The sequence below is a fragment of the Suncus etruscus genome, chromosome 15 (assembly GCF_024139225.1).
Source record: "Suncus etruscus isolate mSunEtr1 chromosome 15, mSunEtr1.pri.cur, whole genome shotgun sequence".
NCBI classification, from domain to species: Eukaryota; Metazoa; Chordata; class Mammalia; order Eulipotyphla; family Soricidae; genus Suncus; species Suncus etruscus.
In genome coordinates, this window is record NC_064862.1 from 79,467,664 (window position 1) to 79,537,883 (window position 70,220).

Genomic DNA, 70,220 nt, shown 5'->3' on the forward strand with positions numbered 1-70,220 from the left:
CACCCGGCGGTGCTCAGGGGTTACTCCTGGCTGTCTGCTCAGAAATAGCTCCTGGCAGGCACGGGGGACCATATGGGACACCGGGATTCGAACCAACCACCTTAGGTCCTGGATCGGGATTCGAACCAACCACCTTAGGTCCTGGATCGGCTGCTTGCAAGGCAAACGCCGCTGCGCTATCTCTCCGGCCCCGGAGCCTCTATTTGAGAAGCACTGGGTTAGCCTAAAGGCAGGTGCAGCCTCTCCATGTGGCCTCAGGGCAGGGCAGTTGGTCTACATAGACAGGTTGTTAAGGACAGGGTGGTAAGGAGGGTCAGGGCCTGAGACAGTGGCTCAAAGGTGAGGAAGCCAGGAGGTGTGAGACTGAATCCTCTTGAGGGGCTATGTGGCTGTGGGCTGCCTTGGAGCTGCCTTGTTAGTGCCCTGGGCCCAGGTGTCAGGCCTCCCCTGCAGGTGTGATGGGCGCAGGTCCAGTTGTGTGCCACACTGCATTATCTCATTTGTCCCAGACCCACCCTCCTTGGCTCCTTATCTCCCCTACTTGGCACAGTCCCCAGGCACTCAGCAGACACGGGCTGGGTCCCTGCACCCTTGGTCTCTGACTGCTGTGTGGTTGTAGGTGGGGACAGATCATTGCTGGATCTGGTGCTCTGGGGTAGATTGTGTTCTGGGCTTCATGTGTCTCCTGTGCTGGTTCTAGAGACCCTCCTCCACCTCCTCCTCCTTTTTCCTATGGCAGTGTCCCACATGAACTAGACACTAACTTGCCCAGGAGCCATCGGGCCGTTGACTGGCCCAAGTGCTGACCCCAGGCACCTCTCTTTGCAATCACAGTGGGGGTGCCTTCAGCTCCCATTTCATCAGGGCTGTAGCAGGGTGGGGGGTTGAGAGCCTGAGCTCTGAGTGAGTTGCCCCGAGAGCATTCTGGGGACACATATGCAGTGTTTGGGACCCAGGCTCTTCTCAGAGACTCTCATGCCAGATTGATCTCGTGCCAGCCCTGCTGCTCACTGAAGAGCAACACCCTCACCTCCATGTGGCCACCGGAGTTGGGCACACATGATCATCTCTCCTGGGGCCCCATTCTGTGAGTTCTGTCCTGCAGCAGAAACCAAGCAACACTGTGATCATAGATAGCTGCACCTAGGTCAAGGTAGCTTGTCTGATGAGGGGTCCCTGAACTCAATGCCACCCTCCTGCCAGAGCCCAGCTCCTTATTGCAAGAGCAGAATTACCCCGTTACCTTAGGCTGGTGAGGCTCACTGAGTACAGTGAGTGAGAATCCACGTCAACACCCTGCTGAGACCCCTCCTGAGGCTTCTGGGGGGAAACTGAGGCACAGACTCCCTTGAGCTCCTGAAGGATCTGGATCTGAGACCTTCCTGCAAGACCAGTCCAGTCCCCAGTCTGGGTCCTCTCTGCCCCCTGCTGCACCAACTGTTCCCAGCACATGCCACCAGCACCCCACACTGTACCTTGTGTGCCTTGACAGCCACTAAACCTGTCTCTGGGTCTTGGATGCCTGGACTCGATGTCAAGGGCATAATTTCAACGAGTGTGGTGGGAAGGGTCATGTTAACCAAGATCTAGAGATCACAGAAGGGGACTTTTCTGTTCTACTGCTACAAACAGGCACAAATGCAGGAGGCCCACCTCAGAGGGGCAGAAATGAGCCATTTGCTTCTCTGTACTAGATGTGGGATGGGGAAGGGAACCTGGCCTGGCCTCACTTCACTCCTGCAGGCCTCACCTCTGCATATCCTGATCTTCCCACATAGTCCTTCCTCCTTCCTGCCACTTATCAGGCTCTGTGCAGTGCTTGAGCCCCGCCATGGAGCACTCTCTCCACCCCTAAAGCATCCCCCTCCTCTGAGTCCTGCCCCCTCCTCCCAGCCTTGCCCTGTCCCCCAGGAGTTGACAGAGGTTACTGAAGTGCTCCTCTCCTATCCGCACAACCCAGATCCTGTCAGTCACCCCTAGAAGATGTTCTGCTCCCCTTTACCTGGTGGTGCTCTCTCTCTGCAGCTGGAAAACAGCAGTGTCAGCTTCCAGGGGCTCCACTCCAGGCTAAAGTGATCAAACAGCAGGGAGGGCATATGCCTTGCATGCAGCCAACCTGGGTTCAATCCCTGGCATCCTATATGGTCCCGGAGCCTGCCAGGAGTGATTCCTGAGCAGAGCCTGGAGTAATCCCTGCCACATGTGGCCCCAAAACAAATAAACAAACAAACAAATGGAGGATAGGGTGATAGCACAGTGGGGAGGGCGCTTGCCTTGCATGTGGCTGACTCAGGTTTGATCTCCAGTATCCCATAAGTTTACTGAGCCCTGACAGGAGTGATTCCTGAGTAACTTCTGAGCACCGACAAGTATGAACCAACCCCCTAAATAAAACAAAAACTACAAACCCTGCCCCCACTCAGCAAGCAGCAGAAATGAGGACTATGCCAGCTGGGGCCAGTTGGCTGCTCAGCAGAGACACAACAGGTAAATGTGGGGCCGGAGGCTGTTCTCAGCCAGGTGGTGGCCCCACTGTCCTGTCCCTCTTTGGGTTTATGAGGTCACCCTCACTGTTAGCTGGGTGGCCCCCATCTCTGGTTGGTTGGGAGAAGGCGCTGCACACCACAGTGATCAGCACAATCTCCCTGAACCCCCACGGTGGGGGCTCCCCACTTTGCTAATGGAAACCTGGTGATCCATAACCGCGTGGCAGACACCCGCTCGGGGTGAGGCGCGGGAATGTACGTATCGGTGATCAATCAGCGGATTTGCAAGAGAGGCATAAAGTCTTTAATTATAATTGCGTTGGGCGAGCCGGCGTGTTGGCGGCGACATTTGAATAGGTCAAGAGCAGCCCTCACCCCTGTTATGTAGCTGGTATTAGATGCCACTCACTCCCAGGGCTGGGAGCCTTCGGAAGTCGCCGGGTATCACGCACTGGCAAATTGAAAATGTCCCTTTGCTTTTAAAAACATGATTGATATCCTTTGCAAAACAAATGTTACACCTCATGGTACGCGACTCTCACCTGCCTGTGCCACCCTTTGTAACGCCGCCGGCCAGAGGCACTTGCCCTAGAACTTGGGAGGACATGCCAAGGAAAGCATCTCCTCCAGGCCTCTCCCTGCCCGAGCCTGCGCTGCAGACACTGTCCACTTTTAAGGCAAAGATACCGGTTCCCTCGCAGATCTGCTCACTGCAAAGAGCATCAGGGAAAGAGCAGGGACCCAAAAGGTTAAGTACAAATATATTTGTACTCTTTGGGTATTCTTTGGGTGCTGCATGGCCCAGGTTCTGAGTGGTGGACTCCAAGCATCATGGATCAGGGAACTGGCACTGTGGCATCATGCCAGACAAGCAGAATTTGCCCCTCAGAGCCCTGGTGAGCTACAAGACTAGGGAGCTGACCCAGGGCCACATGCCTGTGTCTGAGGGCCCTTCTTCTTCTTTTATTTATTCATTTATTTTAATTTTGGGGCCACACCCGGTGACTCTCAGGGGTTACTCCTGGCTATGCACTCAGAAATCACTCCTGGCTTGGAGGACCATATAGGACGCCGGGGGATCGAACCGAGGTCTGTCCTGGGCCAGCTGCATGCAAGGCAAATGCCCTAGCGCTACGCCATCACTCTGGAATGCATCACGAATTTGCTTGTCATCCTTGCGCAGGAGCCATGCTAATCTTCTCTGTATTGTTCCAATTTTAGTATATATGCTTCCGAAGTGAGCATCTGAGGGCCCTTATTGCAGAGGGCTGAATGAAGCTGGGTCAGGGCCCAGCTTCAAGGCCTGGTGTCCACCTGAATTCCTCTGAGTCAGGGTAAGCTGTGCCCATGGACAGTGAGCAGACAATTCCCAGGAACTGTGACAGTGGCACTGTCAGGCCTGACAGGGCAGCGGATCCCCCCTGGGAGAGTTGTATGGGACAGACACATCAGCGTTCAAAGTCACCCCCTTACACTCAAGAGCTGGTCACTGGAGGACCCTCAGAGTACCCCTCTGCCCCATCCTACTTCCAAGAGTCCCACCAGCACAGTCCAGTCATGGATATGTTTCCACTGTTTGAAAAAGTAGCTGGATCCATGGGATCAGAGTGGGGGGGGGGGCATTTTTCTTGAACATGGCAGACCCGGGTTTGATCCCCTACATCTCACAGGGTTCCTTAAGCATGAAGTGATTCCTGAGCGCGGAGCTAGGAGTAACTCCTGAGTATTGTCAGGTATGACCCAAACCTGTTCCCCTGTGCACAAAAAATAAAGGAAAAAAAAAAAAAAAAAGGAGTAGCCAGAATATTGCCACTGAGTGAATCATATTAGGTGTTGTCCATATTAATGTTCCAATGAAGGCATAGAAAGCAATGAACTGTAGACATGGATTGGTGAAAATTGATAAGCCAAGTCAAAGAGTTGCCCTGTGTAATTACGTTTTCTAAAAGCCCTATTCTGCACAGGAACCAAATCACTGATGACTCATGTGGAGCCTCGCAAGCCTGGGTATGCAAAAGGGTCCCTGCTGCCGAATCTGGGCTTTAACTTTATTGGAAAGCACTGTGAGTGGATCCTAGGCACCCCTGGTTCCTGCTCATAACCAAGAGGGGTGGATCCCCTTAACCCTCACAGTAGTTTGATTTCAGACCCTCCTGCCCCTCGTCCCCCAGCCCTCCCTCCTGGATACAAACACTGCACAGAACTTCTTAAACCATCACAGGAAACGGCTGCTTACAACACAATTGTCACTTCAAGTCACATCATGGTAACAAGAACATACACTGACCAGGGCAGAGCTGATGGGGAGGGGCTTGTGAGTGGTTTGGGGGCCCACCTTGTGGCTGCCTTTCTGTCCAGGGGCAATGCCCACATCAGGTCCCTCCCTTCACGCAGCTCTCCTCCTCGGGGGAGGGGGTGTAGAGCCTGGACCCACTTCTGGGGCCACCTAGAATCTCAGGCCGACATCCAGAGTGATCCAGGACCTGCAGATTTTGTTCCAGACTGGGAGGCTTGGCACAATCTGATCCCGGGAGGGCTGCACCCGCCTGCAGACCCGCGGGGACACAGCCCACCCCCTCCCCATCTCTCACAGAGTCCAAACATGCAGGCTCACAGGATGCATCTCCAAAGCGGGGTGCCCACTTTCCTGGGGGCGGCAGGGCCGTCTGCACCCGGAGAACGGGCCAGGGGCTGAGAGGATGTAATCGATGCTGAACTTGATGTCCCTGGGACCGTCCTTCCCCGCCACCGTCGCCGCCGCTGCGGGTGGACTCTGGGTCGCGGGAGCCTCGCAGCGGGCCGCTTCTCTGGGCCCCAGAGATGTCGGCGGCGGGGCCCCCGTTGCGCGTGCACCCCGTCCACCCTCGCGCTTGGGGCCGCGTCTCCGCCTGCGTCGCCGGTAGTTCCCGTTCTCGAAGAGGTCCAGTAGCGACTCGCAGCCGCCGGCGAATGTCCAGTAGTGGCCTTTGCCCTTCTCCTGGCCTGCAGCCCGGGGCACCTGCGGTAGGGTGGTTAGCAAGGGAGAGCACCCTCATCCTGCTTCCCCAACCCTAGTCCGCATTCTGTTAAGAACTTTGCAGCAGGGGCTAGAGAGATAGCATGCCTTGCATGCAGAAGTGCGGTGGTTCGAATCCCGGCATCCCCTATAGTCCCCAAGAGCCTGCCAGGAAATGATTTCTGAGTGTAGAGCCAGGAGTAACCCCTGAGTGCTGCCAGGTGTGACCCAAAAACCAAAAGAAACACACACACCCAAATAAAAGAACTTTGCAGCAGCAGGTTCGGTAACACCCCTAAGGCCAGACCAAGGGGTGCTCGGCCTGCCGGGGCAGGGTTCCTTCCACTCACCTTGACGAAGCAGCTGTTGAGAGACAGGTTGTGTCGGATGGAGTTCTGCCAGGCGCGCTGGTTGGAGCGGTAATAAGGGAATTTGCGCATGATAAAGTCATAGATGCCCGACAGGGTCACCCTGCCCGCCGGGCTCTGCTGGATGGCCATGGCGATCAGCGCTATGTAGCTGCAAAGGGGGGCGTCGTCAGGGCCCGGAGGAGGGGCGCAAGGGGCGGGGTCCATAGACCCTCCCCGAGCCTTCCCTGAAGCCGGCAACTCTCCTCGCAGTGCCCCAGGCCAAGTCTCTCCATTGTCCCTCAACACTCCCTCTCCCCCTCAATTCTCCTTCTAGGCTCCAAACTTGCGCCCCAGGCGTGCGCGTCTCTAGAGATGCGCAAAGCAGAGCGCACCTCTGGGGAGCTGGACCCCCTCGCCCACCCACCGAGGTCACCTGTACGCCGGCCTCGTGAGCCGCTTCTCCTCGTCGGAGCTGCCGGCTGGGTAGTCGTCAGCATCATAGTTGAAGCAATTGTAAGGATACTGCGAGCTGTCGAACATCTCTTTGCAGGACCCCTGATCAGCAACGTCTCTGCTCCGTGCGCCCTCGGCCCTGGGCTTCTCCAACTGGGAACCAACTCACAGCTCTCTCCGAAGGCGCCCACCTGGGCTTGTGTGGGGGTCCTCCGCCCGCGCTCCCACCGGGCTTCGCATCCAATCCAGGCGCGGGGGAGGGAGGTGTTCAGGGGAGGTAGGAGGGAGAGGCACAGGGTGGCAAAGGCGCAGGATCTGGGCTCCTTCCAGCGCTGCATCCCAGTGCCTGGGTGCAGGAGCCCCGGGTAAAAAAAAAAAGAAAAAAGAAAAGAAAGAAATGCCCAGGCCTGGGCCCGGAGAGATATCACAGCGGCGTTTGCCTTGCAAGCAGCCGATCCAGGACCAAAGGTGGTTGGTTCGAATCCCAGTGTCCCATATGGTCCCCCGTGCCTGCCAGGAGCTATTTCTGAGCAGACAGCCAGGAATAACCCCTGAGCAATGCCGGGTGTGACCCAAAAACCAAAACCAAAAAAAAAAAGCCCAGGCCTAGCACTTTGTTTTCCCCTGGCCCAAGATTCAGAGATACCCATGATTTTCACCTGCAGGTTCAGATCACAGAGCTCGCCCGCCCCCCGCCCCCCCAGCAGCAGAGCCCAGGCCAAATGTCCCCTCCCCTGGGGTCTGTCTCTGGCTGGGACTGCCAGGCCCCGGGCTCAGGCTTCAGGGGTCCCAATGCACTGTCCTGGCTGAGCCACCTCCCAACAAGCTGCTCACTTTCTGGCCCTGAGGCCCCAGACTTTCATGTGTCTATGTATATGTTAACGTGTGTGTGCATTTCTATGCATGTCTATGTGTGCCCATGTGGGGCGGAGGCTCCATCAGAAAAGGTAGGAGGAAGCTCTGTGGAAGGATGTCCCAGATATGTGAGTGACCAAGGTCACTCTGAGCTGTCCTGTGGCAGGAATCTGGCTCCCTTGCAACCCTGCAGAGGCCTCCGCTAGGCCAGCATGCCTTGTGCAGTCCTCCCCACCTAGCTGGGGCCCCTTAGTGTGGCTTCTGCTGGCTCTTAGCTCCAGAGACATATCCAGTGATTGAGCACTGTCTTCTGAGCAAGAGGAGATGTGAGCTGGGAGTTCTTTGGAGACAAAATGGCTCCAACTCTCCCCAGGTTTGCTCTTTAGCCCCAGAAACACAGATTCTGCCATGCAAATCAGACCACAACATGTCCCAGATGGGGACAGGCACAGATGTGCACCAGGACCCAGCTGGGTCACAAGCCAGTGTGATGGATGCAGAGATGATGCTGGACCCTGAGCGAGGGGTGTCCTGGAGCCACAGCCAAGAGGAACTGAGATATCCCAGTAGAAGAGTCTTGACTGGACAGTTACTCTGGGTTTCACTGCCCAAGTGTCAGTGGGCAATATGGGGTATCCCAGAGTGGAGGAACCCAGGGGAGGGGCTTTGTCTCCGATGTCACTCCAGGTGAGGGTAGGGACCCTGTCTCTGCTTTCTCCCTGGTTCAGGGACTCTAGGAGTAGATAAGTGACGCTTCCCAGCCCATGGCACCCTCTGGCTGTGCCCAGGAGTCCAGATTAAGTCCCCATATGCTGGTGACAGGCATGGGCTGTCCTGGCCAGGGAACAGCTCCTGGCATCCACACAGAGGAATAGTGAAGCCGGGACCAACATCTCCAAGCGTGACATCCAGGGTTTCCATGGTGACAGCTCCAGTCTGTCTGGGAGCCAGCAGTGACGTCCAGTGCCCATTGCAGCCAATGTGTGACATGAAGCCAGGAGGCGGCTTTTCCAGTCACAGGCCTCAGTGAGGTGCCCAGTATCTTGGTCATGCTGTACCATACTGGTGTGTGTATGTGTGGGGTATTCAAAGCACTGCCCTGAGCCCTGAGTTCTTTTCGCCAAAGCTTCAAGTCAAGAGTCTCCTACCTGCAGGCTCTCAAGATGCCTATATGTGAGGGCACAGCTGAGATCCAGTACCAGGCCCACTTCCCAGGAAAGAAGCAAAGTGACAGGAAGGCTTCCTGACTTGGCACCCACATCCACCCGCTGTGTCCAGGCCAAGAATGTCCAACAGCACCATCTTCACAGCTGTGTTGGGCTCTGGCACCCGGACAAGGCATGAGAGGCCTTGGGATCATCTGCTGGGCTTAGCCTTCACTGGCCAAGGGAGGCTGTGTGTGAGCTCAGAATCTGCTGAGAACATCATACCAGCCTGATCCATAGGACATATATACCTTGCTGGCCACTCTTGGATGGTCCACGGCAGGTGCACCGCTGAAGGACTGGCATGACCCCAGGGCCTGTCCGACAGCTTGGGAGGATAGCCTGAACTCCTGTTACACATAACCAAGTCATCCTGTCAGCCAGGCTTGGTCCTGAGTTCCTGAGTGACCATAAGGCCCAAGAGAAACCAGGGTGTGTGTGTGTGTGTGTGTGTGTGTTTTGGTCACACCCAGCAGCACTCAAGAGGTTACTCTTTTTATTGTTTTGTGTGTGTGTGTGTGTGTTTTGGTCACACCCAGCAGCACTCAAGAGTTTACTCTTTTTATTGTTTTGTTCTTTAGCCACACCCAGTGGCACATAGAGGTTATTCCTGGTTTTGCACTCAGAAATTGCTCCTGGCAGGCTCGGGGGACCATATTGGATACTGGTAATAGAACTGGAGTTCATCTGGAGTTGGCACGTGCAAGGCAAATGCCCTACTACTGTGTATCACTCCAGCCCCTCAAGAGGTGACTCTTGGCTCTATGCTCAGGAATCACTCCTGGAAGACTCAGAGAACCATATAAGAAGCCAGGGATCGAACCCGGGTCAGCTGTGCAAGGTCAATATCCTCCTCTCTATGCAATTGCTCGGTCCCCTTACTCACTTAGCACCAAGCTCTGTAGATGACGGGCAAGTAGACACCACGACCCATTCCCCAGATGCAGCACAGTCCTGGCTTCTGAGTGCAGGGACCCCTTGGGGGTAGGAGCCAGTCGGATCCAGAGTGGGAGCATCCTCGAAGATGATCTGGGTGCTGCCTCCATGTCTCCTCAGGGTCAGGAGGGGAATGAGCTGTAGCAGGTTCTTCTCCAGAGCTGCCCCCACTTCTCAGGTCCCTTGTGAATGGTGTCTGGAGCTCTGATGCCTGCAGGGATGCCCTGATACCAGACTTGTTATCCTGGGGCATACAGTGTTGGGGTACCTGGGAGGCCGAGGGCACTGTGGCCAAACCAGACTTCCCACATGGCAGGACCAGCCCGCCAGCTCCAGTCACCTTATAGAACCCCACATAGGAGGGAAGGGAGAGAAAACAACACAGAAGCATGTGGAGGACTCGAGTGTGGTGGGTTGGTAAATAGGACTTAAGTAGATTCGGAGGATTCTGGTATGGAGGACAGGTGAGAACACAGATGGATATGAAGGTCTGATATGGAGGACTTGGGACTCAGATAGGTGTGGAGGACTCAGGTTGGAAGCCTCAGTGGTGTGGAGGATTCAGTGTATGGATGACTCAGTGGTGTGGAGCAGTGCTGGGAGCATGGGTGGGATGAGATGTTTCTGCCCTGCCCAGGCTCTGTGCTGGCCACACATACTCTGGACTGGCCTGGGGCTTGGGATCCAACCACCTACTTCCATTGGCCCTGCAGCACCACGTCCTGTGGAGCCTGGCTGGGACCCAGCACACACTTGCAGAATCTTTATTGCACTTTTACCACATTGCAGCCACTGCCCCAGCACTGCAGAGGTTTTTGCTGTCCAGTGGGGGCAGGACAGTCCCAGGCCCACGGGGTCCAAGCTACTCAAGCCGCCCCAACTGACAGGACAGTCTGTGTGTGGTCAGGGGAAAGGGGGCCTGACGGAGCCCTGAAGCACAGACATGCCCCATAGATGTGTCTGCAGCATATAAATGCAGAGAGCGAGGTGGCTGCTCTTCAGCAGGGCGCTCACCACACCAGCGTCCCAGCTTTTCTGGCCTGAAGACCACCAGCCTGTCCCCAGCCTCCGGCACGGGCCCCGCACGAGGACAAGCCGGCAAGGCGGTCACTACCTCTGGGCAGGAGCACTGTGCTGTGGGTTCAGGTCATCCTGGACCACACTGACCAGCCCGTTTTTCTCCACACAGTCCCGGACAACCCGCAGCACAATACGGAGCCGGCGGTCCAGGGCCTCGAGGTGCGGCCGGTAGAGGACAGGGGCCACACGGTCTTCCCGCAGCGACTCGGCCATCAGCAAGCTCAGCTTGTATTCTTCCTTGGCCAGCAGCTGTAGTCGCAGGTGGGTGGATCTCCGGATCCTATGGGCAGAACTGTCAGTGCCTGGAGGGGGGCAACGTGGGCCTCCCATCCCTTCATGGCTTCCTAGGGGGTTCTGGAAGGCTCAGAGTCCTGCTATTTCTCCTAGACCATCCCTAGCCAAGTTGGGTGCTAGGACATCACAGTGGCTGCCTCCAGCCCACTGGTCTGTGGTGAGGAGGGCCCAGGTAAGCACCCGCTGGCCCCCGCGTGACTCCAGATGGGCAGGACATCAGGGATGCAGCCTGGGATCCCTGGGTGGACACCCCGGTTTGGTGGTGTTAGCTCTGTTGGTCAGGGACCCCAGACATGGTGGCTGTGGGAGGTAGGGGACATACCTGCAGCACTGCTGTAGGGGGGCCAGGATGGAGAGTTCGTCGTGGGCATGTTTCCCAAACCTGTGCCACATGGAAGGTCAGTATGTCAGGATCATGGCAAGAGGGACTGGGTGGGCTACACCACGGTGCCTCAGGGATGAGGGTAAGAATGGGACAGGGACAGACCAAGACAGGGAGGGGACAGGGACAGGAGATGGGGAAAGGGTACAGGAGTGGGGACAGGGGCCATGGGATAGGGCAGCCCAGATACAGGATGCAGGATCCTTGCTGACATACTAGGACCCTGTGTCTTTCCACAGGGGTCCCCAAGGGAGGACAGGCCAGGCCATTGTCCAGGCATTGATGGGTTCACACATGTGGAGGGTCTTTATTCTGTTGGGCTTGAGCCCCTTGTCCCCCAATTATTCTCAGTCCCCTCAGGACCCCTCAGTCCCGCAGTCTTCTCAGCCCTTTAGTCCCACAATGCCTCAGTCCTCTCAGCCTCCCAAACCCTCTCTATGCACAGACCGTGATGGAATAGTTCTTGGTTTCTGGATGAACAGGGTGGCAGAACCATGACCTTTCACCCTGGTATCACTGTCACTCACACCGGGATCCTGGCCCAGGCCCCAACACACCCCTGCCCTGAGTGGGGCCTGTGGGCATTGCAAGGTGGGACTCACCCTCTGCCGTTGTCCAAATGGATGATGAATGTGTCATTCCCAAACTTCTCAAAGGTCTCATAGTGGTGCCGGTCCATGTTACCTGTGGGGCCGCCACAGCAACCAGCAGCGACTGAGTGTCTATACACTCCGGTGCCTTCCTAACAGGGCCCCTCCACACAGCGCAGGCCACAGCATGGGGTGGTCCTTCAGCATCGCCCCAGCAACAGACCACCCCCCACACTGCCACCGACCTGGACTTACCCATGAGGAAGTCAAAGATGGTCATGTCCATGATGTCCAGGACACGGTTGGTGCTGTCGTAGGGGGGTGTCTGCTTCACTTCCTGACAGTAGTCGGGGTCTACTTCCCATCTAGGGGTAGGGGGAGGTACCTGCTCTGTGAGAACAGGCCTGTCCGGTGCCAGAGGAACAGTATGGGGCAGAGGGACAGGCCTGTCCAGAGCTAGGGGGCAGGAGGCCACCCTATGTGGCAGTGAGGGACTAAAAGTACCTGCAGGGGGTACTGGGGGCTGCATGGGGGGGGCTTAGCGGGCTCTGGGGCTGGGAGAAGGGGGGGGCTTGTCTGTGGAAGAGTTGAGGCCATGGAGCTGAACTGCCCAACATGGAAGCCTAGGCCTGATCACAGCTCCACTCTGAGGCCCCAAAGTGGGGGTGGGGATTGTGACAATCAGGAGCCCAATTTCTGGACCCTTCAGAAGCCCCCACCCCTGAGGACCCAGCTGCCTTCTGGTCTATGTGTGGGGCCCTGGAGAGACTCAACCACTCACTCTGCCTTCTTGCGCTTGTGGTAGGAGCGACGCCAGGGGTTGCGCCAGGTCTTCCTCTTGGCTAGTGACAGGTCAGGCAGGAAGGCGGCCAGCGAGCCCTCAATCTGGTCAGGTTTCCCGCACAGGGCGTGCTCCGTGGAGCAGTAGTAGGAGCACTCTCCGTAGAAGCAGATGTTGTTGGCTGCAGACAGAGAGCGTGCAGCTCAGGGCAGAATCGTAGTCCATCATACCCGGGCCCCCCTTTCTTCCTGCTCCCCAATTTCAGTGCCAGTTTAGTGCTGAGGCTGCACCTGTGTCCAGGCATCCTACTTGACTGTGGAACTAGCATGTCCCGGCAACCGCTGTGATAGGCTTAACAGGAGGGCAGAGGGGTTTGGTTCTGGGGGACCCCCGAAAGCCAGCCCCAGGGCTCTGCTCAGCCACTGACAAATAAAGATCCACATTCATCAACCAACCAAGTGGCTGATTAAGGCCTGATGTAGACCTGACATAGCCTCTGAGGCAACATGGCAAGATGTTCAAGGTCATTAGAGAGCACGGAAACAGATCAGACCCACCTAATGCCACCTAATGCCACCAGCCAAGACAGGGGTGGGAACAAGGCTGGCAGCCCCTCAATGCCCTGTGGGGGACCAGACAGAGGATCAGTCATGGGATCACCTCTCCAAGAACACAAGTGGAGCCAGCACATGATCCACCCAGAGATCTGGAAACACATGTACAAACGACAACACACAGGAGAATTCTCAGGAGCACATAACACAGTAAATTCAATACAGAGGTGCCTCATAGGAAGACCGGGTGGACAGAGCATACAGGCTGAATCTGGGTCAGGTTTGGGGGAAGTAGCCCAGAGTACCCCAGAAGGGACAATATCTGAGTAAGCAGCTATGTGGCTGTGAGAGGTAAGGGGTGCTCAGCACAGTGACTTGAGGACCAGGAGCACAGCACCAGTTTGGGCAGGGTGGAGCTCAGATATCAGAGAAGTGGGAAGAGTGACACTGCTTTGGGGGACCCACAGGCTGGGCTCTAGAGTGGCTCATTTGGACAGAGACCCCAACTCCCCTCTGCAGGATATGACTCCCTCATTTCATTTTGGGGGGGGTTTGGGTCATACCCGGCTCAGGGGTACTCCTGGCTCTGGGCTCAGAAATTGCTCCTGGCAGACATGGGAGACCATATGGGATGCCGGAATTCAAATTACTGTCCTTCCTGGCTCAACTGTGTGCAAGACAAACGCCCTACCACTGTGCTGTGTTTCGGTCCCAAGACTCGCACACTTCTGTACATCTCCCTTTCAGAGCACAGAGACAACTCAGGTACTTAGGGGTTTCAGATGTGCCTTAGGTAGTTCCACTTGGGGTGGGTGTCTCTGACAACGCATGAGATGTGGGCCATGCCCCAGACAATGTGCAAAGCTTTGCAGGTCCAGAAAGGGAGCAGACTTGAAATAGACATTTGCTTCATCACTGTCATCATTCTAAACATATGTGTGTCATGTCAGGCCTGTTGCTCGCATGGCCAGCAGGCAGTATCATCCACCTACGTCAACTGCACCTGAGGTGGATGCAAACCCACCTGTGCCAGCTGCTCCCCCGGGTAAAACCATGGGAAGGAAGTGACCAGCAAGATGCCAACATCAGGCTGGGGCAGCCATTGTCACGGGCCCGGGGCTGTATAATAGGATGGACCAAATACTTCCTTGTACTGTCAGGAAAGATGAGGAGTATGCTGAAGTTTGAGAACAAACCTACTCCACCTGCCCTAAATGATAGGCATTTTCTTTTCTTTCTTTTTTTTTTTTTTTTTTTTTTTTTGGTTTTTGGGCCACACCCGGCGTTGCTCAGGGGTTACTCATGGCTGTCTGCTCAGAAATAGCTCTTGGCAGGCACGGGGGACCATATGGGACACTGGGATTCGAACCAACCACCTTTGGTCCTGGATCGGCTGCTTGCAAGGCAAACGCCGCTGTGCTATCTCTCTGGGCCCAATGATAGGCATTGAAGTTGGCGGTGAGTCCCTGCTGAGGGGAAACTTTGAGGGTCTGTGGGCATGAGGTACAGACTCTTCCAGACTCATCTGCCATAGGGACCCACCAGGTACATGTCCTGACTCCATCCCAGTTGAGTGTCCTGAGCTTGTGCCCAACTGAGTCACATGCTACTGTGCTGTGAACCACTCTGAGCATCACAGACCATCACAATCCCCACGTGATGACACTCTAGTGCTGAGTTCTGTATTGGTAGTGGCAACCAGCTGCACCCATGTTTCTGTGCACTCTGGCCTCTTTGTTGCCTCTGCTGGGTGGCAGCATCTCAGGAAGCTTGGCCAGCCCTTGTGGCTAAGAAGTTAGAAGTGGGGCCGCAGAGATAGCATGGAGGTAAGGCGTTTGACTTTCATGCAGAAGGTCGGTGGTTCGAATCCCGACATCCCATATGGTCCCCTGAATCTGCCAGGAGCAGATTTCTGAGCATAGAGCCAGGAGTAGCCCTTGAACGCTGCTGGGTGTGACCCAAAAATCAAAAAAAGAAAAAAAAAAAGAACTTAGAAGTGCTGGAAGCTGTCTGGGGACCGAGAGGCTATTGGTGCATGGTCATCCCAGAGAGTGGCCTGTTCATGAGGGACAGTTCAGGCCATGGCTTCGTTTCTCAGAAGATGTCCAAACTCTCATGGGTGTATGCAGGGGTCCTCAAAGGCAGAGGCTCCTACCTGGAGAGATAAAGAAGGTTCTCCATAACTTCTTATCCCTTGTGACATCGCGGATCTCCTTAGTCATGTTGATCATCCTGCCAGCCACAGGAGGGACCCGGCGGAAATCCAGGATCCTGGAAGGAGGGAGAGAGAGAGAGTGGCCTTGCAAGACTGTCTACTCTGGTTAGGGAAGGAGACATCCCAGCCACAACTGCCATCATCAGCTAACCAGCTAGCTCTGCAGAAGGTATTAGGAGTGGCATGAGGGGTCCAGAGCTCCCAGTCCTCAGTGAAGTAACTGTGAGTGGGTCTGTAGTGACCCTCTCTCTTAGACTCTCCTGAAGCCCCTGGGAACCTAAATGGGGGCTTTTAAGCCCCCAAACCAGAAAAGGCCTCTAACCACAATGTGTCCATGAGGTCCCCACAATTTTGGGGACACAGATCAGCATCTGGACGGGTCTGAGGTGCAGAGTAGAGGCTCCCAGGACTGAGGGCTTCTTACGCACTGACCCCCACGTTCACCCCAGACCCATGCCTAGGTGCTGTTCTGAGTGCCAGAAGCCCCCATCAGCATTATTCTAACCTGCTACAAGGCACCAGGGACTTGAGAGCTCAGCTGCTCCAGACCTGGGCTACTGCGTCCACCACGGCTGCCCAAGTCTGAGTGGCAATTCTCCACACAAATGTCTGGAACCTCCATTCACCAGGACACATCAGGGGGACAGCTGTCAGACAGCCACTTGCTGGGGACCCTGTCTTCGGCAGCGGGTAGAGGGCGGGCCTGGAGACCAGGCCGGGCAGCTCACCTGTCCAGGTGGAAGGCAGCAATCTCAGCATTGTGCCTCTCATAGTCAGAGAAGTAGAAGAAGTCTGGGGGCGTCTCCTGTTCCCGTGTCTGCCTAGGAGAGAGGACATGCTTGTGGATTTCTAAGCTCTCTGGATGGTCCTCTCTCTTCCACAGGCAGCCAAGTTCGTGAGAAAGAAGGTTCTGCGAACCGTGTGTATAGACACAGACCAGCAGACTCCCTGGGGGCCACTGACCACCACCCTCTCCTACCCTTTCCCAGCCCCAGAAGAGGGCTTTGAGGATACCTGTGGCCCTTTCTTGGGTCTCCCAGAGGGTCACCTGAGTACCACCAAGAAAGATCCCTGAGGTCAGTGTGAGGGTTTGGCCCTAAGCACCACTGAGTGTGTGGCCCCCAAACAAACAAACAAACAAACAAACAAACAAAGGTGTTCCGTGAACCTGGCTGGGTCACACTATGTGAGTGACTGAGCCACCTGAAGCTAAGGGAGGTCCCTGACTCAGCTCTTAGCACAGACTGCTTTTTAAAAAAATTATATTTTTAATTTTAATTATTTAAACACATGGATACAAAATCGTTCATGATTGAGTTTCGGTTACAGAATGTTTTCACCAGTGCGCGATTCCTACGGCCAATGTGCCCAGTCTTTCCTCCCACCCTGCTGTCTGCCTCTGGGGCAGGCATTTTACTTCTCTCTCTCTCTCTCTCTCTCTCTCTCTCTCTCTCTCTCTCTCTCTCTCTCTCTCTCTCTCTCTCTCTCTCTGTGGTTTTGGTACTATTGCTAATGAAGGGGCCTCATGCATATCATTTATTCCCTTGCATGGACAGCTTTGAGCAAAGCTCCTTGGCCAGCAGAAGCAATTTTACTTCTCTCTCTCTCTCTCTCTCTCTCTCTCTCTCTCTCTCTCTCTCTCTCTCTCTCTCTCTCTCTCTCTCTCTGTGGTTTTGGTACTATTGCTAATGAAGGGGCCTCATGCATATCATTTATTCCCTTGCATGGACAGCTTTGAGCAAAGCTCCTTGGCCAGCAGAAGCAAGGTTTCTTTTCCTACAGAATTACAGCCGCCTCCCTCCCCCTCTGCCCTCTGCCCAGAATTTCATAACATCCCACCGGTCCTTTTCAGATGATGGAATTAAGCCCTGAGTCCCATTGGAACCTAGCTGTGCCTCTGCTCACGGATCCTTCAGCGGAGCCAGCTTCCTACCCGCTCCCCTCCTAACAGCTCACTTTACTTCCTCCTCCCGCCTCCAGTAATCTGGCTGGGTCCTTGGCTCCGTCCGAGGTGATGTCAGCTCACTGCCAAGTGCCCTCCTTCCAGCCTTCCGCAAACAAACACGTGGGTGTCAAAGTGATGAACTAAGCAAAGAGCAGCAGCTTCAATCCATCAAGCCTGAGGTTTGCTCCACCCATCTGTCCAATTGCTACCATCATCACATTATCACCTCCAGGACGCTGGTCCCCCACAAACACTGGTCTCATTGCCTGGTGCGCATCAGGGAGGTCTGAGTCTTGCCTCTGTTCCTCACTTCTTTGTCCAGCGTCACCCTGACCCACTTTGGGGTGTCCTAGACATTCCTTCTGAATTTGTCCCCCAGGCTGCTGCTTCCTCTGGCAGCCTCAGCAGCTCCCCCTGGTGGCCCTGAGAGACAGGACAGTCATGAAGCACTGGCTGGCTCTAGGGCAGAAAGTTGATTTTTTTTTCTTTTCTCCCAGGCTGTGAATCCCCAGGGTCACTGAGTTTCTGGGCCCCTCTACTTTCCCACAGAATGAGGGTCCTGCTGGCTAGATGGTGGAAGGCTGGTTCTTTAGGGCCAGAGTATGGGGACAGACAGGACACGTTGGATGACCAGCCATGCAGGAGACTATTGGCCTCTCCTGAGGATGGGCCTAACTCTTGCAGAAAAGTGGAACCTCTTCCTGCATCACAGACCATGATAATACTGGGGAAGTTCCGGGACTGGCACCTCTGTGGCAGGAAGGTGGGCCCAGCTGGGCAGCAGGAAAGGGGACCCCCTTCCCCCACTCAGCAGGCACTGAACAGAGCAGAGAGAACAAAGCTGCTCATCCTGAGAGAAGCTTGCCACCATGCACTCAGCAGAAAACACCCACTTTCTCACAAAAGAGATATATTAAGCCTCTTCATGGAGGGTTTTAGACTGGAGGATATTCAGGAGGGGAGAGGGCAGGGGAGCTATGCTGACTGCAGCCCCACCTTCCTCTCTGGGGAGCACCCCTGAGACATCCTGGGGATGCTGCTATCATGCCAGAACCACTTACTCGCCTGGTCTGACCAGCAGGTGAGCTCGGGGACAGCCTTCTGGTGCCACATCTGGGAGTCCTCTGTACCCAGTTGTCTCAGGAGTCAGGGATAGTGCCAAGAGGAATGGGTGAGGCACAGAACTCACCCCTGACACATGTAATGTCTTTGCTCAGGACCCTGTGCTATCGGTGATGGCAGCCATCTCCCTGCTAGTAACCATGCCTGATGGCTGAACAGCCGGGCCTGAGTCATAGTTCTCATCCATGTAGCTACCCCTGCCTCCCTGTGGGGCATAGATTGACTATACACACATGTCTCACAAAACACGGCTGGGCCTCTGGGAAGCTTGGGCCAAGCCTCTCTCCTCTTGCACCCACTGAAATGATGCTGGACAATGCTTGGATGCTGCTCCCTGCAGGTCAGGGTGGGGCCCAGCCTTATTTAGCTACAGTCTTTTCTCACTGCCTTTATGAGTCTTGCCTCGAACTCGGCTTCAGAGCCACTGTTCACAGATGGTTTCTCAGGGACTCGACAGGCTAACACTTGTTTCCGTTCCTGCATGGTGAGTGGTGATGCCTGGTGGTACACAGGACAGACTCAGGCCAATGGATGGACAGGCAGGGAGGGCCCAACCCGGGCACCACACTCCTGAGGACACAGACACGAAAGGGGGAGGGAGCGGCATCAGGAGCTCTGTGAGGAGAACGCCGCCTGTATTGAGGCCACCTCACGCCTGACAGTGAGGCTCACTGAGTCTGGCTGCCAGCCTTGGCCTGCAGCCCAGCCCCTGTTTACGAGGGAACTTCTTAGGCTCAAGTTCCTACTCCCCAGAGAAAAGTGATAATAAAAATAAAACTATATCCGGGGCTGGACGTTGTCACAACTTCATGCTCAAAGCCTAGTCCGGAGCATGGAAAGGAGGACAGAGGATTTTGGGTGAGGGACAATGGTGTGCGAGGCTGGTAAAAGCTCTTCAAGAGAGTGGAGACAGCAGGGCAGATTTGGAGGTCAATACAGCCTCCCCTGTCAGAACAGGCTTCACCCAGCTCCTCAGTACCAGAGTACAAGGACATGGTCCATCAGCAAACACCTGCTCCATCAGTAATACAGCTGCTCCATCAGTACATACAATATTCCTACAGCACACCCCCCCCACATCTGGTGGGGTGTCCCAGCATGTGTCCCAGATGCATTCTCCTCCCCCACATCATCTCCCACTGCTGCCTTATTCTCTTCTTGCAGCCCCAGCTCCTGAGAACCACCTTCCTGCCTAGAGGAAATCCCCTTTCTAGTCCCTGATGCCTTCTGGTGCCCTACGCATGCTCCTCCCACTGTCCTGCTAAGAGCAGGACCAACCACAACACTGTATGTATCTGTGCTGGGACCTGGACTAGATCTTTGTCCCCAAGGCACTGGCCAGAGACCCACTGCTCTGGAGACAGGGTGTGAGATGCAGCCCTTGCTCCCCCTGTCACTGTGCCGCTTCTTTGGCTCCCAGACCTTTCTTTCTCCTAGTGATTCCTTGCTATGAGCCATCTTGAGGGCCTGCACCTGTGGACTCCAGCAAGCCTACGTCTCTGAATGGCATGGCCAGGACTGGGTGGTGCTGCTGAGGGTGTGTGTGTGGGTCTCCGAGGAAGAGTGGGGGCCCTTCTAGGAAGGACAGTTTTCAGAGACATAGGTTTTTTTGTTTTGTTTTGTTTTTTGGCCACACCTGGTGGTGCTCAGGGGTTACTCCTGGCTCTGCATTCAGAAATTGCTCCCGGCAGGCTCGGGGAACCACGTGGGATGCTGGAGATCAAACCCGGGTCCCTCCCACGTGGGCAACGTGCAAGGTAAATGCCCTACTGCTTGCTGTGCTATTGCTCCAGCCCCTCCATTTATTTTAAAAGAAAGTTTTGGAGTGCTAGAAACTGAACAAGTTCTCGAGACTAGATGAATTGGAGGGGGTCCCAGTTGGCGTCCAGGAAAGACTCCTCCCTATTGTGGGCACGTCTCTGCTGAATTCCACAGGGTCATAGCTGGGAGGGCTTCAGCACTCTCCCTAGGGCATGGGAGCCCTAAACAACACAGAGGACGCCACATAGGCAGCAGTGTGATGCCCTACCACAGCCTTACCTGGCACTCACACTGGCTCAAAAGGACACAATAATAAGAGAGTCGATCATGCAGAACCCATCAAGGGCTCAGGAGAATGCACATGACTGGGTCTGGATGCAAAGGCATAAAAAGCTCTTAGAACTCACAAGCAGGGTGACAAGTAGCCCAACAGGATCAGGCAGTGATCCGACAAGTGTGTCCTCAGAGAGGAAGGGCAGGAGGCCTTCAACAGCACATGCCCCAGCTCTGAGGTCAGTAAAGGGGGCAGTATGGGTGTGTGGTAGAGACGTGGCTGCCTGTACAGAGGACCCCAGGATGCCACAGCTGTTGTGGATACAGCTTGCACTCAGCTCTTCAACTTTCCCCTTGACCATCACAAGAACATTCCAGAACCCCATCCCCAGGAGTGTGCCTAAGAGAAAGAAAATGGAACCTCAGACCCTTAGATAAAGGGCTCCTGATCCCAGTGTCCTGGCCCTGTACAGTGGCTACAGAGAAGAAAAAACCCTGCCACAGGATGGAGCAAAAGCCCCTGGACACAGGTGGGCTGTCAACTCTCCAGGATGATGACTCGGGCAGAGGTAAAGTTCACTGTGGTGACAATGTTGGCTTCAAAGCCCAGTTCAGGCTAAGAGCCCATGAGTGCAACCCCTGGCCTCTTCTGCTGCAATGGGGACATCCAAAAAATCCTGTGAGCTGCAGACCTCAGAAGCGACTGGGGAGAAGGACCTCTGGGTGACAGATAGGATGATAGACAGGTGATAGAAGGACCACTATATGGTGACAGTTTTGTTTTGTTTTGTTTTGTTTTGGTCACACCTGGTGGTGCTCAGGGGTTACTCCTAGCTCTGCACTCAGAAATCGCTCCTGGCAGGCATGGGAGACTACATAGGAGGCCGGGATCTGAACCATGGTCCGTTCTGGATCAGCTGCATGCAAGGCAGACGCCCTACCACTAGGCTCTCCAGCCCCATGTGGTGACACTCTGTATTTGTTTCTTTTGGGGGAAATTTTAGGCCACACCTGGGAACACTCAGGTGTTACTCTTGGCTTTGTGCTCAGAAATCACTCCTGGCAGGCTCGGGGGACCATATGGGATACCGGGGATTGAACTCAGGTATCCGTCCCGGGTCGGCCACGTGCAATGCAAATGCTTTATCACTGTGCTATCTCTCTGGCCATGTGGTGACACTTTGATCAGCACACTGACCTTCATCTGACCCTGGAGCAAGGACACTCAGGAGTTTAGACTCCCCATATCTACAACAGTAGAGGTCACCTGTCACCCACCTCCCACAAAACATCACTGGCAGGAGTAATTTCTCATTTGCCCACCCACCTGCATCTCAGCCAGACCCTCCAAGATCACAAAATGACTGTGAGCCCAGATGAGCCAAATTTAATGATCACCAGTCATCTGGGTCCTGACGTTTATCATGTAATAAAAAGCCATAATCACAGATGAGGCTACTGTGGAACAGAATGTTCCATGAGGAGCCACCCCCAGACTCCACACCCTTAGAATGTTCTATGAGGACTCATGCTCACAGACCCCACATTCTCCAGAACATTCCATGAGAAGCACACCCACAGACCTATGTCTTCCAGAATGTTCCATGAGAAGCCATCTGCCCACAGGCCCCACACAATCCAGAATATTCCATGAAGAGTCACTCCTCTCCCCAGACCCCACAGACCCCATACCCTCCAGAATGTTCCATGAGGAGTAACCTCTACAGACCCCACACACTTAGAACATTCCATGAAGAATCACCCCCACAGACTCCACACCCTCAGAATGTTCTATAAGGAGTCAGGCTCACAGACCTCATCTTCTCCAGAACATTCCATAAGAAGCCACTCACAGACCTTCCAGAATGGTCCATGAGGAGTCACCTCCACAGATCCCACACCTTCCAGAATGTTCCATGAGGAGTGACAGACCCACAGACCCCATATCACACACACACACACACACACACACACACACACACACACACACACACACACACACACACACACACACACACACAAGCTTCCCTGGGCATCCTTTTTCTGTCCTCCTGACTCTGCAGCTTTGACCAGACTGGCACCAGGGCTGATGCAAATAGTCAGCAGGTAAGACACTGGCCTTGAGAAAAGCAAACCTGGTCTTGATTCTCGGTATCTCCTATGGTCCTGAAACCTACCAGGAGTAACCCCTGAGCATCTCCAGGTGTGGTCCCAAAACAGAGATTAAACCAATTCAGAATTAATTACTATTGCTTCTTTTTGTTTGATTTTATGTTCTTTTTTTTTGGGGGGGGGACTACACCTGGAGGTGCTTAGGGGCTACTCCTGACTCTGTGCTTAGAAATCACTCCTCGCAGGCTTAGGGGGCCATATGGGATGCCGGGAATTGAACTGGGGTCTGTCCGGGATTGGTCACGTGCAAGGCAAATGCCCTATCACTGTGATATTGCTCTGGCCTCCAAAATCCCCATTTTTAGCTTAGTTGAAAAAGAGAAATGATATCAGATGGACAGCTAAGAAGGTTGAAACCAGATACCAGGTTGATACCATAGCAGACAGATTCATAGAAGGCTGATGTATTGGGTGGAGGGTTGATGGTTTCAGCACAGCCCCTCAGGACCCTGAGGGTGCTTAGACCAGACCCCAGAACAGACCAGAAATGCTCAGAATGAATCTCCCAGGTACTTCAGGCCTTTAGATGGTTTTCCCCACTGGTCTCACCATTTCTCCTAAGGGATTACATATGTGTATATATGTATATATACATATATTTATGTATATGTATATAGGGGGAGACACATCTGGCTCTGAGCACAGGGCTCACTCCTTGCAGGGCTCAGAGGACTGGATGTGAGTGCTGGACCAACCCTGGACTGGAAGGTGCATCCCAAGTGTTGGTGTACTTAAGGAAATTAATTAGTAAATGTACCTTTAAGGGGTGATAACAGCCCTCTGTAATGATGGTAGTACTTGGACACTTCCCCTGAATGTACCCCCTGGACACATACCCCTACAATAGACATTTGCCTCCAAGTATAAAAAAAAGTCTGGCAGTTTTTTGGGGGCCCAGGGTAGAGAGCAGAGCAGCACCTGCTGGTCCACAGGGGAGCCAGAGATAAAAAATTGGTGAGATGCTGCCTGCCCGCCAACCCCCATATCACAGGCCTCCCCCAAAACCCTTCTGGCCAGTAAATTTCTATTTGTTTCAGGAAATACCAGGGGAATGGCAGGCTTCAGACTTCAGACAGAATAAAGATACTTCGTTTCTACTCTCTCATCTCTCCTGGGCTGCTAGGGCAGGCGGCTTCAAAATTGGTGTCCCTGGGTGGGCATCTCGCTTCACCTGGCAGCAGGACCACTGCAAGCCTTGCAACTAATTGCAGCCTGGCAGATTTGCAGTTTACTTCAGTAACTTGCAGCTTACTACAATATTCCACACCAAGCATCTCAACTTTTGCCATCTCTCCAGCCTCCATATTCATTAGACCTCAGAGCAGCTTCTCTGAGCTGCATTTACTCAGAGAACACTCCATCTGGGATCCCAACTGGGGTCTCCTTGGAACACTTCAATTGGGGTTCAAAGGAACCTAGTACTGTAGTTCTAGAATCAGGCCTTGGTACAGAGAGAGGGTTCTCAGGCTTCAGAGCTGCTGTCTGGCATTGACAGAAAGAAGCCAAATGCCTGGTCTGAGGGGCCAGATAGATAACCCAGTGGGTAGGGTGACTGCCTTGCACATTGCCAACTTAATATGGAACCTTGCCAGGAGTGATTCCTAAGCACTTCCGGGTAGGATATTCAAAACAAAAACCATTAGAAAGTATATCTTGAGTTCACCCCACACACATTTGATAAAGCGCCTCATTTTCCCCTTGCCCATCTTTGGTGGCCCTGCTCAATGCCACCTGCCAGCACTTACTTACTTCATGGGTTTGAACAGTGCTTGCCCGTAGTTCTGGAATGTCATGATGAGCTTGAGCTGTGTGCCCCCCGACTTCATGGCTGCAGGGAGAGGACTGGGTTAGTGCATCCTGACTTTATGGCTGCAGGGAGAGGCTGGGTTAGTGCCCACCAGCCCCAGTCAGCCCCAACATCCTTCCCTGTCCCTGACCCTCCCTTGTGCACCCCCTTTGTCAGTCCAGCACTCTCACTTCTCTTCACCTGCGCCCCGAGGTCTGGCCCATCTTAGAGTCTGGGGTCCGCTGTCTACCCACGGGGGTAGCTCTCAACTTCTCCATCACTACTCAGTGTCTGGACCTTGGCTCGGCATGTGCCCAGACCCACACACAACCACAGGGGAGCAATGGCTTAGGAGGAAACGGGGCATCTCTCAGGAATACTCAGGTTAGGCTGAGGCAGAGCTGAGAGCCCACATGTCCCAGTGAACCTGCCCTGAGAGGACAGCCTCAGTCACCCACACAGCATACAACTGGCTCTGGGCAGTCTGATTTTAGCCGCGCTTGCCCAGCATCTCTGGATGTCAGGACCCAAACTTTCCGGTACTTTCCAGCACATTCACAGTGTGGACATGACACATAAGCAATGAACCAGGTTATGAAATGTACTGTCTTCACAGGCACTGCATGGGCCTGCCTTCATCTCTCCCCTCATTGCCCAGCCAGATCCCATTCCTGTCTGCAGGCACCAGTGTGCCAGAAAGTGGTGTTGCTGACGGGCTCCCTTGGGTGGCCCCATGAATCCCAGAAGCTCAATACCTGTTCCAATATTGGGCTGGAGGTGACTGAACACAACAGGCCCCAACACTCGGGCCTGGGTCTCCCCAACCAACCCACTAAGGGTCTCAGGGCCTGGGTTGAGCTGTGCCTTCTATTCATGACACAGTTCCCCGAACAGCCTGAGGCAGCTTCACTGCTACATTGTTGGCTGGTTCTGGTCCTATGTAGGCTGAGTTTGCTGGACCACACAGCCAGTGAATACTGAGTGAAGTATGTGGGTACAGGAAGCTTCTGAGGGGGGGCCCCCTTCAGGAATCAGAAAGTATGTGATGGGCCCAGCCAGAAGGCAGAATTTCCACATGTGCTGGTTCTCCCCAGGGGTTCTTTTTTCGCCTTAGCACTGGGCCTTGTGTCTCGATTGTTCTCTGTAGGGCAGCAGATCCAGGTCTGAAGGCAGCATGAACTCTGGTGCTTTCCCATGGGGCTGCCCTAGCTGTGGGCCCTTTACCCCTGGAAGCCACCAGGATCTCTGTGTGGAGAGTCACTTCGAGCACTGTGGGACAAAGGCTGTGCCCTATGGTTTGAGGCCCATGGCACCTTCCTTCAGCACCTTTCAGCACTGCTCTAGTTTCTGCTGCATCTGTGGCTGTGTGTACGGAGATTTAAGGACCCACTGACTGTGGGCACAGTCCTTGATGTGAGCTGAGCAGAGCAGAGAAGACACAGCCTCGGTAGAGAAGCTGTCAGCAAGAGTCAGATCAGAATAGCTGGCACAGGCCACAGGCTTCTCCTGATCTGAACCAAGGCTGGGGACCCTGGGCCGTGACAGAAGTGCTCTCGGTCACAGCATCCTGGGGAGCCCAAAGTTGCCAGACAGGAGCCCACAAGGCCAAGAGAGCAGCCTGAACAAGGACAGGGCAGTGGTGCCATGGGTCCCATAGGTTGTCCGTGATGGCGCTGAGGTGAAGACTTGTTGTAACCCCACACTGTTGCCTTGGTGACTGAGGGTAGCATCTGGATACCACGCAGAGCTCTGGAGACTGCTGGGGTCACAGCTACACCATGATCAGGGCACCAGGCCAGCAATCACGCAGGGACCCACATTTATACCTGCTCAGAGTAGTGGGATTTCCAACCCAATGTCCACTGGGTAGGGGACACACATGTCCTGGGAAACATGTGTCCTTCTGGGGATGCCTGTAGCCTCCCGTAGGGCCAGTCCTCTGTTTGCTGCACACCTGGAACTGATTATACACCTGGAGTCAGGACTGAACCCTGTGCATCTAGGCCCTATACATCTGGATTTGGACTGCACACCTGAGTACTGCACATCTGGGATCTGCACACCAGGGTTCTGCATACTTGGGCTCTGCATACCAGGGGTTGGACTGCACACCTGGGCCCTACACATACTGGGCCCTGCACAGCTGGACCCTGCATACCATGGTCCTGCATACCATGACCCTGTATACCTTAGGACTGCGCAACGAGGCCCTGCAAACCTGGGCCCTGCACACCTAGGCCCTGCACACCTGGGCCCTGTACACCTGGCCTCTGGGGTTGGACTGCACACCAGGGCTCCAGACATTGGGACCCTACACATCTGAGCTCTGTACAACTGGGCCCTGTATACCATGACCCTGTATACCTGGGCTCTGATACCTGGAGTTGGAATGCACACCTGGGCCCTGCACATCTGGAGCTGGATTTCACACCTGGGCCCTGAATACCAGGTGGGATAGCTTGGCACCTCAGAAGAGGGGACATTTCATCCCATGGACTCAGAGCTGGTAGGCATAGTCAGGCCAACATAGTCAGGGAGAGGTGCCCTGACCTCAGACATCCTTATTGACTTTGTGTCCAGCCCTGCCCAGCAAGGAAACTCTGGACACCCTCAGCTGAGACACTTCTGCCTCCATGCTCAGAGAAGCCATGGACAGGGCCACATTCTTCAGAGTCCCTGGGGGCACATTATGGGGTGTCTGTACCCTGTTATGGAATGCCCTGCATGGGCCAAGGTGGACCCCACCATGACACACTGATCCATTTCCTCAGAGGAAATAAGGGCAAAACTTTTTTCTAATTATGGGGCCAGAGAGATAGCATGGAGGTAAGGCATTTGCCTTGCATGCAGAAATCTGTGGTTTGAATCCTGGCATCCCATATGGTCCCCTGAGCCTGCCAGGAGCTATTTCTGAGCATAGAGCCAGGAGTAACTCCTGAGCGCTGCTGAGTGTGACCCAAAAACCAAAAAAAAAAATTTTTTTTTTCTAATTAGCTGAGCTGGAGAGATAGTATAGCAGGGAGGGTACATGCCTTGCACACAGCCAACCCTGTTTCTATCTCTGGCATCCCATATATGGTCCCTCAAGCCTACCAGTAGTGATTCCTGAGTGCAGAGCCAGAAATGACACCGGATCACTGCCTGGTGTGGCCTCCAAAATAAAACAAACAAACCCCCCCCCCCCCCAAGTTTCAAAACAGCCTCATCACTGGAGTTGGAGGTGTGGCCGGGGTAAGTTCACTTACATAGAATCAGTTCTGACTGCAGAATGAGAACGATCTAAGTTTGTATTTCATACTTGGGAGATGTTAGGGTCTGGACAGGAACCATCTCCACATTCCTTAAGTAAGGACCCTCTAATGTTGGATCACACTCTGCTTTACCCAAAACAAAGGCTCTCACCAGCTTCCTCTTTCCTTTTACCTATCCCCTTTGACACGTAAAAGACCCACCTAAACTTGATTATCTTGAAATAGGTACTGTTGTCTGCCACTCAACCCTGTCCCTTCCAGTTGTGGACTGAGCTGGTCAATAAAGAGATCAGTTTGGGGGGGCTCTTAGACCACAAGGCTGAAAGAACTCCTCCATTCTTTTCTCCCTTATGTCTGTTTTGGTTTATTAATTCTCGCAATGATCCATTCTTCTGGGGTTGATTATGGTGAACGAGCTCTTATACCACTCAAGTCTGACCCTGGCTCCAGGCACACAGGGCTGTGGCCTGTTCTGTCCTCTGAGACAGGCCAGAATCGAGGGTGTGTTGGGGTTGCCCCTGGCCTCTGGGATTCCCTAGGCCTCCCCAGTGAAACTAAGTTCTGGTTACACAGTAGTATTGGGGGCAGAGTTGGGCATCAGTGCCAGGGACTGTGCATACGGGACTTGCTCCAGCCCTTGGCCTCATCCCCTATCTTAGTCAAAGACTCAGAGGAAGGGGTTGGGTTGCCCATGGGTGGGCTTTGGGGGATGGAAGGCAGGAACACAGGGCTGCCTGGAGGTCAGAACCCACCCCAGTATTTACCTCTCACCTGCAGAGGCCAGACTGCTTATCCCTGAGGGCAGGCAAACTGAGGGTACCCCAAACTCCTCCCCACACCCCAAATCACGAGTCCTCAGAAGAGAGCAGTGAGTGGCTGTGAAATCCATGCCATAGGCACTGTGAACAGGTTAACAGGTTTGCACATGCCCTTTTCAAAGGGAGAAACTGAGGCAGGCATGCATGTGTGCTCGTGTGCAGACACGGCAGAGCAAGTCTGCATGTGACACGTACCCCACATGTCATACAGTCCTGTGTTCCCAGGTGATCCCCCCCATCCCCTGGACCCATCTACATTTGTTTCTTACCCCAGCCAGACCCTCCCTAAGTGTCCAGATAGAAGCATTTATTTCTCTTTGAGTGCTCAGCACTGCAAGTGTTTAGGCCTGACTCCAGAACTCAGGCCGCCAGGAGCAGAAAGTCCTGAGGCATAGCCACCCAGGATCTATTCCTGCCCAGGAAGGGCCTAAGTGCAGCAAGGACTGAGAAACTGCAGAGGTGGGACCTCGAGGACTTTGACACTCTCTGCCTTTCAGTTACAGGGGTACACCCAGCCTGCCCTGAGGGGTCACTGTCAGTGTGTGCACAGTGACATCCCAAGATCTCTTTTCCACTCCTGTGGGTGCCTGGCAAGCAGCTCTATCCCGGCAGAGGGCCTAAAACTCGTGGCCTGCAGGCCGTTGTACAACAATTTGTGGCCCGAGGCCGGCCTTCAAATATCGCAGTATTTGCGATTATTTGCTTACCAAATAATCGCAATAAAAATCGCATTAGTAAGAAAAAAATCGTGGGCCCGGAGAAATAGCACTGTGGCGTTTGCCTTGCAAGCAGCCCAATCCAGGACCAAAGGTGGTTGGTTCAAATCCCGGTGTCCCATATGGTCCCCCGTGCCTGCCAGTAGCTATTTCTGAGCAGACAGCCAGGAGTAACCCCTGAGCACTGCTGGGTGTGGCCCAAAAACCAACCCCCCCAAAAAAATCGCATTAAACATTCGCATACCCTGAGCAGTTCCGTTCGGAATATGCAAATGTTTAATGCGATTTTTTTGCGATTTTTTTCTTACTAATTTATTGCGAATATTCGGTAAGCGAAATCCCTTATTCGGCCCTGCCTCACCTTGACTTTGCCTCCTGTGGCCCCCAGGTAAATTGAGTTTGAGACCCCTGGCCTAAAAGAAGCCTCTTTAGGATGGGGGGAGAACAAGAGGGGTCTCCTGGGGGAGACCAGAGGGATAGCACAGTGGGGATAGCACAGTATGTGTGCCTTGCACACAGCCAACCCGGGTTCAATCTCCAGCATTCCATTAGGGTCACCCAAGCCTGCCAGGAGTGATTTCTGAGCACAGAGCCAGGAGTAACCCCTGAGCACAGCTGGGGATAAACCAATCAACTAAAAACCCAGAACTGGGGAAAAGCCACACACTGGGTCAGGGGAGTCCTGTGTCAGGGACCAAGAGTCTCAGGGCTGGGCTTGCAATGCAATCAGTGGCTTGGGAGACACTCAAGTAGGTCACTGTTCTGACCTCCCATACTCGCTGTATGCATCCCACCTGCTCCCTGCAAAGCCTATGACCTCTGAAGCCATCTGTGCCTGAGGGACTGTGCAGGATTCTGCAAGAATGAAGGTATATCACAGAATCCAGAGTCTTTAAATATAAGAATCTGATACCAACAATAGCTAAAGTGTGAAAAAGTTTCACCGGGACCACAGACAATGACTCGGGTTTGATGGACTGGTATGCCTGGAACCCATAGTCGGTCTTATGCCAATAAACTTCTGGGATGAGGTCTTTTTGTAATCAAGCCAAGGATTTTTTTTCCATTTTCTCCATTTTTCTGGACCTATGCAAACGGCGATTGCCACTATCACACCTTTACTATATTTTTTTTTACTCTTATCCTTTAAGGAAAAAAAAATACAACTTACTGAACTTAAAAACAAATAACTGTAGTAGAATGCCTGTCTCGAATACAGGCAGGGGATGGGAAGGAGGGAGGGGGTAATGTTACACTGGTGAAGGGGGTTGTTCTGGTTATGACTGTAACCCAACTATGATCATGTTACTTAAATAAAAAATATATTTAAAAAAAAAAGAATGAAGGCATATGGGGCCTGAGCAATAGCACAGCAGGGAGGGTGTTTGTCTTGCACACACCTACCTGGGTTCGATCCTCGCAATTCTATATGGTTTCCCGAGCCTGCCAGAAATAATTTCTTTTTTTGGGGGGCACACCTGGTGACTCTCAGAGGTTACTTTTGGTTATGCACTCAGAAATCGCTCCTGCTTGGAGGACCATATGGGACACTGGGGGATCGAACTGCAAGTCCGCCCTAGGCTAGCGTGGGCAAGGCAGATACCTTACCACTTGCGCCACTGCTCCGGCCCCTCTGCCAGGAATAATTTCTGCGCCTAGAGTCAGAAGTAACCCCTAAGTATGGCTGGGTGTGGCAAAAGAATAAAAAAAGGGGGGGAAGAAGGAAAATCCCTGAGTTAGTCACCCAGGATATGGCCCAGTGGTAACACACAAGCACTGTTGAAACACGCACTTGGCCAGTGCCCTCCTCAATTTCCCCAGCTTGGAGCCACACAGCAGTGACCAGCAGACCCCAGAGTGACCAGAAGGTTTCCAAGACCCCCACCAAGATGCATCCAGAAAGCTGGAAGGCCTGTGGGTCAGGATGACAGAACCTTCCAGACTAGAGGCTGGAGCAATAACTCAGCAGGGAAGGTATTTGTTTTGCATGCATCTGACCTGGGTTCGATCCCTGGCATCTCATAAAGTCCCCTGAACCCACCAGGAGTGATTTCTGAGCACAAAGCCAGGAGTGACCCCTGAGCACTGCCGAGTGGATTTCCAAAACAACACAAAACAAAACAAAGGAACATCAAGGTCTGCCCAGAAATCACCCAGCATGTTTTCCTGACCTCAGAGCACTGGAAAGTTGCCTTGCAGGAACAGGAAGAATATGGGACACAACAGGGCAGGAGCCCCCCAAGGGCTAATCCGAGCCCCACCCAGCTTCCAAACTGTCCCTCTGCCTGCCTTGCTCTGCCCTGCCTGTGCCAGGGCTCTGGGATTGCAGGCAGGAGGTAGCTCCAAGATGCCAGAGGCCGGATTTGGCGGGCACCTACCCACGCTGGTGATCTTCTGGCCACCCAGGTCCCGCACCAGCGCCCCAATGGCTGGGTTATGCCGTGAGTATAGCTCGTAGCGGTTGATGCCAACGTGGAACTTGAGCCAGTTGGGGTAGGTGTCCTCGGCCACCCCACCAGTGGGCAGGACCCCTTCATCTTCTGTCCCGTCGTGAGGCCTACAGAGACAGAGGTGACCCAGTCTTAACGGACACAGTCCAGACTGCCCAGCCCGACCCAAACAGCGCAGGGTCCCCGTAGGATGCTGGCTCTGCAGTTCCTGGGGCAGTCGTGGGCCTAATGACACCCCTTCAGCCCCGTAATTCCCACTCAGCACAGGCGCCCCGCAGAGCACTATAACTAAGGCAAGACCAGACGGGCGGGTGCTCAGCAGGGCCGCCGTCTGCCTGGCCACCCAGACAGCCGCATGGTGATGTCAGCGGGGGTCCACAGGGCCACCAGCTCCTCCCAGAACAGAGCAGTAAGCCAGTAAACCCACCTTTCTACCGATCCCGACACACCCTGTCTGCCAGCTTCTCTCCTGAACTCAGTCTTGGGTCCAACACCCAGGGGCAGGGATGATGCAAGAAGCTAAATTTGATTTTAATGAGGGCAGTCTTGGGTGGGGAGAGAGGAGCGAGGAGAGAGGCGGGCACTCTCCAGTCCAGACCCAGATGGAGGCCAGAGGCCCCCGCCCACGCTGCCTGGACTCCCTCTCCGGGAAAGAGCACAGGGGGTGTGTGTGTGAGTATCTGTGCAGGGGGCCTGCAGCTGCTGGAGTCTCCCCACAGACCCCAGATCCTGGCTCTAGGTTAGGAACCCAGGGAAACCCACCATCCTCTATTCTCATATTCCTATGTTTCCTCGACCTGGCTGGCAGACAAGGCCGAGACCATGCAACACCTCACTGTGTTTGGAGAGGAAACATGGCCTGGTCAAGTTTCAGGAGAGGAAAGAAGGGATTTTTCCACGTGTTTTGGACACCTGCCCCTCGGAGTTGCCTGGGCAACCTTGCGCAGGTAGCAATCGACTCTGGCCGGGCTGGTTAATCAGTCACCCGGCTGGGTTGCCTGTCCACAGTAGATGTGGGTGAGGGCCAGCCCAGGAAGAGATGTCCCAGGGGACACTGCTTGCCCGTCCCAGCTACGAGGACCCCAGAGCATTGCCCCCTGCCCTCTGTCTAGCAGAGTCTGCTCCAGACCCTCTCTCTAAGCCCAGCACACCCAGCTGCCAGCCTTGCTCCCATCCCACTGGCTCATTTGAACTTGCAAGCTCACCTAGTCTCCTGCCACCCTCTAGGCCTCGGTCAGCAGGTGTCAAGGAGGACTGGTGGCTTGTTAACCTCCCTCCAGCCCATGCTTTTGTCACCATCTGACTCAGTTTCCCAAGCCAGATATCAGGGCCTCCTAGCCAGATACCTGTGTTCAGGTGGCCACAGGGAGACAAAGACAGTGCAGGGAGGGCCCTGCCTGCCTCTCCCACACAAAACTGCCCACCCCACTCACCAGTCTGGGCTGTCATCTACTGCCTTGGGGAGGAGTCTGAGGTTGCTGTTGAGGTCGAACAGGAGGTCATCCTCCGTGATGGGGGGCACTGCCACCTGGTACAGCGGGTGTTCAAACAGCCGGGCCAGGAGGGAGCCACCGCCGCTGGGCGCGGGGGGCTGCAAGAAGGGGCCGGTCTCTCTCAGCAGAGGCCTGTGCACGGGGTTGCGGGGTCTGGGTGGGCCGGGCCCCTCGGCTGCTTCAGCCCCCGGGGGAAGCTTCTCCAGAGAGTGGGACGTGAGGTTGGAGGAAGGGTCGGAGCTGAAGTCTTGTAAGATGCGCAGCGTGTGCTTCTTGGGCCAGCCCGAGTCGCCCGGAGCAGATGCTGCTGCTGCGTTGGGGGGTTCCTCGGGGTGGCCCCTCGCAGGGGCCCAGCCTGCATCGGCTGCAAGCTGCTGCTGCTGCTGCTGCATGCACGAGCATCCCGGGTCCCCGGAGGGCCGCGCAGCGCGCCGCTCCAGCGTGGGCAGTAGGTCCAGGGCGATGTGCAACGCGCAGGCCACGAGGAACACCACGAGGATGAACACGCGGAACCGCCGCACCAGGACCATCTTCATGGCCAGGCGCCCGGAGCGCGTCCCTGCCCGTCGGATGGCTCAGGGTCCGTGGGGCGCGGGGCTGGCCCCGGACCCCGGGAATGTTCCGGGTCTTGGAGCCATACCCGGGCGGGATGTCCCCGGAGCGGCCGCGCGCGCACAGGCCCCACTCGGCGGCGCTGGAGATGGCCCGGGAGCGCACGGAGCAGGGCGCACGGCCAGGGGCGCACGGCTTCGGGCCTCGGCCCGGCTCAGGAGACGCGGAGCGGCCCGAGACTGCGGCCCATTCCGGCCGCCCCGGGGCGTTGGCAGCTCCGAGGGCCGCGCTCCGGCAGGCCCGGGCCGGGGCCTGGCGTTGCCAACAGCCGGAGCGGGCACCGACCGAGGCGGGAGCGGGCACTGCGGGGTCCGGGCAGGTGCAGCGCCCGCGCCCCGCGCCCCGCGCCCGGCCGGCAGATAAGCCAGCGCCGCGGAGCCGCCCCCCGCGTCAGCGCGCGTGGATTGGCCGAGCCCGCCGCCCCGCGCGGCCCGGAGCCCGCGCGCTTCTCTCCGCCCCTTGGCCGCGCCCGGCTGGGCTGGCCGTGGGGAGCGAGGGGCCGCGAGGGCTCCGTCCGAGCTGGGCCTCCGCTGCTCTCGCCCACCCGCTGCAACGTGGGGAGCCGGATCCGAGCCCAGGCCGAGGCCCGCGCAGAGATGAGCCTCCACCACCCCACTCCACCCAGACCTGGGATCCAGCTCCCCGCACCCCAGGTGTCTGGAGGGGGTGGTGGAGGAGACCCGGAGCATGGCTTGGGCTACTCCCAGTGGGGATGCTCGCTCTCTGGCAGCCGCAGCTCCATCTGGGCAGAGCCTGACCTGTTCCCAGTCCTCAGCCTGCCAAGGGCACACAGCACGACCCCCACTAGGGGCGTGGGGATTCAGGGTCAATGTGTTCAAGGGGGGAAAGCGAGAAGATGCTGACCACCCCCCCCACCTCCAGCGCATAGGCTGGCCCCTGTCCATCCCCCTAGATAGGGACGGGGAGGGGGTCCCCTTCTTCACCCCTTCCTTGCCACTCCTGCCTATGCAGGGGCAGGGGCGGCCCTCCCCACTCATTGTGCCCCTGGGCCTGTTTTCTTTCTCGGCCAACTCTGTGCTGTGCTGGACCCTCAGGGACCCTGGCAGGGATTAGGTGTTTGAGCAGCGAAGGAGAGCCCAGTTTCTGCTCAGGGGCCCCAGGGAGAGACATAACTACCCCTGGGGCACCAATCATCACAAGGGACTCTCCTCCCTGTTGGGGTGGTAGCCCCAGCCCTTCCGTGGACTCTCAAAGTAGATGTGGCTGTGCTGACCTCTGAGCACTTGGCCTTAGTATGGGGTCCTGTAGACACACAAACATTCAGACACAGACTCAGAGCAAGTACCTATACATCATGATGACAGTGCTGATACCGTACATCTAGACCCAATCCAGACCTGACGGCACTGTATGCACACACACACACACACACACACACACACACACACACACACACACACACACACACACACGATCTGGACTTGCATCCCGGGGAGCCCTTGGAGGGGGCCTTTGGCCCTCTGGAAACCTGGGCTGGCCAGGACCATCAGGTGTGACATCTGTGCAGTGGGGACAGAAGCGGGTGTGTCAGGGCTTGCGGCGAGTGGACCAGAGGATGGCGTTCCCCTCTCTTTCTGCTTGTCTACTGCTGCTCCTGCCGGGCTATTCCTCAGGTGAGCACACTCTGGGGTGATGAGAGGTAGGAGTAGGACCCATCTCTCATTTTCAGGTGTTGGGGACAGGTCAGAGTTGGCGGATCTCTTGGGGTTGGAGCAAGAACATAGCGGTAGGGAGTTTGCCTTGCATGTGGCCGACCCAGGTTCGATCCCCAACATCCCGTAGGGGTTCCCGAGTCTGCCAGGAATAATTTCTGAGCAAAGTCAGGAGTCATCCTGAGTACTGCTGGGTGTGACCCAAAAGCAAAAAAAAAAAAAAAAAAAGAGGAAGAGACAGAGAGAAAGAAATGGCGGATCTCTGGGGCCAGCGAGGTGGCACTAGAGGTAAGGTGTCTGCCTTGCAAGCGCTAGCCAAGGAAGGACCGTGGTTCGATCCCCCAGCGTCCCACATGGTCTCCCCAAGCCAGGGGCAATTTCTGAGTGCTTAGCCAGGAGTAACCCCTGAGCATCAAATGGATGTGGCCGAAAACAAACAAATAAAAAACAAACAAACAAAAGAAATGGCGGATCTCTGAGGAACCCCTGGGGCTCATATCAGCTGTCACAGGGCATACCCAGCAGGCCCCTGCCCCAAGGACACATGGGGGCAGTACTGAGGTGGGTGCTGGGACCAGGGATTCTGCACAGCTCAGGGTCTATCCCCATTTAGACATCTCCAGAGGTCCCTGCCTAAGGGAGTGCATATGGGTGCTCATCAGATATCCAGAAATTCCCAGTTAATCTGGGGGCCTGCAGTGTGGGCAGCAGGGAGAGGTGGGTGAGAGTGATACCTGGTGTCTTTCACTGTGCAGCCTTCACCTTTGGGACCAAGAAAGCTTGGGCCAGGGCTGGAGTAGTGGCGCAAACCGTAAAGCGTGCGTTAGCCTAGGATGGACCCATATGGTCCCCCAAGCCAGGAGCGATTTCTGAGCACATAGCCAGGAGTAATCCCTGAGCATCCCCTGAGCAACCCCTGATGTGGCTGAAAAATTAGGAAAAAAAGAAAAAGAAAAAGGAAAGCATGGGCCCTTCTGTGCTTGCAAAAGAGAGGCCTCCAGAGGGGTTGCAGCTTCTTTTGGGGGTGAGGGAGTAGATGGTTGCGGGGACACTGAGATAGACATAGACATTGGAGAGGAGGTACCATGAATCAGCCTAACTGCGTTCCCACTCCTTCCTTGCCCTCTGGCTCATCATCTTGTCCACTACCTGAGGGTCTTTGGGACATAGAGCCCCTTTTTTCTAAATAAAAACAGCAGATCACAAAAAAAAAAAAAAAAAAAAAAACTTAGAAAAAGGGGGCTGGAGAGATAGCATGAAGGTAAGGCGTTTGCCTTTCATGCAGGAGGTCATCAGTTCAAATCCCGGCGCCCCATATGGTCCCCTGTGCCTGCCAGGAGCAATTTCTGAGCCTGGAGCCAGGAATAACCCCTGAGCACTGCCGGGTGTGACCCACCAAAACCCCCCCCCCAAAAAAAAAACTTAAAAAACAACAGATCACAAAACCAAACACGAGTGATGCCAGTACTTCTTTCTTTCTTTTTATTGGGGGGGAGGGAGGGAGGCATACCCAGCAGCACTCAGTGGTTCTTCTTGGCTTTACACTCTCAGGAATCACTCCTGGAAGACTCAGGGGACCCTATGGGGATCCAACCCAGGGTGGCTGCATGCAAGGCAAACGGTCTCCCCACTGTACTATCGCTCTGGCTCCTAAACTGTCTGACTTTCTTAGAGCTTTAGGGGTAGTACAGTGAGTAGGCACTTGTCTTGTGCTTGGCCAATCCTGGCCTCCCTGACAACCCATATAGCCCCCGAACACCACTCAGAATAAGTCTGAGAACAGTCGGATGGTGCAAAGAAAGTTTTTCAGGGAAGGCACACCCTGCAGTTCTCAAGGGTTACTTCTGCCATTCAGGTATCACTCCTGGTTCTCTCAGGGGACCATATGGAATGTTGGGGATTGAACCTGGGTTGGCTGCTTGCAAAGGTCACATGCAGGGCAAGAACCCTACCCACTATACTATCTCTCCGGACCCAAAACATGTCTTTAATTAAAAAAACAAAACGAAACAAAACTGGGGCCGAAGAGATAGCACAGTGGTAGGGCGTTTGCCTTGCAAGCGGCCGATCCAGGACCGACGGTGGTTCAAAACCCAGCATCCCATATGGTCTCCCATGCCTGCCAGGAGCCATTTCTAAGCACAGAGCCAGGAGTAACCCCTGAGCACTGCCGGGTGTGACCCAAAAACCAAACCAAAACAAAACAAAACACAAAAGAATCCCCAACCTGGTGGGTTGTGCCATACCCACTCAGGGGTTACCCTGGCTCTGTGCACAGAAATTGCTCCTGGCAGGCTGAGGGGACCATATGGGGTACTGGGGACTGAACCTAGGTCCATCCTGGGCTGGCTGCATGCAAGGCAAATGCCCTATCTCTGTGCTATCACTCTGGCCCTTAATTAAAATTTTTTATGGGGGTAGGGGCCAGACTGATAGTATGGGGCCAGAACGATAGCACAGTGATAGGGAATTTGCCTTGCACACAGCCAACCCAGGATAGACCCCGGTTCTATTCCCAGCATCCCATAGGGTCCCCTATGCCTGCCAGAAGTAATTTTTGAGTGCAGAGCGATGAGTAACACTTGAGTGTTACTGGGTATGGTCCAACAGTTTAAAAGAATTGTTTAAGCTTGATTTCCTGGGGCAATAGTGAGTAGGCATTTGCCTTGAGTAAACAGGGAAGGTTTGCCTTGCACATAGCTGACCAGGAATGACCCCTGAGAGCATACCCACGAGTAACCCCTGAGCACTGCTGGGTATGGCCTCCAAACAAACAACAAAAAGCTTGACTTCCTTATGTACATTCTGTATTGCTCAAGTGCATTTATATTCTCTTCTGACAGGGAATATAAACAAAAACTGACCATTTGGAAGATGTCAAGAAATCCCAGTGAAGATTATCTAGAATGTTTTTACTGAGTCCATTTATATAGATACACATGAGTACAGGTGCCTTTACCTATATAACCTCTGGTCTTTTTTTTTTTTTTTTATTGGTTTTTGGATCACACCTGGCAGCGCTCAGGGGTTACTCCTAGCTCTGTGCTCAGAAATCGCTCCTGGCAGACTCGGGGGACCATATGGGATGCTGGGATTCGAACCACTATCCTTCAACATGCAAAGCAAATGCCCTACCTCCATGCTATCTCTCTGGCCCACCTCTGGTCTTTGACTAAAACAGCAACATAAACTGGTATATGCTATATTTTGTTTATAGACATAATGCTGGTTAGTAAAACTGAACCTAAGGGGCCGGACAGATAGCATGGAGGTAAGGCATTTGCCTTTCATGCAGGAGGTCATTGGTTCGAATCTCAGCGTCCCGTGCCTGCCAGGAGCAATTTCTGAGCCTGGAGCCAGGAATAACCCCTGAGCACTGCCGGGTGTGACCCAAAAACCACAAAACAAAACAAAACTGAACCTAAACTTTACTATATATACACACACAAATATATATATATATATTTACATACATATATATACATACATACACACACATACACACACACACACACATATATATATACATATATTTGCTTTTTGGGGCCATACCCAGAGGTACTGCACTCAGAGGTTACTCCTGGTATGCTCAGAGGACCCTATGAGATGCCCAGGATTGAACCTGGGTCTGCTTGCAAAGCAAAGGCCCTCCCTGCTCTGTTATCACTCTGGCCCCAACTTCTTTGTTTTTGTTTTTGGGTCATACCTGATGGTGCTTGGGAGTTACTCCTGGCTCTATGCTCAGATATTACTCCTGTCAGGCTTGGGGGACCCTATGGGATGCTGAGAATTGAACCCCGGTCTGTCCACAGTTGACCATGTGTATGGCAAATGCCCTAGTGCTGTCCTATTGCTCCGGCCCCCACCAACTTTACAATCTTTTGTACTTGAAAATGAATACCACAAATCCAACAGCTCACAGAAATCTGTGAGATACCAGGAGGCAGTGTGGGGCACTTTTGGAATCTCAGAGCAGAGCAGAAACCTCCTGTGAGGGTTCACAGGACATGTGGGGAACAGAACAGACCCGACACACAGGGCTCACTCAGTCCAGATAGCTGTCGGAGATGGTATCGAAGAGCACATTTCTCAGAAACGGCCTGCTGAGAACCAGCACAGTGTGACCTGCGATTCCAGAGAAAAGAGAAATGCCTGAGAATGAAAAGGAGGCCACAGCATAGTGGGGGCCAGAGGGGCTGGCAGCCAGCCACTAAAGCGCCTTCCCTTAAAGAAGAGTTCAAGGGCTGTGGGGGAGGGCATTTGCTTTGTACACGGCCAACCAGGTTTGATCCCTGGCATCCCATAGGGTCCCCGAGCCTGCCAGGAGTATTTTTGAGCACAGAACCAGGAATGCCTAAGTGTCACTGGATGTGGCCAGAAAAAAAAAAAAAAAAAAAAAAAGGAAAGGACATGAGGAGGTCGGAGCTGTAGGGCCGTGGTAGCATGTTTGCCTTGTACACAGTCGATCTGGGTTTCATCCCCAGCACACTATAAGGTGTCCCAAGTTTTTCAGGAGCAATCCCTGAGGGACCACAGTTCCTTCTGCCATCTGAGACAGGGGCTTCATCTACCTGCCTGATCCTGAGATGGGGACCCCTGACCGACCTGCTGTCCTTACCCCAGAAACACAGCTCCTGGCATTGCTGTCCCTAGTGAGTTCCGAAGATACTGCCCAGTCATGTGAAGCTAATGGGTACTGGACAGAAGCCGGGAAGTGCAGATGGGTCAGCAACATGGCAGGAGGAACGGTCAGGCCAGTAGGTGTTTAGGGACCTGCCCAGACCGCAGGAGAGCTGTGTTCTTGGCTCTGCTGTTCCAGGAACATCCAGAAAGTTATGACCTTGGCTGCAGTGCTCATCTGGTGGCTCCACCTTGGGCCCTTGGCGCAGTGTTTCAGCTGCCCTGATGGTGTGGGGTGGATGTCCCACTACTAGGTCACAGCCCACCCTCTGCCAGTGGTGCTGGCCCATGAGGAATTGAACCCAGAATCCTAGAACAGTCTCAGGAGTCCACACCACATTGTAGAGAGCCTGGGACTCCCATCTGTCCTGCAGGAAACACTGCAGTGGCCCAAACAGTCAGCAGGGAGCAGGGCTGAAGTAGCTAATGCTTTGGGATCACTGTGGCATGTAAGGTCTCGTCATGGTGACTTGTTCTTGTCTCTCCATGATGACCTCACTCCTGTGTCCAGCTGGAGGCAGCTCAGTCACAGCTGGGCCAGCTGCCTGAGGACCCTTTGTCTCTCTCAGTCATGTTGGAGCTTCCTCAGAAAAAGATACCAGAGATGGCACATTATGGCAGATCACTAGAAACCCAGCTGGGAGGGTCCCTGAGCCCACAGTGCAGAACACCTGCCTCCTGGCTAACTTGTGGGGATGCATGTGGCTCTGAAGCAGACTCAGGAGGCAGGGGTGCTCTCTGAACTCCCAAGTGTCTGATTAGAGTTCCCATAGCACAAGGAGTGCCTCCCAAAAGAGACCAAGCAAAGTCACCAAAAAGAAGGCAAAAATATGGGGGCGGTGCAATAGCACAGCGGAGTGGGCATTTGCCTTGCATGCAACCAACTTGGTTTCAATCCCCGTCATCCCATAGGGTCCCTCGAGCACTGCCAGGAATAATTCCTGAGCGCAGAGTCAGGAGTAACCTCTGAGCATCACCAGGTGTGACCCAAAAACAAAAACAAAAAGAAGAAAAATGAAGAAGGCAGAAAAGCTTCCCTGCAGGCCAAGGGTAAATAAATTGGTGAGGGAAAAGGCAGGGCTCGGCCATTCATCATCATGGCTGAGAGGACGCTGGGAGCCTGTCCTGGCCTCAGGACTCAAGGTCATAATGCTTGCCCTCATTATTTCTATATTTAACCATCGTGCTCAGGGCTCCTGTAAAAATAGCAAAAGGTGAAACTGTTTCAAGTGCTCAGAAAACCACAGGGATGCATGAAGCTGCCCAGGCAGGGCTCGGGAAAGATGTTGCCCCCCCTGCAGTAGAGACCCAGAAACCAAACAGGTTAGGGGTGCAGGCTCTGGGGGTCCCATACCGTGTGTGCACAGTAACTCCCTAACAACCCTGAGCCTAGTCAGCAGACTCAGCTCACAGCCACGGGAAACCTGGGGGCTTTTTTGGGGGCAGCGGAAGAGAACATAGGGGGCAGGGATACAGTGTGTGTGTGTGTGTGTGTGTGTTGTGTGAGATAGGGCCACATAGTGTGTGTGTGTGTGTCTGAGTCCCAAGCCTATGTACACCGGAGCTCTCTTGGACAGCAGGTGTGGGTGGGCAAGCCCATGAGAACAGCTGTGTGCATGTACACCTGTGTGTCACCATCAAGTCAGGCGCAGATCCCCAAAGAGCCATCCTGGGGCAGCCCTGTGTGGGCAGAGAAGCAGCTGGAGCGAAGACACTACTCAGAGCTGCAGGTCTGCAAGTGGGATTTGGCACTCGTGAAAAAGGGTTGAAGCTGTGCAAAATCTGTTTGCTTCCAACCATGGCTCCTAGAGGACAGAGTTAACTCCCAGGACTCCTCAGGCTGGGCTGAGGGGTGCTCATGGTTAGGGAGTCCATAGAGGAATCAGGAAGATTTCCCAGGGTCACTTAATCCAAACTGCTGATAATAGACAGTGTGTCTTGTATTCCCTTAAAAAAGAAACTATGAGAAATGGGACCTCAGTGCTGTATGCAAAGACCTCAGTGTGATGGATAGACAGATGGACGGACAGACAGACAGGCGAGTAAGCCAGGTATAGAGCCAGCTGCTACTTACTTGGTCTGTTAGACTCCTTGGTTCTTCCTGATCTCCCCATGGGTGGATGAGGACACTAGGGACTGTTGGGCTGGAATAGAGGAGGGAGACCCTAACCTCAAGGCCAAGTACAACATTTCCTCCAGGTTGGATCTCATGTGTGAGGCCTTCCATCTGCCCAAGGCAAGAACACCTAAAGACATTTGTTCCTTTAGTCCCACAGGAAACAAGTTCACTGAACATGTCAACACATGAAACAATTGAAGGTCAATGATGCAGATTGCATAATTAGGTACCCAACGGACCTCTGGGAACAGGGAGAGGAATACTGGAACTGATCGCAAGTACATACCACCACCCCTTTCAGAATGAGTGGGACTTCGGGGCTGTGGGAGATGAGATAACAAAGCCTGGAGGACATTTGCCTTGCATGTGTCAGAACCAGCTGTGATCCCCAGCACCCCCAAAGGTCCCCTGATCACTGCCAGGAGTAACTCCTGAATGGAGAGTTAGAAGTAACCCCTCAGCACCTCCGGGTGTGGCCCCAACACAGATGAACAAAGAAACAGAAGAAAAAGTAACTACTCAGGGCTGGGTGAATAGCATAGTGGGGAGGGTGTTTGCCTTGCAAGCAGTGGCCCAGGTTTGATCTCCGGCATCCCATAGGGTCTCCCAAGCACTGTCAGGTGTGATTTCTCAGTGCAGAGCTCTCAAGAATAATCCGAGTGCTGCTGGGAGTGGCCCCAAAACAAAACAAAACAAAACAAAAAAAAAATAGAATGAGTCAGACCTGTCTATACGAGAAGGCTATGAGCAAGAACAATGATCTTCACCAAATCCACAGCAATGTCCATACACATCCTGAAGGTGGATGTAGGAGTAGCCAAAGAAATTGGGCAGCAGAACCACATAATTCCTGAGCCCAACCAGATATGGCCCCCAAAACAAAAAAATAAATGAATAAATAAAAATCAAATACGAGTTCTTTTTTTTTGTTTTCTTTCACTTTTGTTTGTTTGCTTTTGGGCTATACCCAGTGGTGCTAAGGAGTTACTCCTGGATCTGCACTCAGGAATTATTCCTGGCAGTACTTAGGGGGACCCTATGGGATGCTGGAGATCAAACCTAGATTGGTTGTTTGCAAGACAAGTGCTATCACTCTGTCTCTGCATGCAAGGCAAACACCCTCTCCGATGTACTTTCGCTCCAGCCCCAATATATCCAGATCTTTATACTCCGCTCAGCAACACCACTACTCCCCAGAAGCCACTTACTTCCACGTCAAGTTCGCATCTGTGGCAGAACATCTTTGCCAGCAACCTCAATTTTGGGCCTGTGCCTTTGCCTCTCACTCTGAATTATGCGAGGGCTTCTGGGAGCTCCTGAAGTCCTGTCCCCATCTCCAGAATTTCACTGTGCTACTACATGGAGAATTCAGGCTCCTGAGATCCACCTGGAAGCTCCATGGTTATATCCTGCATCCTGGGAGGAGACTTGACCATTTTTCTGGAGATGTTTCCTATTGTTCTCAGCATCTACTAAATGGAGGGTACTTGCCATGAGAGGCTCATGGGTCAAAGCAGCCAAGTACCAAATGACTTGAGTTAATTGTGTGGGTGTCTCCCACCACCATGGATCCGCATGAGTCACAGAGTTCTAATCCCAAATTGCCACTTCATCCTTTTTTTTTTGGTTTGTTTGTTTTTGGGCCACACCCCAGCAGCGCTCAGGGATTACTCCTGGCTCTAAGCCCAGAAATCACTCCTGGCAGGCTCCAGGGACTATGGGTTGCTGTCCATCCTGGGTTGGCCGCATGCAAGGCAAATGCCCTATCACTGTGCTATTACTCTGGCCTCCCCCTGCCACTGCATCCTTAATAGACATATGCAGAGGTCTATGCTCATCCATAGAAGCCACCGCACATCAGTTATCTTCCAGGCAGCTAAGAAAGAGGCTTCCCTCTCCCTTTCTCCCTCACCTTGACCTTCACCCCACCAGCCTCAGTTGAAGTGCTAAGATCAGCATTCCATCCTGTGTAAGTCCAGGCAAACTCATCAGAGGCTGAAGAGATAGAATAGCAGGGAGGGCGCTTGCTTTGAACATGACCAACTCAGGTTCCATCCCTGGCACTGCCTATGATCTCCTGAACCCCACCTGGAGTGATCCCTGAGTATAGAGCCAGGATTCAGCTGGTATGCTTCACCCCAAAAAGAATTCAGGCATACCCTTTATATTCCTGCTAACCAGCAGTGTCTATACTCCAGGCTAGCAGCATGGATCCAGACTCATGTACTTATTTATACTCAGTTCACTCATGCTGCTTGTTCAGAGATGACAGAAGAGGGTTGAGTGACCAAACAGGGTGCCAGAGAGTTTCCAGGACTGGCCAGTCTTGCTCTGTACTCCTTCTGAGACCACATTTGCTCCTGCAAATGCCCCAGTCTGGCTCTAGCATTTCCTCATGAAGCAGGCAGGACAAGGCTGCAGGAGTACCTGGGAACCAACAGACCCATTCTCAGAGGTGCCAATATACTTGAGGGATTTCGACCTAAATACAGCAGGAAAACTACCAGCCAGACCTGAGCTACACCCTCAAGCTGGTGTGTGAGAACCACTTTGCCTGGAGTGAGCTGGGTTCAATGTCTCAGGCCTGGCACACAGGACTGAGGGGACAGATGGGCCCAGCTGCCCTGTTCTCTCCTGTAATGGTTTCAGAAGTAAAGGAACTGAGGAGAAAACACCCATGCCAGTTCCTTAGAGTAGAAGGTTGTGTTACATTTCAGGGGAGCTGTCTGACCCCAGGATGGGGCTCCACAGGACCATCATGGGCCAGAGTGCAGCTGACCCTTTATTCTCCTTAGTGAAGAGGAGAACATCTTCCTCTTAAGAAACTGACATTGTGGGCTGGAGCAATAGCACAGCGGGGAGGGTGTTTGCCTTGCACATGGCAGATCCGTGTTCTATTCCCGGCATGGCATCCCATAGGGTCCCCAGAGCCTGCCAGGAGTGATTCTTGAGTGCAGAGCCAGGAGGAATTCCTGAGTTCTGCCAGGTGTGACCCAGAAACAAAAACAAAAGCAAAGAAACCAAGATTGAACCCAGCTTTTCCCTCATCATGGAGAGAAATCAGGATGAAGCTCAGATACATCAGAGATGTTGAATGAATTCACCCACTTTGCTCTAGAGACCTGGTCCCTGGAAATCATCCAGTGCTTGGGCTGGCTCTGGCTGGGCACATGGATTCTTAGCTCTGGCCACATCTCCTGGCTGGGGCTTATGGAGTCTTGTGGGTATGGTGGCAAAGCTAAGAAAGGGAAGGCTGCTTTGGTACCTGTTCCACATGTACACCGTCCCAGCAGCCATTGAGGACACACCCAAGGGCCTTGCTCAGGGTCTGGGCATTTGCAAATGTGGCTGCCAACAGAGAAGTGGACGAGACAACCTGAAGTGCTTCTGCTAGAAACAGGCAGACTCATTAACTACCTCTCTGCCTGGATGTAATGACGGGTCTGCATTGACGGCTGTGATTCCTGTACTTTTGGGCACTTGGATTTTGATTCACAGAACAAACAGCTCCTGCCTTTGCAGTTGTATGAACCCAGCTGTGTATGCAGCCTTTGTCTATCCATCAATCTCACATCCACAGTCCCGGGAGCCTTGGGATCAAAGATGGGATGAATGAGGGGCTTTTTGTGTCCCTCTCACCACAATTTTAGACACCCAAGAAGCAGGCAGGCTCCTGCTGTCTGCAAGTTAATACAGGGCAACCCTGTGGGAAGGACCGGAGACCGCAGGTGCAGGAACTGTTTCTCAAGGGTACAGAGGAGTTTAGGAAGCCTAGGAGGGGCTAATGGGGAACTGAGCTCTTGGGTGGGGCTGGAGCAGGACTTACCCTGGTTCCTCTGTTGCTCTCAGTAGAGGTGTGTGTGTGTGTGTGTGTGTGTGTGTGTGTGTGTGTGTGTGTGTGTGTGTGGCAGATGAACACCCAAGTTTGAAGAACAGCTGTTTTTCTTCTCAGACACCAGTTCTGCATCCACTCGTGCTCCTGTGAGGTGCTGGAGGGTGTGGCCAGCATAGTTGGGTGCCCTGTGACATGGATGCAGGCCCGGTCGGCTTTGCTGGGGGTGCCCAGCTACCCGAAACATGTTTGTTTCCCTTGACCACAGGCGCTGCTGCAGAGACATCAGCCAAGCATTTCTCATGACATTCAGTAGCCAAGGAACCAGAGAGGCAGGTATGGGAGGCCAGTACACCAATGGTGTGCCCCAAGTTTTGCATAGACTCACTAGATGTTGTCCTTATCAGGTGGCTGTCACCCCATTAGAGTTGTTAGAGGTAGCTCGGAATGCTCAGGCCTTCCTTTTTTTTTTTTTTTTAAATATATTAATTTGGGCCCGGAGAGATAGCACAGAGGTGTTTGCCTTGCAAACAGCCAATCCAGGACCAAAGGTGGTTGGTTCGAGTCCTGGTGTCCCATATGGTCCCCCGTGCTTGCCAGGAGCTATTTCTGAGCAGACAGCCAGGAATAACCCCTGAGCATAGCCAGATATGGCCCAAAAACCATATATATATATATATATATATATATATATATATATATATATATATATATATATATAAATTTAATTTGGGGGGATCACCTGGCAGTGATCAGAGATTACTTCTGGCTCTGAGCTCAGAAATCACTCCAGAAAGGCTCAGGGGATCCTATAGGATGCTGGGGATTGAACCTCGGTTGGCCATGTATGAAGCAAATCCCCTCCTTGCTGTGCAATCACTTTGGTCTCACACACAGGCTTTCTTGCCCTTAGAGACAGGATCCTGAGTTTAACACCACAGTCCTCTTTCACTCTCATAGTATGTGCTCACTGGTGTCCTCAGCCTCGATTCTCGCTCTGGCTGCCCTAAAGTTCAGCTATGGGCGCATTCTGCAGGGCACAGGGCTCCAGAGGAACCTTTGCCTCTGGTCTGGTTATATAATTTCTGCCTTCCTTCCTTCCTTCCTTCCTTCCTTCCTTCCTTCCTTCCTTCCTTCCTTCCTTCCTTCCTTCCTTCCTTCCTTCCTTCCTTCCTTCCTTCCTGGTCTGGTTATATAATTTCTGCCTTCCTTCCTTCCTTCCTTCCTTCCTTCCTTCCTTCCTTCCTTCCTTCCTTCCTTCCTTCCTTCCTTCCTTCCTTCCTTCCTTCCTTCCCTCCCTCCCTCCCTCCCTCCCTCCCTCTCTCCCTCCCTCCCTCCCTCCTTCCTTCCTTCCTTTCTTCCTTCCTTCCTTCCTTCCTTCCTTCCTTCCTGCACATCCAGTGCTCAGAGGTTACTCCTGGCTATCTGCTCAGAAATCGCTCCTGGGGGTAAGGCATTTGCTTTGCATGCAGAAGGACGGTGGTTCAAATCCCGGCATCCCATATGGTCCCCTGAACCTGTCAGGAGCACAGAGGCAGGAGTAACTCCTGAGTGCTGCCAGGTGTGATCCAACCCCCCCCCTCAAATTGCTCCTGGTAGTCATAGGGACCATATGGACGCTGGGATTCAAACCACCTTTGGTCCTGGGTTGGCTGCTTGCAAGGCAAATGCACTTTTGCTGTGTTATCTTTTCAACCCCTCTTTTTTTCTTTTTTTAAAAAAATTTTTGGGTGCCATACCCAGCGCCACTCAGGGGTTACTCCTGGCTCTTCACTCAGAAATTGCTCCTGGCAGGCTCAGGGAACCATATGGGATGCCAGGGATCGAACCCAGGTCTGTCCTGGTTTAGCCATGTGCAAGGCAAACGTCCTACAACTGTGCTATTGCTCTGGCCCCTCATCTCTCTGTTTCTACTTTCCCCATCCATACTCTGTCACAGGAGCTTTGGGGTGGAGATTGGCCCTCCCAAATAGGAGAAAGTGTATCAGAGAGAGATAGAGTCTGAGCCACACACACAGTGCCTGTTGAAAGCCTTGTTGAAGGGCCAGAGCAATAGCACAGCGGGAAGGGGGTTTGCCTGCACGTGGCTCACCTGGGTTTGATCTTAAGCATCACATAGGGTCCCCCAATCCTTTCAGAAGTAGTTTCTGAGTACAGAGCTAGGGGTAACCCAGGAGCACTGCTGGGTGTGGTGCAAAAACCAAAAACCAAAAAAAAAAAAAAAAAAGGAAAAACCCGAAAGACTTGTTGAAAGAACTGCCCACTGAAATTCTGGAAGTGAAGAGTTTAGGTTGGATCAAATCCCAGCCAGGAACTCTGGGCAGCCTGTGCCCAGGCTGTGGCCCTGGTGTTCATCAGAAACATGCAGCCCCCTCTTCTGATTTAGAAATTCCTCCGTGACTCAGGACACACAGGCCACTTGGAGGTCACTGCCCCATACAGATCCCATGCCCTCCTGTCTTGCTGGGCAGCGCCACTCCCACGCCATCCCGCTCCTTCCTGAGACGCCTCTCCTGGTTTCCCCCGCTCACCACACTTTCCTGTTTTTGTTTGTGTTCTCTGGTCCTGCAGGCCTTGCCCAACACCCACTCTTGGCACTGCATTTCTGCCCTGGCAAAGTCCCTTCTCAAGACCCTGGTCCTAATGACCACATGTTCATACAGCAGGAACCTCCAGTGTTAAGACCCTCTGTCAGGTCTCTGCCACCAAAACATCAGGGACCCCTTCAGGTGTGACCATCACTGCACCCTGGTGTCCCTGGGCTTCTGGGGACTTGAGGTTCCAGGAAACTGTGTCTGAGGTGACTTGGGTTTCAGGACTACCCCCCCCCCCCCAATTTCCAAGCAGGTCAGGGAGGGGCAAGCATCACAGCCCTGTTGACTGTGTGCTATTGTCTGACCTGTGGACCTGCCTTCTCAGCACAGTTGGTCTTGGGGGTGGGATGAGTCCCACCACGCCAACACAAACATGAAAAGGAACAGAACTAGCCTGATACCCATAGAAGTGACTCAAGTGGGTGTCACCCATCACAGGCAAGACACCTGCAGGTGCTAGTCTTGGCATCGGGTGCCATCCCAGTGGACCGAGGTTGAGATCATGACTTGGAGAGTGAATTGAGATCTCACGCTAGGCCAGACTCTTCACCAGGAGAGTGACTGTCTCAGCTACAGCCAGGGGGTATCTGTGACCTGTGCTTCAGGAAGCCCTCAGGGTCCCTAAGCATGTGCCAGAGAAAGTTGAGGGCTGGGTTCCTGAATTGGAGCCACAGCTCCAAAGAAACAGCACTACTGGCAGAACAAATGTCCTTGTGCCTGGAATGTTCCAGTCTGTGAAGAAACAGACTCTGGGATCCAAGTTCCAGGCCAAGCTCTATGTGACTCCCTGCAGCCCCTTTATGTCTTGGTGAGCTTCTATCTGTTGATGAACCACTGAGTAGTGGTGCTGGCTGGGATTCCTGAGTGGCCCATCTTTCATAATCACCCAGCAAGAGGTCGTCCGCCCTATGCAGAGTTCTGGAACCAAGATGTTTATTTATCCTGTAATGTTTATTTTCTCTTCGGCTACCCTGTGGCTGGTGTGGGGCCGTGAGTGAGCTTGTGAAGCATTCATGGACACCCAGGGGAGACCTGCCCCATTCTAAAAACACCAGCAACTCTCCCAAGGCCCAACTGCAGCCCCCCAGGACCCCCGGGCAACACTGCACCCCCTAGACCCATGGCGACGGAGTCTTATTGGTGCAGCTCAGCACACTGTCACTAATTACCACACACTGTGTGTTACAAAGGGGCTCTGCTCAGAAGAGCTCAAATACCTACTCAGAATAAGGAGCAGCAGGAGAGCAGACCTTGCAACTGCCAGCAGAGTTGAGCCCATTAATGCATGTGGAAGGACCACCTCAGCCTATTAAGGGCAGCAAAGACAACTAGAGATAAAAGCATCAGGACAGATAATGACTTCAACATGCCTGCTTTTATCTAATGTTTTGCAGTGCTAAGAATTGATACAAGGCATCCTGCATGCAAGAAACAGTTTTTAGGGTCGAACCTCTAGCAAAGCAGGTAAGGCCTTGCACATGCTGACCTCGGATGGATGCAGGTTCAATCCCCGGCTTCCCATATGGTCCCTTGAATTTGTTAAAAGCAATTTTTCTTTCTTTTCTTTCTTTCTTGCCTTTTTGGGTCACACCCGGTGGCGCTCAGGGGTTACTCCTGGTTCTGCGCTCAGTAGTTGCTCCTGGGAACGGGGGAACCATATAGGATGCTGGGATTCGAACCACTGTCTGTTCGAATCAGCTGTGTGCAAGGCAAATGCCCTACCTCTGCTATCTCTCTGGCCCCTGTCCAGAAGCTTAGAGCAGGAGTAACCTGAGTGTGGCCATGTGTGGACCCCCAAACTGAAACAAACAATAAAACAGTTTGGGGCCTGGAGGGGTGGCGTTGCAGTAGGGCGTTGCCTTGCATGTGGCTGACCTAGGATGGACCGCAGTTCGACATCCCCCTCCCGCATCCCATCTCTAAGGCAGGAGCGATTTCTGAGCACATAGTTCAGAAGTAACCCCTGAGTGTTACCGGATATGGTTAAACAACAACAACAACAACAACAACAAACCAGTTTATCATTGAAACACTATGTTGGCTTAAAAACGCAAGATTTGGGGCCAGAGAGATAGCATGGAGGTAAGGCGTTTGCCTTTCATGCAGAAGGTCGGTGGTTTGAATCCTGGCATCCCATATGGTCCCCTGTGCCTGCCAGGGGCTATTTCTGAACCTAGAGCCAGTAGTAACGTCTGAGCACTGCCAGGTGTGACCCAAAAACCAAAAACCAAACAAACAAAAAAACCCTGCAAGATTTATTCAACTTTTTTAAAATTTGGGGCACAATTGGCTGTGCTGGCATGATTCCTGGCATGATTGTGGGGTCCATACAAGATGCCAAAGATCATACTCAGGTTCACTGTAAGCAAGGCAATGCCTTACACATGTACTGTCTCTCTGGCCCCAAACATGCATAATTTTAACAAAAAAATAGAATTAAGGTGCCTAATGCTTCATGGTGGGTTTAGCTCTGGCACTGATGCATCTCCAACACACAGGAACTCTTCCTACTTCTTATTTTCATATCCCTTTATACCATAGTACTCAAAAACATTCTTTATGAAAATTTATTATTTATTACAAAGCTCTTAGGCTGCAATACAAGCACTGGTTTAAAATATGGGACAGTTATAATACAGCAGGTAGGGTGTTTGCCTTGCACACAGTTGACTGAGGTTTGATCTGTGGCATCCCACATGGTCCCCTGAGAAATTCCGGTTTAATTCCTGAACACAGAGCCACTGAACATCGTCGGGTGTTACCACCCCAAATAATAATAAAATATTAGCCAAAGATTATTGATTTAGCAGAAATGCCACCTAAAATCATACCAGTTTCTGTTCTAATCTTACAGAAGAAAACCAGAGTGCTGTCACTTCTGATGTCTCTCATGACATCCTCAGCCAGGTCTCCGGGTTTATCTGTCTCAGTAATCTTGATTTCTTAAGAATCACGCCTGTGGACTCAGCATCAAACTACAGGGTTGGAACATGCTGGTGGGTCTTAAAAACAGCAGGAAAAGGGAGGAATAGTAAGTCCAGCAGTCAGGGCTCAGGGCGGATGCCTTGCATGTGCTGATCTCAGCATCCCAGATGGTCCCCCAGGGCCTACTAGAAGTCATCTCTGAGCACAGAGCCTGGAATAAACCTTGAGGATCACCGGGTGTGGCCAAAACACAAAAGAACTATTCTAACTGAATTGCAACACGGATCCCGGCCTAGGGGATATACTGCAGGTCTTCAGAATTGCTGGCCTCGCAGTGAGGACCCTCAGATGAGCCTGCTGCGGGAGGTGACTTGCCAGCCACCCACCCTCCCATTAGGCCTTGCATCTCCAGGCTCCTGCAAAACTGCGGCTCCCGCAGCGGGGGTCCCCTGAAACCCTGCTCTCCCTGGTCCAGGAAAAATGGTGCCAGCGTTTGCCTGCTACGGTCCCTACGGAGCAACTCAGTTTCAGGACTGAACGGCACTCCCAGAGCATGCCGAGGGAGCCCCGCAGGATCTACCTGCGCAATGTAAAAGCAGAGCGCGGCTGGGGGGGGTGGGGGTGGGGGAGAGGTGGTAAAACGCCTGCGCAGGCGTAGAGCGGTGAGCCCGAAACGGGAGAATGATGTTCCCGCACGCATAGAAAGGAAAACCCCTGGGAATGCTCCTGCGCACGCGCAGAGCCAAAAAGTGGAGGGGGGGGGGGTGGCGCCTGCGCACGCGCAGAGCAGAGAGCCTAGCCGGGGAGATGCCTGCGCATGCGCAGCGGGTAGAGCTCCCCCCCCCTGGGGGGACTTGTCATTCGCGAACTTGCAGAGCGAAGAACGCTTATGAGGGTGGGAACGCGGCTTCTAAAGAGAACGACCGGGATGGGGGTCGGACAAGATGATGGTTTTCATGTTAGAGAAAAACCGGCAGAGCGTGGGTCTTGGCACTGGAAAGGGAGAGGCCGGTGCCTGAAGGTGGTCGGCGGGAGAGAAGGCACGTCCTGAGAATGAGGGCTGTTGATTAGGTTCCGGCCCCCGGGGCTGTGCCGCCATTGGTCGGGGGAACGGAAGTCCCGCCCTGAGGCGGTGCCGCTATTGGCTAGCGTCCGGAAGTCCCGCCTCGCAGCTTTCTGGCTTTTCCGGTGGCACCTGGTGGACCTGCCGTGCTTGCGCCCGTGGTTCGTTGTTTTGTGACGGCCTCCTTGGCAAGGGAGCTTCCCACCTGGGGTCCCAGACGGACTCTTCCCCCCAGTCCTGACGGAGCCACAGCTCTGCTGTGCCGTGTGCTCGGGATTGGCGGGTGCAGAGCCGGTGCCTAGTTTGAAAGTCAAGTGCACTCACCTCCAGTGCAAGCCCCTACGGGTGCACATGCAGAAATTAGGCTCAGTTGTATGCAAGACCCAGTTGCAAGCAGCGTGCAAGCCAGCAGGCCGAGCCGAGTGATTAGGAGTGATGTTACCTACACTCTGGGCGGTACCAGGAACCCGGGCTTCTTTCTGTCCTGATCCTGTCTCTCAACTCTGTTCTATCCCTTTTCCCGTCAGTGTTAGGACAGATTTGTGTTGCGGAGTGTGCCAGGGATGCTCGTGGCCCCTTCTAGCCTTTCTCTACCTACTCTGCCCCTGGGGGGACTTGCAGCCTTGGGACTGCCTTCCAGGGATTCCAGAGGCTGCGTAGGGCAGTGCTCTTTGGAACATGTGCTGTGGGATAGCAAACCAGGTGGGCTGCCTGCTGAGAGTGCTCCTTAACTCCTGAGCTGTGTGTCTACATTTCTCAGGACTGATCGTTAGAGAAATACCAAAAATAAAGTTGGTACTACGCGGTATCTGTGACCAGAAGAATGTGCTGATGAAGATGTGTTCTTACCCCTCCATAGTGACTGGCAGAGCCTTGCATGCTGAAGACTCACCTTAGGGGCCTCAGGACATTGTCAGTGTGCAAGAGGAAAAGGCCTCCCTGGGGAAATGAGCAGGTGGGTGTCACCTCCAGCTGAGTGAGACAGAATCACAACCCAGCAGGCCTCCAGAGGATGAATGCACAGAGGCCACGGTCATCTGATGTATTAATTGCAGGGAGAAAGGCATGCAGGGAAGGTGACTCAATTCTCTTAGGTCAGGCTTTTGAGCACACAGGAAGTATCAGCTCCAGTTTTCTCTGCTGGGTTGTGGGTGCTTCCTCTTTAGTTATTCATGGATCCAATAGTTTTAAACTGGGAAGTTAAGACCAGAATGAGGATGGTTGCCATATAGCTGGCCACCAGATGCTTTTTTTTTATTGTTTGTATTTGATTTTTGGGCCACACCCGGTGGTGCTCAGGGGTTATTCCTGGCTATCTGCTCAGAAATAGCTCCTGGCAGGCACGGGGGACCATATGGGACACCGGGATTCGAACCAACCACCTTAGGTCCTGGATCGGCTGCTTGCAAGGCAAACACCCTGTGCTATCTCTCCGGCCCCTCCACCAGATGTTGGTGGTGCCACATGTGTCCATAAAAGAATGTACCAAAGGGCAAGTTATTAGAGTGTGCTTGCCAAGTGTGGACAAAGGATCTCAGGGCAGGCAGCAAGGCTGTGGTTTTAAGGTGGAAGAATTTTTTTTTTTTTGGTGTTGTTGTGGTTTTTGGGTCACACCTGGCAGTGCTCAGGGGTTATTCCTGGCTCCAGACTCAGAAATTGCTCCTGGCAGGCACAGGGGACCATATGGGACGCTGGGATTTGAACTGATGACCTTCTGCATGAAAGGCAAACGCCTTACCTCCATGCTATCTCTCCGGCCCCTAAGGTGGAAGATTTTACTTTTTTGTTTTTTTTTTTTTTTGTTTTGGGGTTGCACCCAGCAGCACTCAGAGGTTACACCAGGCACTGTGCTCCGAAATAACTCCTGGCAGATTTGGGGGACTGTATAGGATGCTAGAAATCAAATCACAGGGCCGGCAAGTTGGCGCTAAAGGTAAGGTGTCTGCCTTGCAAGCGCTAGCCAAGGAAGGACAGCGGTTCGATCCCCCGGTTTGATCCCCCCGCGTCCCATATGGTCCCCCCAAGCCAGGGGCAATTTCTGAGCGCTTAGCCAGGAGTAACCCCTGAGCATCAAATGGGTGTGGCCCGAAAAACCAAAAAAAAAAAAAAAGAAAGAAAAGAAAAGAAACCACGTCAGCTGCATGCAAGACAAATGCCCTACTTGCTGTGCTATCACTCTGGCCACAAGATTTCACTTCTTGAGGATGGTGTAGTCTGGATAGTAGAGTAAACCCTTCTGGTTATTATCAATGAATTCCAGCTGGTCACATGAAAAAACTCCTTTTGGTAACTTTCATGTGCATAGTTTTGACCTCTGTTCAAAAATCACATCTTTTTTTTTTTTTTTTTTTTTTTTTTTTTTTTTTGGGTCACACCCGTGCTCAGGGGTGACTCCTGGCTGTCTGCTCAGAAATAGCTCCTGGCAGGCACGGGGGACCATATGGGACACCGGGATTCGAACCAACCACTTTTGGTCCTGGTTGGCTGCTTGTAAGGCAAACGCCGCTGTGCTATCTCTCCGGGCCCCAAAAGTCACATCTTGAGGCTCAGGATAGTACAGTGGGCATGGAGGGAACTTGCCTTACTCGAGGTCAACCTGAGTTTGATTGCCACCAATAGGTACACCCAAGCCCCTCCAAGAGTCATCCCTGAATTCACAGCCTCGAGTAAGCCCTGAACACTTCCAGTATGCTTCCTTTCAAAGAAATCCGTTTTTATTTTTTTTTTTGGATCCTCTCTGCCCACAGTATTGCTATTTAAGGCCAGTCATCATAATGTTTTCTCAGAATTTCTTTCCTTTCCTTTTTTTTTTTTTTTTTTTTTGGTTTTTGGGCCACACCCGGTAACGCTCAGGGGTTACTCCTGGCTATGTGCTCAGAAGTTGCTCCTGGCTTGGTGGACCATATGGGACGCTGGGGGATCGAACCACGGTCCATCTAAGGCTAGCGCAGGCAAGGCAGGCACCTTACCTTTAGCGCCACTGCCCGGCCCCTTCTTTTTTATTTTCTTTCCGGTTTTTGGGTCATACCTGGCAGCTCTCGAGTTACTCCTAGCTCTGTGCTCAGAAATCGCTCCTGGGAGGCTCAGGGGATGCTGGGGATCAAACCAGGGTTCGTCCCAAGTCAGTCACATGCAAGACAAACACCTTAACCTCTGTGCTCTCTTTCTGGCCCCATGTTTGCTCAGAATTTCTTTATGACTCTCAAACCATACAGGCTAAAGACACATTGCCTCTAATCTTCTATCTTAAGCTTATTCTTGCTCAAAAAGAATTTCATTTCCCCTGTGTTTAGGGGCAGTTAGGACCGCTACCCATGCTGAAGTCCATACCAGTTGAATAAACAAAGTCAGGCAAATAATCATTGGTCCCTCAGAACTTTCTCAAACTTGTGTTGCCACCACTCAGAAGTTGAAATTTTCTTGGCTAGTAAACAGATATTGGGGTTAAAGTGCTTGCATTGCATGGCCCCCACCCTGTTTGCAACCCTAGGCCTGTATATATGGTCTCACAAGCACTATTATGGTCACTCATAAGCACAGAGACAGGAATAGTCCCTGACAATGCAAGGTCTGGCCTTACCCCAAAAAACAAAACAGGAAAAGTTAACATCTTCATTCGTTTTAGTCTAAAAATCACTTGCATGTTTTTTTTTTTCCAGACTGCTGACTCTGGAATTAATGTACTTCTAAAAATCTTATCAGGCCTTCCGATCTATCTTAAAAATTGTCATAAAATGATTGCTTCATAAAATTCCGTGACTGACTACAAGGACTGACCTTCATCTTGGACAAAGAAAAGACTGAAGGAAAAATGAGCAGGCTTTCAAAATATTGCTAGGATACAACCTTGATTTTGAATCCTTTGGGAAGTCAAGGATTTTTAATGAAAAAAGGAAGCATATACATTGGAAATATATGAGAAAGTCAAAATGTTAAAAAGGAAAGGAGAGGGCTAGAGCGATAGTACAGTCGGAGGGTGTTTTCCCTGCATGCGGCCAACCCGAGTTCTATCCCTGCCATTCCTCAGCACCATCAGTAGTAATTGCTCAGTACGGACTAGAATTAAGTAATCCCTGAGCAGGCTGGGTGTGGTCCTAAAGCAAAAAAAAAAAAAAGATTTTTTTTTTTGTTTTGTTTTGTTTTTGGGTCACACCCATTTGACACTCAGGGATTACTCCTGGCTATGTGCTCAGAAATCGCCCCTGGCTTGGGGGAACCATATGGGACGCTGGGGGATCGAACCTTGGTCTGTCCTATGCTAGTGCTTGCGAGGCAGACACCACCTTCCTAGCCCCAAGATTTCTTTTCCTTTTTTTTTTTTTTTCCGTTTTTTTTGGGCCACACCCGTTTGATGCTCAGGGGTTACTCCTGGCTACTTGCTCAGAAATTGCCCCTGGCTTGGGGGAACGATATGGGACGCTGGGGGATCGAACCGCGGTCCTTCCTTGGCTAGTGCTTGCAAGGCAGACACCTTACCTCTAGCGCCACCTCGCCGGCCCCAAGATTTCTTTCTTAAAGGAAGAAAAAGAATAAAGTTAAATAGACCTGGTAAGTAAAAGGCCCATGTATCTAGCAAGAAAATTTCTAAAAAGGGTCTTAAAATATTAAATGCAGAGCCTCAGCCACTCCTGTTTACCTTGGTTGGGGAAGTTTTCAAGGTCTTGATAATGGGAACAGGGACAAATATAATGCGGATGTCTGGGGCCAGAGTGGTGGTGCAAGCGGTAGGGCGTTTGCCTTGCATGCACTGACCTAGGGTGGACCTTGGTTTGATCCCCTGGTGTCCCATATGGTCCCCAAAGCCAGGAGCGATTTCTGAGCACATAGCCAGTAGTAACCTCTGAGCGTCACTAGTGTGACCCAAAAACCAGGGGGGAAAAAAACATGTTTCTCCTCCCTCACTAGACCCCCACAAGGGTGGTAATGGAACCCCCTGCATGCTGACTCAGCTGTGTGGTCTTGAGAATGAGCAAGGATCCCAAGGAGAAAGACTGTTTTAGCTAGTGCTACCTGTGTCCATTGTGGTGTTGTTTTTGTGGTTTGTTTTTGGGCCACACTCAACAGTGCTCAAGGGTTACTCCTGGCTCTATGTTCAGAAATCGCTCCCGGTAGGCTCAGGGGACCATATAAGATGCTGGGGATAGAACTCAGGTCCGTCCCAGGTTAGCCACATGCAAGGTAAATGCCCTACCTCTGTGCTATCGCTCTGGCTCCCCCTGTGTCCTTTGTCCCAGCACAAGCAGAGCCTCAAGACTCTATGACATTGCAGGTAAAAAGGCAACTGCTGGCTAAGCCTGTTTGGCCTCCTGTAGTGCTAGAGTGGTGGGAAAGTGATGGCTACCCCCCATCTACTTCCTTACCTTTCCCCTGATGTTTTTTTTTGGGGGGGGGCACACCCAGTGATGATCAGGGTTACTCCTGGCTATGTGCTCAGAAATCGTTCCTGGCTTGGGGACCATATGAGTCACCAGGGAATCAAATTGAGGTTCGTCCTAGGTCAGCCATATGCAAGGCGAATGAATGCCTTACCACTCTGTGCCACCGCTCAGGCCCTCTTTCCCCTGACTTCTTTTTTTTTTTTTTTTTTGTAATTTTTGGGTCACACCCGGCAGTGCTCAGGGGTTACTCCTGGCTCCATGCTCAGAAATTGCTCCTGGCAGGCATGGGGGACCATATGGGATGCCAGGATTCGAACCAATGACCTTCTGCATGAAAGGCAAACGCCTTATCTCCATGCTATCTCTCCGGCCCCTCCCCTGACTTCTAAGACAGGCCCACTAGCCCTTTCTTTTCTTTTCTTTTTTTTTGTTTGTTTTTGGGTACACCAGGCAGTGCTCAAGGGTTACTCCTGGCTCTGTGTTCAAGAATTATTTCTGGGCCCAGAGAGATAGCACAGTGGCGTTTGCCTTGCAAGCAGCCGATCCAGGACCAAAGGTGGTTGGTTCGAATCCCGGTGTCCCATATGGTCCCCCGTGCCTGCCAGGAGCTATTTCTGAGCAGATAGCCAGGAGTAACCCCTGAGCACTGCTGGGTGTGACCCAAAAACTAAAAAAAAAAAAAAAAAAAAAGAATTACTTCTAATGGTGCTCAGAGTACCCTTTAGGAGTGCCAGAGATCGAATCTGGGTCAGCTGTGCACAAGGCAAATGCCCTTCCGATTATGCTATTGCTCTAGCGCCCCACTAGCATTTTCTTAACTGCCAGGATGTCTGATTTCCTCAGAGGTACTTTTAATTTTTTTTTTTTGTCATCATAGTTCAATTCACTGCCCCTCTGGTACTTAAGGAGGTCAAGCACCATGTTTGGGGAATTGCGTTGTTTTGGTGGGGCATGGGACCCTGGTTTTTAGGAAAACATGCTATTAGCTTTTCAGCTGAAACGTGAAAACAGTCAGGAAAATACCTCTGCTCCCAACAAGCTTCTCTGGATTTGAGACTGTCATACACATACTTTTCTGTGGTTTTTGCAGTAAGCGCATACTCAGAACCCCACAACTCTGCTCTTGTGAAGTGATCTGTCTGAGCAGGACAGAAAACCAGCAGAGACATTGGACATGCAGTGTCTCCTGGGGATGCGGCCTCTCATCCTATTGGGGTCAAGCTTTGTTGTGCTGATACCTCAGTGCCTCTGGACAAAGACTTTGAAACTGGGCTGAAAAGATAGCATGGAGATGCGTGCAGAAGTTCGGTGATTCCAATCCCGGCATCCCATGTGGTCCCCTGAGCCTGCCAGGAGCGATTTCTGAGCCTGGAGCCAGGGGTGACCCCTGAGCGCTGCAGAGTGTGACCCAAAAACCAAACCAAACCAAAACAAAACAAAAAAACAAAACAAAAAAAAAACAAAAAAGACTTTGAAGCCCAATTTGCTAAAGAAACAATAGTTCTAGCATCTGGTTCAGAGAGGGTCCAGGCTTGAGAACAGCAGTTCCATCATGTCCCACTTCCTTAGTCCATCATTAATCGGGACCTTATTACAGGCTGCCTCCTTTGTCATGTTCTCATGATTTTGGGAAACACCTATCACTCCAGCCCCAATAGCTGAGATCTTCTGGTCCCACTGTGTGACCATAGAGTTTGGAGACCTTGACTTCTCATGGACCAGCAGCAAGAGAGAAACACACATCCATGGAGGACTTAGGGATTGTGGTACATGGACCTTGTGCATAGGGCAAGGCAGCCGTCTCACTGTATCATGCTGACAGCACCCATCCTAAGACCAGCAGGTTGTGTGTCCTGCCATGGTATTGCCCCCTAGCCCACAGCATGTAAAGGACTGACTTTTGCCTCTGCCACATCCCTGCCCTGGGCCCAGGGCTCTAGTGTGTTACATTCCTCTCTTGCACAGTTGACAGGACTAAAAAGATAGTACAGTGGGCCAGGCACTTAACCTATGTGCAGCCAATCTGGGTTCCATCCCTGGCTAAGTCCCACTAGGGGTATAGTACCCCAAGTCCATGTAGCATCTCAATTCCATAAGGAGTGAGCTTTGAGCTTTCTCTGTGTTTGGTGTTTCCCAAAAACTAGGAGGAAACCCCTCTGCTGCATGTTGAGGCCAAGCAGGTGTGTTCATAGGGTTGTACTGGATCGTGCGCTCCACACACAAGCCTGGTAAGGGCAGTTCCTTTGGGTGGCTGGAGGGGGCAGCATGGACCAGTTGGGGTGCTAGAGGAGATCGGCTGCCTTTTCTTTCAAGGGCACAGGTTTTAGAAGCTCTGATAGCACAGATAGGCTCTCTGCACCTTGCCCCTCCCACTCCATCAGCTGTGGACACTTGCTGGCGTCTCCCCTTGCACTTTGGGAAATGAACCTGCTCCTTGGCTCTGCAGGAAGTCACTGGTGGCCTTTGTGACAAATGAGGCCCTGACAGAGGATGAGAGGTCGTGCCAGGGAAGAGCTAAAAGCAGACGAGTAATTGCTGGTTCTGCTTCCTGTGGTGCCTGCATTCCACCTCCACCCCCACCTTTCAGCAGACAGCAGGGACCCCAGCAGTCTGGGGAAGGGCCCAAGGCCGCTACACTTGGGTCGCAGGCAGGTAGGAAGACCCTGGCATGGAACCCAGGGCTCAGATACATGTGATCACACAATAGCAGAATTTGCCTGACAGCCTTACAACATTGCTGAACCAGGACCAGGTTCTGGTGAACACTGAGATCTCACCAGGCCAGAGAGAGCAGCAGTCATGTCACCAGGTATGCCAGCCTTGTAGGTGCATTCCTGAGTTTCCCCAATTTCTCATAAACTCCAAGTTCCACCAAAGTCTCATGCCCACTGCCCTTCTGGACAATGACCAACCAGACAGGGAGGAGGGTGACTCATGCTGGGCGTCTGCATTGTGGGTTCCTGTGCTTCCTAGCTTTGGGGGTGTGTGGCCTTCTGGGGAAGTGGTTTTGAGTCATCTGTCCTGTGGGCTTACTTTCCAGGACACCAACTCTCTGGCCCCAAGCAGAGGGACAGACAGAAGACATGATCTGTGACTTCTGATCTTCCCATATGTTATAGAAGACACAGATGTACTCATCACACAACTCACTGATGAGATACAAAGATGTTCAAGACACAACTGTGGAATGGACTGACACGGACTCATTCACACTTTTACTATTCACATTACACTTTCACACTGTTCAACCCTGAGTAGGAGTGTTTTCTGTTTGTTTGTTTTAGGGCCATGCCCAGCAGTTGGGACTTATGATTGGCTCTGCTCACAGAGATCACTCCTGGTGGGCTTATGGCACCATATGGGGCATACTAGGTGTCGAGTTTAGGTTGACTATGTGCAAAGCTTTATGTATTGTGCTTTACGTATTTGTACTAATTAGATCAGGCCCAGAGCAGAATTACTTGAGGCAAAAATGACTCAGATTGGGACTGGAGGAATAGCTCAGTTGGGAGAGCATTTATTTGCCTTGCACATGGCTGACCCAGGTTTGATCCCCAGCATCCCATAGGGTCTCCCAAGTCTGCCAGGAATGATTCCTGAGCGCAGACCCAGGAGTAACCCCTAGGCACCACCGGATGTGGCTGAAAAACAAACAAAACAAAAATGACTCAGATGTGTGCAGGCCAGATTTTGTAGTGGGGTTGAATGTCCTTGGTTTGTGGCTTCCAGCATCTGGTGTCCCTCCCTCCACTGGAAGACCCAAACTGTGTGTGGCTATTGGTGCTGTAGAGGTGATGGTAGCCCTTGTACCTGTCTCTTTCCAGGTACTGCCTGTGTCTTGCTCTAGGTTAAGAATTCCAGTGAGGGCCCGGAGAGATAGCACAGCGGCGTTTGCCTTGCAAGCAACCAAAGGTGGTTGGTTCAAATCCCAGTGTCCCATATGGTCCCCGTGCCTGAGCAGACAGCCAGGAGTAACCCCTGAGCACCGCTGGGTGTGGCCCAAAAACCAAAAAAAAAAAAAAAAAAAAAAAAAAAGCCAGTGAGATGTCCCCAGTGGGGCTTCCTGGTCCCTCTCTCCCCTATGGGTTGTGTCAGTGACAGCTGAAACTGTGGCCACCACAGAAAAGCCTCCAGGAGGCACCTGAAATTCTGTGGTCCTCTCCATGTCAGCATAGACTCCGTGTCAGCAGGGTGCACTTTCCCAAGGGGAGAAGTCATTTTGGTAAAGAGGCTTATAGACGGACAAAGTTACTGTGTGTTGTTAAAATCTAAGAGCTAAGAGGCCAAGTGGTGGGGCCGGGTGGTGGCGCTAAAGGTAAGGTGCCTGCCTTGCATGTGCTACAGACGGACCGAGGTTCGATCCCCCGGCGTCCCATATGGTCCCCCAAGCCAGGAGCGACTTCAGAGCGCATAGCCAGGAGTAACCCCTGAGTTTTACCGGGTGTGGCCCAAAAACCAAAAAAAAAAAAAAAAAAAAAAAGAGGCCAAGTGGCAGCACAGCAGGGAGGGTGTTTGCCTTGCACAGTGTTCTATTCTGACACCCCAAAAGGTTCCCCAAGCCTGCCACTAGTAATTTTTGAGCACAGAGCCAGGAGTAAGCCCAAAACGCCATTAGAATCTGGGCTGGAGGAATAATGCAGTGGGGAGGGCATTTATCTTGGATGCAGCCAACCTAGATTCAATCCATGGCATCTCATATGGTGCCTGAGCACCACTAGAACCAGAAGTAATCCCTGAGCATTGCAGGGCGTGGCCCAAAAACAAAAAGAAAATTAGGAGCTGTTGGGACCTGAGAGGACTGAAGGTATGGCACTTGCCTTGCATGTGGCCTATCAAAGAAGTTCCATTTCTAATACCAGAGACTTCCCAACCCCACCACAAGTGATCCTAAGGTTTAGAAGTCCTGAGCACTGCCAGATGTGGCTCTTAAACAAACAAAATTTAGAAGTTGTTTGGGTGTTAATGTATTTCAAATACATTTTTTTTTGGGGGGGGGCTACATCCAGGGAGCATTCAGGGTTACTCATAGCTCCACACTCAGAAATTATTCCTGGCAGGCTCTGGGACCCTATGGGATGACAGGGATCAAAACTGGTTAGGCCCCATGCAAGGCAAACACCCTCCCTGCTGTACCCTCATTGCCCCATTTTGAACACTTCTGAGGTGAATAAAAATAAACACAGATGAGCCGGAGAGATAGTACAGTGGTAGGGCATTTACCTTGCATGCAGCAGACAAATGATGGTTCAAATCCTGGCATCCCATATGGTCCCCCATGCCTGCCAGGAGCGATTTATGAGTGCTGCCGGGTGTGACCCAAAAACAAACAGAAAATACTAATCTAGATTCTCTCTCTTTTTTTTTAGTTTTTGTTTTTGTTTTTGGGCCACACCCGGTGACTATCAGGGGTTACTCCTGGCTATGCGCTCAGAACTCGCTCCTGGCTTGGGGGACCATATGGGACACCGGGGATCGAACCGTGGTCCATCCAAGGCTAGGGCAGGTAAGGCAGGCACCTTACCTCTAGCGCCACCGCCCGACCCCTAGATTCTCTTTAAACCCTTTTCCCAAACAAAAATTATATCAGTAAAGTCCTCAGAATAAGTTCCAGAGTTTCTTGCAGTGTAGAAATTGTTTTGGCAGAAATTTGTGTGTGTATGTGGGAACCCATAAAACTCATTTGATTAGAATCGGTATAGCTCTGTTTCAAATTCTTCCAGGAAAAAAACACATTCCATAAGGGTGTGTGTGTGTGTGTGTGTGTGTGTGTGTGTGTGTGTGTGTGTGTGTGTGTGTGTAGGGGTGTGTCTCTGGAAGAGAAATAATATCTTTCACATTTCTTTTTGTGGGGGAGGGTCACACCCAGTGGTGCTCAAAACTTACTCCTGGCTTGTTTGTGCTCAGGGATTACTCCTGGCGGCGCTTGGGCAGGTGGGTTAGGCTGACTCAAAGATCACAAGCATCTTCTCATTCATGGAGGCCTGGCAGTGAACTTCTTTCTGCCCACCCCTGTCCCAGATGTTCTGAGAGGAAGTTGTAGTGTGTGCACTCTGACTTATGTGTGGGGGGTGGGGGTGGGGGGACATCTAGTGTAGCAGCGAAGTCAGCTCTACTTCCTTCCTTCTTTCCTTCCTCCCTTCCTTCCTTCCCTCCTTTCCTCCCTCCCTCCCTCCTTCCTTCCTTCCTTCCTTCCTTCCTTCCTTCCTTCCTTCCTTCCTTCCTTCCTTCCTTCCTTCCTTCCCAGGATTTCTTTTCTCCTTCCTTCCTTCCTTCCTTCCTTCCTTCCTTCCTTCCTTCCTTCCTTCCTTCTCCTTCCTTCCTTCCTTCCTTCCTTCCTTCCTCCTTCCTCCCTTCCTTCCTTCCTTCCTTCCTTCCTTCCTTCCTTCCTTCCTTCCTTCCTTCCTTCCTTCCTTCCTTCCTTCCTTCCTTCCTTCCTTCCTTCCTTCCTTCCTTCCTTCCTTCCTTCCTTCCCATCTCCATGGCACTCAGGGGTTACTCCTGGTTGCCCTCAGAAATCACTCTTAGGAGGTTCAGGGGACTATGTGGGATGCTGGGGATCGAACCCAGGTGGGTTGGATGCAATGCAAACACCCTACCCTCTGTGCAATTGCTCCGGCCCCCTTTCCACCCATTTCTGACTGCAGGGTTTGCAGCAGGCCTTCTAGAGGCCTGTGCAAATAAAAGCCTGAGAAAATATTCCTTGAGCATTACTTAGTTACCTGCCTGGTCACCAGGAACATGGGAAGTCCCAGCAAGAGAAGTCAATACCAGATGGATAATGTCACGACCTACCAGCATAGCAGCTGTCTTTGGGAGAAGAGGAGCATGGGGTCTCCCAAAGAGCAGCCTCTGGCAAAACCTTCTACTCTCCTTTTCTTCCTTCATGGCCACTCTGGGAGAGGAAAGAACATGAGGACATACATGTATGCACCAGAGAGGAGGAGAGACAGAGACCAAATTAGACAGAGCCCAGTCTCCCAAATTAGACGGAGTCCAGTCTCTACCCAGTTCAGCTCTAGGTTCCATAGGAGGCCTCCCACGGGGCCTGGGTCCATGTCCAAGGGATGCATGGATTACTCTGCCTGCATTCTAAGGCCTGAGACTCTGAAAGGCACACACACAGGCGGGGAAGAGACCATTGCCAGCAATGCATCAACCCTGCACAGCACATTTGGTTACTGTTTTGGTGTTTTGTGTAGAGTGAGCAGCAGAAAGTCCTTAAACACTATTTTTCTGTTTCGTGACTCTTCATACATGTAGATTTAATTCAATTGCAAAACTGTCTTTTTGTTTTGCTTTGTTTGGGCCACACCTCCCAAAAATGCTATGTGCTATGTGCTCAGAAATTGCTCCTGGCTTGGGGGACCATATGGGATGCCTGGGGATTGAAATGATGTCCGTCCAAGACTGGCACGTGCAAGGCAGATGCCTTACGGCTTGTGCCACCACTCCTGCCCCAAAACTGTCTTTTTGGCATTTAAGCTTTTGGTGCTTTGATATTTTTCCCTCTTCCCTGCCATGGCCTGTGTTCCTCTGGGACTATTCTTTGGGCTGATGGACCTCCCTCCAGGCTGGCTGCTCTTTTCTGCTTTTGTTCTCATCATCATCATTATTATTATTATTATTATTATTATTATTATTATTAATTTATTTATTTCTCTCTTTTTTAGTGCCTTTGAAAATGGTTTGCTTTTCCTCTGGCTCAGCAGTGCCCTCTGGTGGTTTTGAGTTTGCTTGTCCTCTCCTTGATGCCTTGCTTTCAGTTCTGGAGTGAGCTCTAATGGTTAATAGGTGTACACTTGCTTTCTCAGAATTGCATTGACTTGCACCCTCGACATGCATGTCCCATACAGGTGCCTTTACTCCCTTGCATTGGCCAGTCATTGTTGACGACAATTTCCCCCCCTTTATTCGGTGGTTCACTCTCAGGGTTTATTTTATTTTATTTTTTGGTTTTTGGGCCACACCCAACAGTGCTCAGAGGTTACTCCTTGCTCTGTGCTGTGAAGTCACTCTTGCTGGCTCGGGGGACAATATGAGATGCCGGGAATCAAACCAAAGTTCGTCCTGGATCAGCTGTGTGCAAAGCAAACATCCTACCGCTGTGCTATCTCTCTGGCCCCACTCAGTTTATTGCTGGGTTTGTGCCTAGGGGTCACTCCTGGCAGGTCCAGGGGACCCAACAGGATAGCAGGGATCTAACTCGGTATGGTCATTTGCAAAGAAGGTTGTACTATGTCTTTGGCTTCTTTGAGATACAAACAAACCTTGAAGACTTGTCTTTCCGGAATATCTGCCCCTGCTACAGGGGCCAATCATGAATCTCAGTGCCAGCATTTTTCTATTGTTGTTTTTTATTTTGCTTTTGGCTCAGGTTTTAATCCTGGTTCTGTGTCCACAGATCGTTCTTGGCAATGTTTGGAGGACCCAATGAGGTGCTGGGAATCAAACTTGGTTTGGGTGCCCCTTTTTCTTTTCTCCATTTTTAGCAGCATCTCTACCATACAAGCCTCCCTTGAAGACTTGTCTTACCAAAATGCACTTTGCTCATGCCTCAGTGCTCATGCCCATGTTCGGTATCCATCTCCTATTGCACAGGGCAGTCCTGGCATTTAGAGAAGTCTTTAAAAGCAAGGTTGGGTCTCAGGTGCATTGGTGCATTGGTGGAATTAAAAAAGAACAGAACTGGGGCCAGAGAGATAGCATGGAGGTAGGGTATTTGCCTTCCATGCAGAAGGACAGTGGTTCGAATCCCAGCATCCCATATGGTCCCCTGAACCTGCCAGGAGCTATTTCTGAGTAAGGAGTAACCCCTGAGTGCTGCCAGGTGTGACCCAAAAACCAAAAAGGAAAAAAAAATGAATAATACTATGGGACCGGAGGGATAGCACAGTGAGAGGGCATTTGCCTTGCACATAGCTGACCTGGGACAGACCCAGATTCCATCTCTGGCATCCATATGGTCACCAGAGCCTGCCAGAAGCGATTTCTAAGTGCAGAGCCAGGAGTAATCCCTGAGTGCCACAAAAAAGCAAAATTAATTAATCATAAAGGACAGAACTAAATATCTAAGCCAAAGTCAACAACAATGGAATCAAGAGACCCAAACATTAACAATCTAAACTTAAATTGGACCCGTTATACTGGCAGGATGGGGGCAGGGGGGTGGTATGAGACTCTAGGAACATTGGTGGAGAAAGGTCAGCACTGTTGGTGGGATTGTCTCTGATTCATTATATGTCTGAAGAACTTTGTAAATCACAATGATTTCAATAATATAAAATAAAGTTTTAAAAAAGGGATTTATGGGGGCTGGAGAGATAGCATGAAGGTAGGGCATTTGCCTTGCATGCAGAAGGACAGTGGTTCGAATCCCGGCATCGTATATGGTCCCCTGAGCCTGCCAGGAGCGACTTCTGAGCGTAGAGCCAGGAGTAACCCCTGAGCACTGCTGGGTGTGACCAAAAAACCAAAAATAAAATAAAATGAAAAAGAGATTTATGGATGATCAAGTTCTCACACACTCATGCAGCCTCCTCAGCCATCTCGCAACTCAGAGAGAAACAGCATCATTAGTGACAAGTGGTGGTTCAAGCTATGAATAACTGGGAAAAGACTAAAAACAACAGCCATTCTATGACACTCCTCCAGAATGTAACAGTCCTTATCTTTATTCTCAGTGACATTTTGCTTCTGGAAAATACCTGTGGTTTATGCCAATTTTTTTGTTTGTTTGTTTTTGAATCACACCCTGTAATGCTCAGAGGTTACTCCTGGCTCTGTGCTCAGAAATCGCTCCTGGCGGGCTCCGGAGACCAAATAGGATCCTGGGGTTCGAACAACCGTATGACCTTGATCATCAGCTGTGTGCAAGGCAAATGCCCTACTGCTATGCTATCTCTCCAGCCCCCAATTTGATATTTTCAAACTTCCTGAGAAACATTGACATCCACAAGAAAAAATGTTCAGCCTTCTTAGCATATGTGTGGTGGTGAGTGAAGAAAATCCTGTGCAGGGTGGTAGTCGCCCTCACCTAGTTAGCCCTTTGTGCTGCTCCTGACAAAATGTTGCTTCCTGCTGGCTGTAGTGCCTAGTTTTGACTGTCTCACAAATCCTTATTTATTTATTTATTTATTTATTTATTTATTTTTGGTTTTCGGGTAACACCCTGCAGTGCCCAGCGGTTCCTCCTGGCTCTGTGCTCAGAAATCGCTCCTTGCGGACTGGGGGTGGGGGAGACCATATAGGATGCCGGGATTCGAACCACCATCCTTCTGCATGTAGGGCAAATGCCCTACCTCCATTCTATCTCTCCGGCCCCTCACAAATCCTTTTTGTGTGTGTGGTGTTGTTTTTGTTTTGGGGCCATGCCTGGTAGTGCTCATGGTTTACTTCCAGCTTTGCAGCACTCAGGGATCATTCCTGGCTGGTTCTGAGGAACATAGGGATGCTGTGAATTAAACCTGAGTTAGTCACTTTGCAAGACAAATGTCCCATCCCGTCCCCCCCTTCAATATCACTCTGGCCCTCACACACATTCCCCAACTTGACAAAAAGAATCACAGCCTTTGAGACAGTCTCAGCTGCGAATGGTCATTTTGTGTCTTCCCAGTTCTGCCTAGAGCAGTCGCTCTGCAAATGTCCAGATCTGTGTTGGGTATCCAGAATAGCTCTGCCCTGCTGGCTATCTCTGCATTCTTCATTCTTTTTGTTTGTTTTTTCGTTTTGATTTTTTTTGGGTCACACCTGGCAGCGCTCAGGGGTTACTCCTGGCTCTATGCTCAGAAATCGCCCTTGGCAGGCACAAGGGACCATATGGGATACCAGGATTCGAACCACAATTGTTCTGCATGAAAGGCAAACGCCTTATCTCCATGCAATCTCTCCAGCCCAATCTTCTATTCTTTTGTTTGTTTGTTTTTGTTTTGTTTTTTGGGCCACACCCGTTTGATGCTCAGGGGTTACTCCTGGCTAAGCACTCAGAAATTGCCCCTGGCTTGGGGGGACCATATGGGATGCCGAAGATTGAACCACGGTCCTTTCTTGGCTAGCGCTTGCAAGGTAGACACTTTACCTCTAGTGCCATCTCTCTGGCCCCAATCTTCTATTCTTTTAAGCCAACTAAATAGTGTAACATTTTTTCATGGGACTGGAGAAATAGCAGAGTGACAGGGCGTTTGTTTGCCTTGCACACAGCCAATCCAGGATGAACTGTGGTGCAAAGCCCAGCATCTCATATGGTTCCCCATGCCTGCCAGGAGACCAGGAGTGATTTCTGAGCACAGAGCCAGGAGTAACCCCTGAGCGCTGCTGGGTGTGACCCAAATGCCCCCCTCCCCAAATAGTGTAACAGTTTTCAATTCTATGATGTTAAGTCTTGGACAGTAAGCTATGGGAGGTAAAGAGCAGTTGTCCTTTGTGAATTCATTCTCGATTCTGTTCTTGAGTCTTTTAATCACAGAAAACAGCATTCTTACCTTTTTGCTTCTTCTGACCTAAGATGTTGCATTGCTCATGAATTCATGTGCATGTTCCAAAGCACAGTTTCCTGAAGTGAGCGATTGATCCACTGCCGCTGTGATTCCTGGCCTCTTTCACATGATCTTTTACATGAGATCATTGTATTGTAGACATTGAAGATATCATGGGTGTCTTCACCATGTTAGCCTCATTCTATGAGAGGACTTGACCTCGACTTCATCTTTCATGCTTTGTCCAATGTGTTATTTGTTTCTGGGCATTTCTATGGGACTCATGATCCCACTGATTGGTTTGTTTTGTATTGAATTTTGTGCCACATTGGTGGTGCTCAGGGTTTATTCTGGGCTGTGCTCTGCGGAGTCATTCCTAGTGACTTCAGAGGACTCTATGCTCATGCCAGGGTTTTTGTTTGTTTGTTTGTTTGTTTTGTTTTTTGGGCCACACCCAGCAGTGCTCAGGGGTTACTCCTGGCTCTACACTTAGAAATCTCTACTGGCTGGCTCAGGGGACTATATGGAATGCTGGGATTCAAACCACCAACCTTCTGCATGCAAGGCAATGCCTTACCTCCATACTATCTCTCTGGTCCCCATGCTAGGGTTTTTTGAGATCCCTCAGAAGTGTTTTTATTTTCTCTCTCTCTCTCTCTCTCTCTCTCTCTCTCTCTCTCTCTCTCTCTCTCTCTCAGTTTTGAGGACCACTCTGTGGTGGTCCTCAGAGGATCATATGTCATGCCACTGATTGGACCTAGGAACCAAATAGAGAAGCACAAACAGTCCATGGCTTGGTGCTGACACAGCCACTGTGTCTGTGTCATGCTTTGATCCAACTCTGGAGCCTGGTGTCTGGACCACTGGTTCTAGGGGGCCTATATGGGAGGGGTCTATGTGGTGAAAAACC

At 52.2% G+C, this 70,220-nt stretch overlaps 2 protein-coding genes and 1 non-coding gene across 3 annotated transcripts; all 3 read right to left on the minus strand.

Annotated features, from left to right (window-relative positions):
• Positions 1-3,624: 3,624 nt before the first annotated feature.
• LOC126031689 (U6 spliceosomal RNA) lies at positions 3,625-3,731 on the minus strand. The gene has a single exon (XR_007503522.1). It is a non-coding gene; the product is annotated as a U6 spliceosomal RNA (small nuclear RNA).
• Positions 3,732-5,051: 1,320 nt separating this feature from the next.
• FOXL3 (forkhead box L3) lies at positions 5,052-6,443 on the minus strand. Its single transcript, XM_049788694.1, has 3 exons — positions 6,265-6,443; positions 5,832-6,000; positions 5,052-5,484 (listed from the first exon to the last, which is right to left on the minus strand). Exons 1-3 carry the CDS (start codon positions 6,369-6,371, stop codon positions 5,074-5,076), a joined length of 687 nt encoding a protein of 228 aa, XP_049644651.1. The 5' UTR covers positions 6,372-6,443; the 3' UTR covers positions 5,052-5,073.
• A 3,587-nt stretch (positions 6,444-10,030) lies between these two features.
• On the minus strand, positions 10,031-33,621 carry FAM20C (FAM20C golgi associated secretory pathway kinase). Its single transcript, XM_049788617.1, has 10 exons — positions 32,904-33,621; positions 31,399-31,577; positions 24,199-24,277; positions 15,905-15,997; positions 15,117-15,232; positions 12,408-12,588; positions 11,882-11,991; positions 11,639-11,720; positions 10,977-11,036; positions 10,031-10,640 (listed from the first exon to the last, which is right to left on the minus strand). Exons 1-10 carry the CDS (start codon positions 33,497-33,499, stop codon positions 10,391-10,393), a joined length of 1,746 nt encoding a protein of 581 aa, XP_049644574.1. The 5' UTR covers positions 33,500-33,621; the 3' UTR covers positions 10,031-10,390.
• Between the last annotated feature and the right edge of the window lie 36,599 nt (positions 33,622-70,220).

Bases quoted from the DNA above. Each gene is read 5' to 3' on its own strand.
- FOXL3 (XM_049788694.1), bottom strand. From the start codon at position 6,371: ATGTTCGACAGCTCGCAGTATCCTTACAATTGCTTCAACTATGATGCT. The intron at 6,001-6,264 runs GTGACCTCGGTG...CCCCCTTTGCAG, and splicing joins CTCACGAGGCCGGCGTACAG to CTACATAGCGCTGATCGCCA. The intron at 5,485-5,831 runs GTGAGTGGAAGG...ACCCTACCGCAG, and splicing joins TCAACAGCTGCTTCGTCAAG to GTGCCCCGGGCTGCAGGCCA.
- FAM20C (XM_049788617.1), bottom strand. From the start codon at position 33,499: ATGAAGATGGTCCTGGTGCGGCGGTTCCGCGTGTTCATCCTCGTGGTG. The intron at 15,998-24,198 runs GTAAGTAAGTGC...CCTCTCTCCTAG, and splicing joins GCACTGTTCAAACCCATGAA to GCAGACACGGGAACAGGAGA. The intron at 11,721-11,881 runs GTAAGTCCAGGT...GCGGCCCCACAG, and splicing joins CATCTTTGACTTCCTCATGG to GTAACATGGACCGGCACCAC.